General features: G+C 38.1%; 2 protein-coding genes, 1 long non-coding RNA gene and 1 other non-coding gene across 4 annotated transcripts; 3 read left to right on the top strand and 1 right to left on the bottom strand.

Annotated features, from left to right (window-relative positions):
* Positions 1-11,768: 11,768 nt before the first annotated feature.
* On the top strand, positions 11,769-18,440 carry TCF24 (transcription factor 24). The gene is made up of 2 exons (XM_021688688.2): positions 11,769-12,158; positions 18,327-18,440. The coding sequence occupies exons 1-2, from the start codon at positions 11,769-11,771 to the stop codon at positions 18,438-18,440; spliced, it is 504 nt and encodes a 167-aa protein (XP_021544363.1).
* A 15,674-nt stretch (positions 18,441-34,114) lies between these two features.
* On the top strand, positions 34,115-37,436 carry LOC110579026. Its single transcript, XR_002480219.2, has 4 exons — positions 34,115-34,223; positions 36,712-36,824; positions 37,087-37,151; positions 37,334-37,436. It is a non-coding gene; the product is annotated as an uncharacterized LOC110579026 (long non-coding RNA).
* Positions 36,924-37,012, top strand: LOC123324772. Its single transcript, XR_006540037.1, has one exon. It is a non-coding gene; the product is annotated as a small nucleolar RNA SNORD87 (small nucleolar RNA).
* A 2,098-nt stretch (positions 37,437-39,534) lies between the features above and the next one.
* MCMDC2 (minichromosome maintenance domain containing 2) lies at positions 39,535-71,314 on the bottom strand. The gene is made up of 14 exons (XM_021688472.1): positions 71,221-71,314; positions 70,996-71,126; positions 70,866-70,925; positions 68,399-68,594; positions 67,361-67,483; positions 67,137-67,241; positions 64,143-64,268; positions 61,860-62,097; positions 56,083-56,288; positions 53,477-53,643; positions 52,791-52,970; positions 49,104-49,246; positions 45,218-45,327; positions 39,535-39,701 (listed from the first exon to the last, which is right to left on the bottom strand). The coding sequence occupies exons 1-14, from the start codon at positions 71,312-71,314 to the stop codon at positions 39,535-39,537; spliced, it is 2,046 nt and encodes a 681-aa protein (XP_021544147.1).
* Between the last annotated feature and the right edge of the window lie 775 nt (positions 71,315-72,089).

Here is a 72,089-nt window from a genome sequence, read left to right as displayed (position 1 = left end):
ATCTACTGAATTGGAGAAGATATTTGCAAATAACATATCCAAGAAAGGATTAGTATCCAAATATATAAAGAACTTATACAAGTCAAGACCAAAAAAACCCACAAATAATCCAATTAAAAAGTGGGCAGAAGACATGAATAGACATTTCATCAAAGAAGATATACAAATGGCCAACAGACACATAAAGATGCTCAACATCACTCATTATCAGGGAAATGTGAATCAGACCTACAATAAGATATCACCTTACACCTATCAGAATGGCTAAAATAAAACCAAGAAAAAACAAGTATTGGCAGAGATGTAGAGAAAAAATGCACTATTGGTAGGAATCCAAACTGAGGCAGCCACTGTGGAATACCATATGGAAGTTCCTTAAAAAGTTAAAAAAAGAACTACCCTATGATCCAGTAATCACACTACTGGGTATTTACCCCCAAAATTCGCAAAAACTAATTCAAAGGGATACATGCACCCTTATGTTTATTGCAGCATTATCTACAATAGCCAAATTATTGAAGCAGCCCAAGTGTCCACTGATAGATGAAAGGATAAAGAAGATGTGGTGTATATATACAATGGAATATTATTCAGCCACAAAAAAGAATGAAATTTTGCCATTTGCAACAACATGGATGGAGCTAGAGAGTATAATGCTAAGCAAAATAAGTCAGTCAGAGAAAGACAAATACTGTATCATTTCACTCATATGTGGAATTTAAGAAACAAAACAAATGAGCAAGGGGGTAAAAAAAAGAGACAAACCAAAAAACAGACTCTTAACTACAGAGAAAAAACTGATGGTTACCAGAGGAGAGATGGGTGGAGAGATGGGTGAAGTAAGTGAAGGGAATTAAAGAATGTACTTATCATGATGAGCACTGAGTAATGTATACAATTGTTGAATCACTACATTGTACACCTAAAATTAATCTAACACCATATACTAACTATTTGGAATTAAAATTAAAAAGTTGTAATTTTAATTAAAAAATTTTTAATGTTTTTAGCACAAATTTGTTAAAAGCCACATAGAATGTTACATAGTACAGAAGTATCATTTCATACCTTGCTATAGTTGCTATTATAATAACCATTAATAATTTAAAATGGAAAGCACTCTAGTGGAGGAGGCAAAGAGGGGTAAGGGAAGAAAAGAGAGGTAATTTTTACTGTACTAAACATTTCAGAGATCTATAAACATCATTGCATTTAATCATTATAACCTATGGCAAAGATTATTATTATATCCATTTTGTAGATGAGAAAGCTGAGTTTTAGAAGGATGAAATAACTTGTCTAATGTCACAAAGACAGCAGTGATTAATCAAAATTATTTAACTTCATCAAACAGCTTTGGCTTTTAGTGACGACTCTCGCAATGACTGCCTGAATTGTGCTTGGATATAAGGACAATGATGTCTCCTCTACTTAGAAATTCACTTCAGATTGGTGGGAATTTAGGAAAATCTGCAGATGTGTAAACATGATACTGTAAACAAATAATTTTTATAAATAAAAAGGAACTACAGAGAAAATGGGATAATATAAAAAAAATTAAGTATTCTAATAGATTATATGATTTACTATATTGAAAAATAATCTCTAAGGTCAATTAAAATACAATTGAAATTGAAAGCTGATTAGCTGCAAGAGAAAATTATCTGAGTTTTCCTCAGGAGTACTTAGTTATTCTCCCTTGGCCACTTGTAGAGATCCTTCTCTCTCTCCTCCTACACATTTGCCATCCCCATCCAAACACAATGACACAGTTCTGAGCCTTTCAGGCTTAACATCAGTGACATCTGTGGATACATGTATGTAGCACATGATAACTCTATCCTTAGGTATGTGGCCAACAAATTAACACTATGGTCTTTATACTAAGGCTCTGTTATTACTGCTCAAAAGAAATGGAAAGCATGAATTAAAGTCTAGGAGATATGTTATGTATTTTTTAAATCTACAATATACCTTCAGGTCTTTAGAAGAGCTAAGATGAACCATTTAAAGATACACTTGTACAACCAAATACACTATAAGTGAACAGAAATTCTTAGGAAGATAGTAATTTCTGTACTTCCTGACCTTTTACGTATTTTTTTATAGCCTTATAAATTTGGAGCTGTATATTGGGGATTATGACAAGATTTATGCGGATTATGACTTCAGACTTCAAGGATCTTATGATAAAAAATCTTGTCCTCAATATAGCCACATAACTATATAACTCAAATTTGGAAACAAAATCAAATACTTAAACAAAATCCAAAATATATGCATATCTTTTAGCATATACTTCTGTAGTGCTTCTGTGGAAACATTCATTTATTCATTTAATAAATATTTATTGGGCACCTTGGATGTACACAAGACTATGCTAGACACTGGAATTAGAGGTGAATAAAACAGTCCCCACTTAAAGGGAAATAACTGCTGGAAAGGGAGGAGGATCTGTCAATAGGGAAATGATGTGGAATGTTAAGTTTCAAAATAAAGGTATGAACACACTCCAAAAACTATACATAACTAATCTACTCCCTAAAGGTTAAACACTCTGAAAAACTAAACTCAGAACAGCAGAATGCAAGTCTGTGATATTTTATCTGGGATATTAAGTTTTTAATTGGTCTTATTTTGGATGTATTTAACTTTAATTCCATTTCATAAATTATAATTTTGGATTGTCTAATGCTGTCATAGTCTATGTTTACAATTTAGTTATTAGTTTCAAAGCAGAACGTTTTTTTAAAAATATATTTTTTAAAGATTTTATCTATTTATTTGAGAGAGAGAGAATGAGAGAGAGCACATGAGAGGGGTTAGGGTCAGAGGGAGAAGCAGACTCCCCGCCGAGCAGGGAGCCCGATGCGGGACTCGATCCAGGGACTCCAGGATCATGACCTGAGCTGAAGGCAGTCGCTTAACCAACTGAGCCACCCAGGCGCCCTCAAAGCAGAACCTTTTATCTTTGTATACTACAAGTAAATTTGAAACAATGCATCACATAGTTCCTGTTTATTACCCACAGATGGGTAAGCCAAAATTAGTCTTTTTCTCTGATATACAGAGATACCTTCCAAATGGAAATGCATCCACAGAAAGCTCCCAAGAATATAATCCTAAAATTACTGAAGATATGGGGTAGGTTCTTTCAAATATTTGTGATTTCTCTTTTTTGGGAAGATGGGACACCCTGTCAACAACACAGAGGAAGAGAGGCCCTCCAACTGTCTCCTTGTTCTTGGGTCTCAATTCTTGACAAAGCACCCCCACCCCGCCCAAAAAAAGTTCATTGTTGGGTCTGCCCAAATAATCACACTGTGATGGAATGACTAGTTCAAGAAGAGATGGGAGTCACAGAATAGATATACTCACTGAGGTAGGGCAAGTGACTCAGGACAGTCCCAGAAGCAGCAGGTAAAGATGTCTGAATGAGTAGGGATCATATCAAAGGAGCCTGAGGCCTAGTTGATGATAGGTGGTCCACTAATGAATAGATGACTATGCCAAGGGTATCTAGTATCTAGTAGATAGGAGGGACAACCCAGAGCATTACAGAGGTAGGCTACTTTCACCACTTCTCCAGACCAAAGGTTCTTAATCTGGTGTCCTTGAAGGAGAAGTTTCATTAGATTCTCAAAGGGGTTTATGATCTAAAAAATTAGTTGAAGAGTCACTATTCTAAACTTTGAGTATATGCATAATGTAGCTCCATATGAATCAGCTCTAAGTTTCCTGATAAGGAGAAAATTGCTTTTTTAGTTTTAAAAAATGATATTGCTTCAATGTAAAGATAAATCATACCAGAAAATAAGTTCATTTATTCATAAAACTAATAGGTACCTGCCATATGCTGGGCAATAGTGGATATAAAAACTCAAATGAGATACTCCTGATATCAAAGGTCTTACAACAAGCTGGTTGGAGAGTCAAATGTGATACAATTATTGTGGAGTGTGATAAATGCTATGAGAATTATAAACCAGATCCTAATACATCCTATAAATTATTCATTCAAGCTTTTCTCATTTATACTCAATATAATTGCTCTATTGATCTTTCCAATCATATCATAGTAGTCATTACAATATAATGAAGGGGGCAACAGCATATTTCATTGAGAAAGTAATCAGAGCCAGTGTACATACTCTAGAATAGATTTCCTTTTTCCCAGAACTGCTTGCTGAAGGCCAGATAAGTTTGTCGTGAGACCCTCTCTGCAGAGTCCAGTCAAGGGATGGTGACTTAGCTTTCTTTAATGGAGCCAACCTAAAGAAGACCTATGAACAACACTGCTTAACTGTCCTACCCCCATTCCCTGAAGAGTGGCTTAGGCTTGTTGGGATGGAGGCATAAGGGAGAAAGGGTCCTGTGAGCCTGGAAAATGCTTTATTCAGGGAGAGGAAAAAGGATATGGAGTCTGAGCTCATCTCCACTCACCAAAAACAAACAAAAAACACAGAAGCTGCGTGAGAGTTTGCTTAACTGCTTATGTCTGTTGCCATTACCATCAAAACCTGAACCACTCTATCCATAGATCACCCTGGTAGTTTCTTAAAAGATTTACATAATTAGTGTCAATTCCACAACAGTGTTCTTTAGTTTCATTTCTTTGCCAAGCATCTTGAAAGGTCTTGCTAGTATGTCATCAAGGAGGAAAGGAAAACAATAAAAAATGAACATAGACTCAGAAAACAGTGTTGGTAAATTCTATACATCACCACACACACTGTTAGATCAGTTGTGAACTGTGGCACATACTGCATATTCTATAGCCCCAAGCAAAGCTCTAATCACTAGGACTGCACTGACAAAACAGCAAATAAATCATTCTATCCTCATTTCCCTAACTAGGAACACTAAATACAGAGCTAAGTGAGTCTCTAACTACTATGTACTGCAAAGACAGGATGCTCTAAAAGAAGCCGGCAGAATAGAGAGGTTCCTGTGAGAAGGAGGTAAGAATGTCCTGCTTTTACCACTGTCCGTGAAGTCAATTATGTTCAATCCCAAGTCTTCAGTTTTATAATGTGAAAAATATTACATAAATATTTTTAAAAATTATTTCTTCAGGTAACATTTTTACTGAAGGCATGCCAAAATATCATTTTGGTATCATAAAAGATTTCTTACCAAATGGGAATATCCGTTCTACCTCTCTTTAATAAAAGGTGACCAATATGGAATTTCATTAAGCTCTTGATATAGATTTTTAGGGTGTGCTTATCACTAACATTTTACTAATTTAGCATAAAGCTAGGAGATAATGAGAATAAAGTAGAAGGTCATTAAAGTGTTAAAAAAAAAAATACCCAACCCTCAGGGTGCCTGGGTAGTGCAGTTGGTTAAGCTTCTGACCCTTGATTTCGGCTCAGGTCATGGTCTCAGGGTCATGATCTCAGGATTGTGAGATCCAGGCCCTTGTCAGGCACTGCACTGAGCACAGAGTCTTAAGACTCTCTCCCTTTCCTTCTGCCCCCCCCCCCCCCCCCCCCCCCCCCCCCCCCCCCCCCCCCGCGCACAAGTGCTCTCTCACTCTCTCAAATAAATAAATCTTAAAAAAAAAACCCACAAAGAATAAATTCTAAAAATCTAAAAAGTTGATTAAAGCAACTCCTCCCCTTAATTACTTTAAGGGGAGAATGAGCTAGCATCAACAGACGTGTCTCCTATAGTCTACATTATTGCTCAGAGGTATAAAAGAGCTTAGAGTCTTCTTCCAAAATGATAAAAGTATGTGCCCCATATTCCTTTAAGGTTCTACACATTAGGAGCTGTGCCTGTATCCTATGTGAACACAGTGAAGCAACATCTGTCCAATGACAGGGGAATGTTTTTCACCTCCTTTATAAATGTGTGCAGTCTGTGCTCATGTATATTTATACAAGCCTGCTTTCCCTACAGGGAGGAAAAAGTCAGACTCATTGACGTTGTTTTTGACCCTCAAACTGAACTTGATACTATCGATGTACACTTTAATTAAAGATTAGTTCAAAGCTATTTTTTATTTAACGACTGATTCTAAACAAATGCCTTCACTGTTCAATTAAAAATAATTTATGTTATTAAAAAGTGTACACATGATTGCTTCTTTCTGTGTTTGTCACAGTAAATACTTCTGACAGATGTTTCCTCTCTTTTCAAACATGCTAGGAGGTGCTTGAGACTTAGTAATTTTAAAATAGACATTAAATGCATTTACATATTGTAAATAAGATCCACTGAGAATACTGTAGAGCACTGTACACTGAAGAAAGCAAATTGTTACTTGATTATTTATCTTTCAAGCCTAAGCCCTGTCCATAGAGTCAATCCATCTCTTTTGTTACTATAAAAATAACTGTGTAGCTGGGTTAGAATGCCTTAGTTTCAGATACTTTTAAGGAATGTGAATCTCTGGGACCCATAATTCACTGGGAAATGTTCACTGTACATTATAAAATACCTACTATCTTTAGTTAGAATATGGAAGTATTAGGTTTCTTTGAGTTAAAAAGTGAACTTTAAAAACAGTAAAAATAACTTTCACCACTGCTAAGGTTATGTTTGAACAGTTGTAACAACAGATCTTCTATGTGCCTCAAGAGTTTTTAAAACTTAGGTAATATTTTTAGTTACAAAACTCTGGGATGATCTTATATAAACTCATCTGCAAAGCTCTAAATGCCTTTAATTATGCTGTGTTAAACCTAACCTCAGTCTAATTCATTTTATATGCAAAATAAACTTCTACGTATCAGTAATGGAGGTATAATATTAAGACTTTGATTTGCAGTTAGTTGTCAAGGAACCCTTCTGAAATTAGGACACCCTCCTTTAAAAAAAGCAATAGTGGTAAGCAACAAAGGGTTTTTTAAGAACAATCTAAGCTAGGTTTTGTGACTTCTAGTCTCAATTCTGTCAATGGCTTACTCTGTGAACAAGAGTTATGCAAGATCTAATTTTTAAGAATTATGTTATTTACCCCATTTTAAAATGTCTACTTTGATACCTGAATATTCACTACCTTAATTTTTAAGAACAGCAGAACCCTCTAAGATAAGAATATGATCAGACCCATTTTATAGCCGGGGGAAATGAGCATTGGAGAGGCCCAGTCAGAGAGGGGCCCAAAGTCACACAACGGCCATGAGGCAGAGCTGGAACTTGAATTCGGGTCACTGACTCTAAAAGCCAAGCTCTCAACTAATCTGCAAGGGGTCTCAAAAACGCCCTCTGGTATAGGCAGGTAAAATATGTGAGGGAAGAAGGGAGAATGTGATTGAGGTGAACTGAAGAGCACATGTCCATCCACCTAAGGGCATCTGCAGCTACTCCACTCCAAAACATTATAGTCAGGCAGAACTTTCTCAAGTTCTTAAACTTGAGAAATCAGACTAACTGACAAGCAAGATATCTAGATTAAGAAATCAATGGATTTTAAAATATTGGCTCAATTTTTCTTAAAAAATATATATTAAAATGGATAAAAAGAAAAAGAATCTGGTAATGCTAGCAAAGATAAGGAACAACTGGAAATCTTGTGCATTGCTGATGGGAATGCAAAAATAGTACAGCCACTTTGGAAAACAGTCTGACATACTTTTATAAAGTTAAACATGTACTTACCACATCTAACAGTCCCACTGTTACTCCAAGGTATTTTTCCAAGTGAAATGAAAACCTATATGCACGCAAAAATCTATACCCAAACGTGTATAGTGGCTTATTCATAACCACCAAAAACAAAACGACCCAAAGACCTGACACTGGGGAATGGATAAACAAACTGTGGTATATCCATGTAATGGAATACTACTCAGCATTAAAAAGGAATGAACTACTGATACACAAAACAACATGGACAGATCTCAAAGTATTATGCTAGGCTAAAGAAGCCAACTTAAAAGGGTATGTATACATTGTAGGATTCTATGAAGTTCTGGCAAAGCTCAAACTATAGAGACAGAAAACAGATCAGTAAGTTGCCAAGGCCTAGGAGTAGAATGCACAAAGTCACAACGGAATGGAAGGGTGGGATGATGAAATGTGTATCTTTACTGTGGTAGTTTTTATCAAAACTTGCTGAACTATATACTCAAAAGAATGAATTTAACTATGTACATTATACTTTAACTAAACAATAAGGGAAAGAGTTGAAAGATGAAAAAAAAGCACCAATTATATAAAACCTAAGTTTTATTATGTACACACACACACACACACACATATATATATAAAACAGCAATATACTTTCTTCACTGATATGTGTGATTATTTTACATAATAAAGATAGTAAGTTAAGGACAAATTGATATATTTAGAGAAAGACACATAATTTTAAGATCTACACCATACTCCACAAAATAAAATCTATTGCACTCTAAAGCCATTTACTTTCTGGAAGACTAGACAAGAACTCCAAAAAATATACTGTACTATTATGAAAAGAGTGTTTGAATTGTTAATAGGGAGTCAAGTTAAAATATGCCCCTTACTGCAGTAACAGATACAAAAAATGTTTTGCAAATTATGAAGAACTCTACAAATATTAAATAGAGTAGGTATGGTAAAAAGCACAAGGAATTAGGGTCAGTCAGCCTGGCTCGAACCCTGTCTCTGCCACTTACTAGCTGTGTGACCTTGACAAATTGCTTAATCCCACTGAGTCTTATTTTCTCAACCATAAAATGTAAAATCCTCAAAGGGTTTTTGTAGACTAAATGAGAAAATAAAGTGTTTTTTTGTAAAGCACTTTGCACATATAGTTAAATAAGGTACCTGTTACCAATGTATGTAAGGGTGAAAATTTGAAGATTTTCATCTTCTATTTTTAACTTAATGGCAAATAATGGCTTCTTGTGGGAATAGGACTACTCTAGAATCATGAAAGGATTCGGAGAGGCTGCTCAGAGTGGCAGCAGGTAAGATGAGGTGGCCCGAAGTGGTTGGTATTGTTTTACCAATCTTTTCTTTTGAACCTGACTACCGGGCAATATAGATGTCCACCTTCCAGCCTCTGTTATCAGTGAAGAGCTTCCCTGGTGCCCCCACCTCCACCCCACCTCCTCCGCTTAACAGGAGGCTTTAGCAGGCTAGGCTAGGGTGAGGCATGTGAGATGCCAAGGGTGCAAAAGTTAAGGAGCTCTAGGCATTTGCCTCACCCTAGCCCAGCCAACCTTCCCTCCAAAATTCTTATTTCCACACTTCTCCCAACACATAGATTTTCCACGTTCTTCTCTACTCTGGGGGTGGGGGGTGGGGGAAGGAATCTTTCACACAGTTTGGTGACTAATCATTAACCTCTACTATTGTTGTATCCTAGAGTCTGTATGTTTGTTCCCATTTTGGGTAACTTTCATTTTTGAAATATTCCTGTTTTTTTCTCTATTAATACAGGTATCCCTCTTTGAAGGAATCTGAAAGTTTGCTGACAAAAGTGATATACTTGAACTTCACCTTCTCCGAACAAAAGTAAAAGAAAATTTGTTTGTAAAAAAAAAAGATGAATAAATTCAGCCTTAAGTGATCTGAAACGTATGTTTTTTTATCTTTATACTACCAGGCAATATCATCTTTTGTAGTTTGTAGCTCTAGGGTATCTCACTATATAAGAAAAACCTTTAAGTGGTTTGATTTGCTTCTTTATGGCATCTGAAACATTGCTTTTCAATTGCTTTTGCCTCATTACATACAATTTACTGAGAAAATAAAGATGTGCTTCCTCATTCATCAAAAGAAAGTAATCCTTTTTGAGCCAATGGTATTTTGGTCCATCTTTTTTAAAGTGTAAATCTAATTACAGTTATTGAACGGGAACTGAAGATTATTATTATTCTGATTCACTTATATACCTGAAGTGTAGAATGATATATTAAAATGCAAGTTGTCACCATTACTACGTACTACTTAAGAGTTCCAATTTAAAAATCTATTGTACAGAAATTACGTCTCATATATAAGAGCAATTTCATCAATGATATTTTAAATTTGATATTGTCCTGACTCCAAAGATTTTTAAATGTCCTGCTCTTCGAACTGAGGGCATTATTTCAAGGGCATACTAACTGCGTTCTAGAAACTATCGTGCGTCCACTGAGACTTCACCTCTGAAGGCCCTGGGCCCAGGACCCGCGGGAGCCAGAGGGTTGGGGGCGTCCCGGGCCCAGCGCTTCCCGGTCGGTATCTGAATAGGCCAAGCGGCGCCGAGCCAGCATCAGCTCTCAAAGAGCCTCGGAGAGAGCCCCTCACCGGACAGCTTGCAGGCCACGTTTCCCATGGGCCCCCAAGTGCAAGACATCTCAGGCGAGTTCCCTGCGGGGGGGGCGGAGCCAGGACGAATTTTGGGCCAAAAAACGAAACAAAGCGGGGCCCCGCGTGTGCGACGGAGGCGACCCGCAACGTCCGCGCCCCCGGGGAAGAAGCGACCGCGATCCCACGGCCGTTTACTCCGGTTTGGGAACTTCCAAATATCCCCGTAGGCGCACTATCTCCGAGCGGCTATAAACTGGTCACGGAGTACCGAGGTGGAGGGACTACTGCTTCAATTAGGGCAGCATGAAACATTTACCTTGGTGGTAGAATAATAGGTTAGCGCATCGCAGCGACACACTCCACATTTCCTCAGAAAAAAGTCACGCTCGGCAAAACTGCAGGGTTCCCGACTCAGCCCGGCGCCTGCCTGGGAGGCGCTCGCGCTCAGGCCGGACCCGTGACGGAAAGCCGGCGGCGAGGCGAGGGAACTCGCGAGGCCGCCCAGCGGGCCTTCAACACAGCCAACGCTCGACGTGCTGCGCCTGCAGTCACGCCTCGGGGCGAACCCGGACGGGGCGGAGGGCGGGGCCATGAAGACGCCCCGCCCCCTATGGCCCCGCCCCGCCGGGCCATTTGATTAATGACTCTCAGCCCCTGGCAGAGCCCCTCAGGTGGGTGCGGACCTCGGCGGGTCCCGCTCTCCCAGCCCTACATCGAGTCTGGCCCACACACGCCTGGCCACGGGGGCGACCGCATAAAAGGCGCGCCCAGCAGGGCCTAGAAGCGGCTGTCGACTTCGGCTGGACGAGGATGGAGTGACCTGTGCGGCCCTGGCCACTCAGACCAAGCTCGACGCTCCTGGTCCGCTATTGCAGCGGAGCGGAGCCCTGCACGGCCGCTCCAGGAAAGGTGAGAACCTCGGTCCGACCCCAGACGCGTCGCTTGGTCCCCAGGTTCGTTAGGATAGCGGGTGCCTAGGTCCAAGGTGAGGTCAGGGGTCCCCTCTCCTCCCGCAGAAATTAGAATGAGCTCCCGCCGTCACCCCCGGGAACCCTGACCTCGGGAACGAATGATGCGAGGGCTGCCCGCGTGGGCAATGAGGACCCTGGCGAGGCCAGGGCTTCCCGCTGCGCCCGCGAGAATGACCTGCCCATCTCTCCCGCGGGGCTGGCGCATAAAGTTCCAGAAGTGCAAACAAGTTCCGAACCGGAGCTCCGCTCCCAAGATCTTCCTTCCTCGGTAGAATAGCCCTTTCACTTAATTTGTCCCTGAAAAGTAAAGCCGGCACCGTGCCCCTCCTGAGCCTTCTAAGCCCAGGAACTGTCAGGCCCCACAACTCTCCCAAGACGGGGGAGGTAAACACGCCCCAGGCAAAACGACCTCATCTCCGAGAACGCCCCGAGCCATGTCGATGGCCCGGCCCGGCATGCAGTTGAAGCGAGAGGCCTGCGGTTCCCCGGGTTAAGCCCGACCGGCGCCGGGTCTCACCGCGCCTTGGGTCCTTTGCAGGGCACGCAGCGCGGGAAGCCGCCATGGACCGCGACGGCCCCGCAGCCAGCCCCCTGATCGCTAGCAACGAGACCGCGCCCCCGGTTGCCGCCACCCGCGACTCGAGCCCCGGCAGGGCCGGGCCGGGACCCGCGGGCCCGGGCGGCGGTGCGCGCCCGGGGGGCGGGAGGCCGGCTGCAGCGAACGCTGCGCGGGAGCGAAGCCGCGTGCAGACTCTGCGGCACGCCTTCCTGGAGCTGCAGCGCACGCTGCCGTCGGTGCCGCCGGACACCAAGCTGTCCAAGCTGGACGTGCTGCTGCTGGCCACCACCTACATTGCTCACCTCACCCGCAGCCTGCAAGACGACGCCGAGGCGCCGGCGGACGCTCGGCTGGGCGCCCTGCGCGGCGACGGCTACCTACACCCTGTCAAGGTAGGCAGGCAGGGCGGCCTGCGGAGCTGGGCCGGGGAGCTGGGCACCTTAACCCTCCGGGTCGGCCACCGCCTGAGCAGATGCCGCGGAGCTCTCACTCCTCCCTTGGGGTGAGACGGGGAACGGATCCGGAGAGCGACCTTGGCCCGCAAGGGCACCGGTAGCGAGGTCCCCACTGCAAAAGGCTACTCCGTAGCTGTTCCCAGGTAGTGGATTTAAACCCGAAGTGGCTTGGGTCGTAGGGGTGTCCTACTCCACTTACAGGATGCAGCCTACATGATGCCTTTCCTAGGTGAGAGGTTTCTTGGGAGTGCCTGTTGGGGTTTTTGGCAAATTCTAGTGATTTTTAGTATCAGATTTACATTTATGAGCCTTTGAGAGTTTTAAATTTACATAATTACATTTCCATCGTGGTTTTTATCAGATGGTTGAAAAGTTTCATGAATTAAAGGGGGTGATGGAATTATCGCCCCTTAAATAATCCAGGAAACCATGTTGAAATGTTTTTGTAAAACTGGTTAAGAACAAAGTGAGACGGTTCTGCCATTCTGCGGAGTAAATTTTCAGTCCGTTTTAATAAAGGTTAATTATCATGGATTAGGCAGTTACCTAGAATGTTAGAAAAACTATAATGTATTTATGTAATTTTCACAATAGATTGGGGTATGTTAATCAAGCCGATTCCATACTATATTAAAATTCTGTAATGTGCAAAATTAGCCCCTAGAATCCGTTTTGTAGAATTTATTACATTACATGTAGGTAAAACGGTCAGGGTTTTCATTTAGCATGGTGTATACGGTTATGATTTATTACCTATATTGCAGTGTTTAGACTCTGCATTGTCCTTCTTGCCTAGATTTGATTGTTTCAAAATCCAGCATTTATCTGGCTTTCTGTTCAAAATGCATTATTTTCCCTGTATTTTCTAAACCTAAATTTTCAAATTTTTGGTTCTCCCATTCTGAAATATTTTGCCACACATATAAATACAAAATCAGGACTTAGCCTTAAGCATATTAGTGTTCAATAAATTATTGAATAACCATCATTGAAATGTAGTAAAGTACACTCTCTAATATTAACTGAAACTAAAATTCTGTGGTGAGGTTTAACAGTTTACTTTGCAAATACAATCAACATGATGATAGCTGCAAGCTATTTTGAATATAGAAATTTGGACTATCATTTGTTTATAATTATGATAGACCTCATTATATCTTTGTGCTATATAATATTATCTCTGCTGAAAAGTCATTCATTATTAATTAGGGGTTTTGCTCTACAGTCTGCATTAGATTGATATTCAAATATATCATTAATATTAGATTTCTTTTGACTTGACATTTCTCATATACTCTAAAAAAGTTTAAGATTAAGTAGACTTTAATACAGAAAGCATCTGTCAAATGCCTCTGTAGGAGATACGATTGAGATAAGAAATCAAATTGTTTTCACCTTTGTTTCTTATAGTATCTTTTTGAATAAATACTGTTAATAATTTTCATGTAAAAATAAGCTTAACAGGAGTTTTTTGCTTTTTGTACTTGATTCAGGCACCAAATGTTTTTGTAGTCTAATAACTCCTTTAAGAAAAATTAAATCTCATTTGTCCTCAAATCAATTGTTTTGATTTTAAAAGACAATTCTAGGGATAATGAAACAAGGCCAAAGATTACCTCTTTAAAATGAAATTGATGATGGTTGAACAAGTGACTAGTCTGTTTTAAAATCATTTACTGAGTGTCTACTGTGTGCAAAGTACTGTTAGGAGAGTGGATACAATTAAGAGTAAGACTCAATCCCTGCCCTAAATTAATATATAATAGAGACAAATACAAAAATAAAATAATGTACTGTAAGGGATAATGTTCTGTGTACATAAGAGAGCTATAACCATGTGCTTTTGGAGGTTTAGAGGAAAGAGATTTCATACGCGTAATTGAAACCACCTGTAACACATTATTTTACGGATATTACCAAATGCTTAAGTATTAAGTCTATCTTTGATAAATCTAATGCAAAAGAAATAAAAATATTCTGATCATACTAATTTTTAGTTAACTAAGGGTGTTGTAACCCATAGTTAAAAAGTGTTCCAAGATGACTTTTTTTTCCTGCCTTACAACATAGTATTACTATGTCTTTGATGATTAAAGATCTGTTAACAAATATTTCAAGGCCATGATTTTGAGTCATCAGTCCTTATTTTCTGTATTGAGATTTAACATTTTTGGGAATTTACATTAAGAGTATCTCAAATGAAACTGGAAGGTTAAAGTGATTGGGATCCTGGGGCATAACCTAAAACAGCAGTTTTCATCCCTTTGGGATGTGAGCAATTTGATTAGCACCAATGTACCAAAGGGCAGTGATCCTTCAAGAGAACAGGGATATATTTCAGATTCTTATATTGGAGAAAAGCACAGATGACTTTATTAATTGCATTATCCCTGGAGAATCACTGTTGATAATATACATATACAATAATCTTAAAAATAAAATACAAAGTTTTGTTATTTTGGGGTCATTTAACTCCAGAATCCAAGAGTGCATTTTTAAGGTTTTCAGGTTCAGTTCGGTTAATCCTATGACCTTGCTAGATTGTTCTAAGCCTCATGAAACATTATGGTTTTAAATAAACTTTATTAGGTAAAATAGAGGTCAAGATTGTGTTAATCTACACAATGTTAAAACATTCCATTGAAAGGTGAAATGTAAAACAGTCAAACTAGCTTTTGTGGCATAATACTAACATGCAGCCTAACCAATATTTCATTTACATTTTATTTCTGACTCTTAAAACTACATATATACATTAAATTCAGTTGAATAAAATCATTAGAAGCCTTTTGGAAAATCGAAGTACACAGTTCTTAAAGTTTTATCATTAAGTTTGTGAAAAATGAGGCAAAAATTCACATACACATTTTTTTAAGTTTATTTTATTTTATTTTTTAGTAATCTCTACAGCCAATGTGGGGCTCAAACTCATGACCCTGAGATCAGGAGTCACACACTCTTCCCACTGAGCCAGCTAGGCATCCCCAAAATCCACATATACATTTTTTAAGTTTGCTTCATTAATTACCTATGTCCCACCAAGGAACAGATGCCTTCATTTGGTTGCATGATTTAGAGTGATTCTCAATACAGCAGGACCCAAGTAGCACATATCAGAAATACCAGGGAGCATTCAGTAGAATGTTTATTTTATTTGCTTTTAAATATATTTAATTCATATGGAATATTCAAATTACATCCGAAGTTTAAGCATGAGATTTTTATGCTCATGAGTACGAGGCAGGAATTTAAAAGATTGAGAAGCACAGGTTTATAATATGCCAAAAATTCTACACTTGAAATTGATTATTTTAGCCCTACACTATTAACTACAAGTATTAGTCAGCTTGGGCTGCAATAACCAAATACCATAGACGGGAAGGCTTAAAAAACAGAAATTTATTCTCTTACAATTCTGGAGTCTGGCAAGTCTAGGATCAAAGTACAGGCCATTTGAATTCCTGGTGAGACCTCTCTCCCTATCTTATGGTTGGCCAACTTACTTCTTTCTCAGGAAAAAAAGCTTTCTCTCTCTTTTTTTTTTTTTAAGATTTTATTTATTTATTTGACAGAGAGAGAGATAGCAACAGCAGGAACACAAGCAGGGGGAGTGGGAGAGGGAGAAGCAGGCTTTCTCTTCTTAAAAGACCACTAACCTGGGCTCCTGGGTGGCTCAGTCAGTTAAGTGTCTGCCTTCCACTCAGGTCATGATCCCAGGATCCTCAGAGTACCACGTCCACATCAGTAAGGGCTCCCTACTCTGCAGGGAGTCTGCTTCTCCCTCTAATCCTCCGCCAACTCTCTCTCTCAGTCTCTCTCTCAAATAAATAAGTAAAATCTTAAAAAAAAAAAAACAAAAAAAAAAAACACCACTAATCCATCATGAGGGACCCACCCTTTAACCTCATTTAGCTTGAATTACCTCCACAAATACCATCACGTTGGGAGCTAGAGCATCAACATAGGATACAAACATTCAGTCCATAGCATTATGGCACAAGGTTCTTCAGTATAATGCAGGACTGGAATCTGATCTAACAATGTCAGCTCCTGACGTATCAGAAAAACCTCATACCAGTTTCCAAAACTGGGGTTATCAACCCATGGCAAGAACCCAAGGACAGGACCAGAGATACACCCAGAATGTGTAAGAATGCACATCTGTGATTTTAAAAAAAAACCTGAAATGGATGCAAAAATAAGTAGCACAGTGTTATTACTGCATCAAATATAAAGTACAAGGTTATTTATAGGAAGATTATACAGGAGTAGATCATTTTAAATTCTAAGTAACACAAATTTTATATTTTATCTGTGTTTATAGATTTCCAGCCAGAATAATCTGAATTTAGGACCCTAAAATGGACCTGAACTGCATGAGAGCAAACACTTATGATATCTGGAGGCATAAAACTAGGACTCTTGTTGGTTGCAAAGAACAGAGGCTTCCTGGATGGTATCACATGCCTACTTAACTATCCCTTATAGCTACATTTTACATCTGGAATGCCAGTTTAGGTGATAGTACTGCACTCAGAAGTACAATCTGACTCTACCTTATACTCAACTTCTGCAAAAAGAGGTCCATTCCGATTTAATTGGTGTAGTGTGTGACTTGGCCATCGGTATTTTTTAAAGCTCTCCATGTGATTTTAATATGGAGCTTGGGTTAAGAATCTGAAGTTCTTAGGGTCTTTTACCTTGTTAATAATTGTATCTCTATTTGAGCACTGCAGATTATTTGTCAGGCATTTAAGAACATTTCATGGTGCTGTGTAACCAGCAGTGAGCCTGTGAATGTTCAGTGATAAAAATAGCCTGCTACTCACTGCAGCATTTACTCTCCGAAGAGTGTGGGATCCCATTGCTGACCTTTGGGAGTTGCACTTTATTAGTCTAAAGACTTCTCTTTGTATAAAAGTAGTATTTCTCTGACAAGGACCTTAGAATTAACGTATTATCAGACACCCCTCCCCAAGAAAAATTTCTGAAAAAGTACTACTTATGTAATATGTTTCTTTATCATCATGTCTATTTGGCAATAAGTTATATTATTTTTGAGAGGTTGTCCACTTTTAAGGTGAATTTAGAAAATTCACAATCAGGGGTGCCTGGGGGGCTCAGTCGTTAAGCGTCTGCCTTCCGCTCAGGTCATGATCCCAGGGTCTTAGGATCAAGCCCCGCATCGGGCTCCCTGTTCAGTGGGAAGCCTGCTTCTCCCTCTCCCACTCCCCCTGCTTGTGTTCCCTCTCTCGCTGTGTCTCTGTCAAATAAAATCTTAAAAAAAAATTAAAAATAAATAAATAAGATCTTTAAAAAGAAAATTCACAATCAGAATACAAATGCAATAATTACTGAAAGGTTAATGCTGTATGATGCTGCTACATCCAGACATTTATTCTGGATGTTTTATCCACATAACACCAAACATTATAACATTTGCAACTTCGAGATACTGCTTTTAGCTAGATAAAATATTTTTTTAAGATTTTTATTTATTTATTTGATAGACAGAACACAGGGGGAGGGGCAAAGGGAGAGGGACAAGAAGACTCTGTGCTGAGCGCGGAGCCCAACGCGAGGCTCATTCCCGGGACCCTGAGATCATGACCTGAGTGGAAACCAAGAGTTGGGACGCTTAACCAACTGAGCCACCAGGCGCCCCGTAGATAAAGTGTAAATAGTTGAGTTAGTCACTTCTCATTGTACTTCTGTGACAAGTGGGAACATATAATATTTACCATGTATAACTTTTTAAAATATCTTTAAATATTTTGTTTTAGATTTAGTTTTAAATTAAAACACTGTTAATAGATATATTTTCCTTTGCTTATCTATATTCATTCTCCATGATTTCTTAAGGTTCTTGTCCACATGCACCCATATTATTTTATACAGTTATAATCAAAGTCTTGGCATATTTTTACTTTTATTGCTAGCATTCATAAACATTGTTTTATGTTGTTCCTTCGACTTCACCATTATAATTGTTACTAGCTTCATGATATTGCATTTGCTTTGAGGCATTTGGAATTTTTAATATTACTAATACAGACCTATCTGTCACAGATACTAATTTTTGGATTCTTGTTTATTCTTTTTCAGAAATGGCCCATGCGATCAAGATTATACATCGGTGCTACTGGTCAGTTTCTGAAGCATTCTGTGTCTGGAGAAAAAGCAAATCATGGCAGTACTACAACAGACTCACAGCCTTAGGCTTCTCCCTGATGGGCGCTGGTAGAAAGTGGCGTCCATTGTTTTTAAATAGTAGCAAGTCAGTCTGTATTTATTACATCAGACATAACAAACATCATTCCTGAAAGTTTGCATGTGAATCCATAGTGGGAAGTTCAGATTTATCTGTCTAATCTAAATAAATGTGGAATGAAGTCATCAGTCTTGTATAAAATACACAGCTTATCTATCCGTTGTGAGAGATATTCACTACTGTATAGTGCAAGAAAAACTATTGGAAAAAAGAAAAGCACCCAAATCAAAGAATTGTGTATATATCCAAAGAATGCACACATTTTCTGTAGGGTATCTATTACACCCTGAAAAGCTGATATCTATCAATAATCTTGATAGTTTAAAAAAAATAAGGCACCAGTATTCCATTTTTGTGAAAACCAGTTTATGCTTAAGTTGGTCTGAGAAGCCATTTCAATTGGAAGGTGTGAGATCATTTATTCGGTTTTCGCTAAAGATGTGTGAAAAGATTGTTGAGGTATTAGGAAGTTGCAGTAACTTCTACAACTAGTTATTTTTCCCTCTTAGAAAACCTGTTTGGAGTATTAGATGAGTTTGCTGTATTGGACAGGGCTTGGCCACCTTCCTAGATGACTATGAAATATCTTATTATGTTTCCAAATTGTGGAAGGCTTTGGGAATCCCTGTAGCCCAGTGTAAATAGCAGACGAGTGTCACTGGGCAGCAGGGTTCCTCTCCCTCCTCCCTGGTCCCTCCATATCTGCTCCATCCTCTTTCAGGTCCTGGACTAGATGAGCTGGTACAGTTAGCCACCTTACAGAGAGTCAACCCCTCCCAGTCTCAGCTTTGCCTAAGCTCCTTCTCCCCTTTGTCAGTTGCTGTTCACAATCTACCTACGTGGCCATTATGAAATAGGAGAGAAAACCTGTCTGATTTGGGAATTCTGGCACTGATCTGCACCTTGAGGGGGTCTGAGGACACACAGTGACTACCCTGAGCTCAATCAGGCCAGAGCATATCGCCCTGAATCTGCCCCAGCGTGAACATACGATTGGGAAGGTCCTCTGCTGTGGGCCTCTCCCCCCACACTGCACACCAGGGGCCCAGGGAGCAGCTGTTCTACCTGATTGTGCCCGTTTCCGGTTTCAACAGGAGCTCGGGGGTCAGAGCCATGAAGGAGAAATGTCTGTCAGGGACCGCACTGAATCCCAAAACAGGTCCCTTGTCATGTCTTTAACTCCCTTTCTTCTCTTTCTCCTCATCTTTACTATTCCTCTTTCCAACCGTAAAGTTCATTTATTTCTCAATAACCGAGTGTTAAAGAAGCTGAATTTGATCCAAGATTAGCAAATAGGAAAGTATATTAATGGACTTGGTTGAACCGATTAATATAGCTGTTGAACCATCATTTTATTTTTCTCCTCACTGCGGTTTTCTTCCAACTTTTGCCAGTGAAATGAGGTAAAGGACCATTTGAAGGCAAAAACCATCACTCAGTTGATTCAGCTGAACGTGACCATATTTCAGCTCATATCTGATAGCCTGTAATTTTTATTATTTTAATGTGAATACTCCTAGTAATGTGACGAAAGCATGTCTTTAAAAGAAAAGGCATATAATAAAAAATTTTCTACATATTAATATGTAGCAAAAATGTTTGTATATTTAAATATTTGTGAATATATTTACCCACTCATATAACATGGAAAGGAATAAAATGTAAAATGAGGTATGAATTCAGCTATTCACTATTATAAGTTATTTCCATAAAAAGTGCTATGACTAATCTTTATCTTAAGCATGAAAGCAAAGTTCTTTGCAGTTGCCTGAAACTGAACTCTAAATACTACATTTGATAGCAAGAGTTTCAGAAAAATGGTTTTCTTGCTAATAATGATCTATTTGGCTACAGTTGTTAAAGCATTTAATTGGGGGAAAATTATGACGTTTGTTGAATTGCCAGACTTTCTTAAATCATCCTGTTAAATAGTTAAGCTTTGCCTTTGGCAGTATTACTTTTGATTTCTTCTTGTCCACTTACAGAAAAGAAATGTTTTAATGCCAAAGAAGTATATCTCTGTCCTAAGTTTTCTTTTTTTTTTTTAATTTTTTTTAAAAGATTTTTTATTTATTTATCTGAGAGAGAGAATGGGAGACAGAGAGCATGAGAGGCGGAGGATCAGAGGGAGAAGCAGACTCCCCGCTGAGCAGGGAGCCTGATGCAGGACTCGATCCCGGGACTCCAGGATCATGACCTGAGCTGAAGGCAGTTGCTTAACCAACTGAGCCACCCAGGTGCCCCATGTCCTAGGTTTTCATAACACTTCATTAAATTGCTAAATATGTTAACAGCTTTTGGTGCATTGGAAAATCTCAAGGGAGAAATTGCATATTTTCACCCAAAGGTTCAAAGGAGCATCCTGTTTTAATTAATGGTGCACGGTCGAGATAAAGGTATTACTAAAATAAGGCATTAATTTGAAAATTAATTTAGCCTGTTAAATTTGCATCTGTCTCTGGGCATATTTAACAAAGACTTTAGGTACTTAAGGTACATTTGAAATCTTTCTAGAAGATAGATAACTATTTGGCATTAGCTTCTTCACCATGCTCCCCTTAATGGAATATATATTAGGACTGGGGAGGGGAGGTATATTTGGATCACAGTATTATCCTATAATCTGCAAGGGAAATCCTAAATTTCCGTCATTTCACTCAGCTCTCAGCAATATGACATATATTTAAATTCCTCTGTAATGAAAATTTTAGAGGATAGGGAAGTGCTTTTTTAGAAGCATAACCAGTTCCAACAGACTTTAAAAATATTATTTCCATTTCTGATTATAAAAATACAGTGCAGTTGACTGTATGTCGAATATGCATCAATAATTACATTAAAAGTATATATATACCTGTTTTACAAATTAAAACTTAATAATAAAAGGGATTACGTGGAAAATAAAAGTCCTGCAATGGAAGAGGGTGTTTGGGATATAGAATAAGGGTGGGGAAATCTATTCACATGTTACCTGGTAATAAAGATGGGTTTTGCATTTTTATAAGGCTTATTTGGCCCAACTACTTCAATCTGCAGTTATAGATATCCTAAACAGTGGTTTTCTTATCTATTCATGGAGACTTTATTTAAACTTAGAAGAAACTGCAAAAAGAAAATAAATGCTAATTGACCTTACTGAAACACCCAGTCATTATTTGAGTTGAAATTGCTTTTTAGGTTAAATTATTCAATAATTTCTCTTGCTCTCACAGGTCCTCATTTTATATTCTTGAAAGCAACTAACCAGTTATTATCAAGAAAAGTGAAAGTAGGAGAGGGAGAGGGAGAGGTAGTTGTATATATATTTTCCAGCACATCATTTAATCTTTTTATTTAAGCCTTGGGGTATCATAGTGTCATTCTGAGGAAATAAGCCAAACAGACAAAACATTTCTCCAGTGGCCTACATGATTCCCTTAAAAATCAACACATGAATTGTACTTGGCGTAATTATAAGAAAAGGTGCTTGTTGGCTCCACACAAATTGTATTCTTAGCTGGCAGGGAAAAGAAATTATAAATCAAACAGATTGCTTCTGATCCAAATTTATATATTAGATATCTTACTTTGAGAGGATGGCTTAATCCAAATGCTCTTTCCTAACCAGGCATAGGTTATTGCAGGTTATGTCAATCGTATATTTTATTTGAAAAGATATGAACTTGGACTCTTCGAGCATTGGCATATTCTGTTTTAATCTGGTAACAAATTCTATTTTTTTAAAAAAAGGTTTATTTATTTATTTGAGACAGAGAGAGAGAGCACAAGTGGGAGGGGCAGAGGGAGAGGTAGAGAGAGAAAGTCCCAAGTAGACTCCCGCTGAGCACGGAGCCCAACATGGGGCTCGATCCCAGGACCCTGAGATCATGACCTGAGCCAAAACCAAGAGTCGGACGCTTAACCCACTGTGCCACCCAGGCACCCCAAATTCTTTTTTTTTTTAACCTTGCTGGAGGATGTGATATCTACAGTTTCCCAAATGACTTATAACTAATAGTATACTAATGCTATCTTGCTCCATGGTACACTTGATTTTTTTAGTTTTGTTTTTGTTCTTGTAACTTAAAAAATATCCAAAAGTTAAGATTCCCAATTTTTAAAAGGAACACTAGGGAAATATAAAATTGTGTATCGCAAAGAAATTAATACGTACTTCTGTTACATAGTGGTAGCAGCATAGGACTGTCTTACTGGGGAAAAAAATGCCCCTTAAATCCTATAGATTTGCTTCCTATAAACTTTGAGTACAGCACAGATGGTACTGAAGCACAGCTGGGAATGGGGGACATTAAGTATTCTTGCCTAACTACATAAGCCCGGGAAGGGCTTCCCTTCCTATGTTTATACAAGTCTTAGTTTCAACTCATAAGAGAAACCAGCTCAGTGAAATATACCTCAATCACTCAAACTCTTTCATTATAAATTTTACCACAGCATTCAGCTGTCAGAAGCTTTTAAATTATAAACTGAAGAATAATCTTAACTATTAGGCTTAAAGATTATGTCAATAGTCATTTCCTGTGCCTATGAATGTTACTGAAGAAACTCATGCATTCCTGCCTTCTCAGAACCAAGAAGTATGTCCACGGGGAGCTCTGGAGGTGGACTTAAATCACTTGACTCCATTTTTATGGTCAATGTGAGGTCTAGATAAGAATTGATTAAAGCAATCTTATTTTCTGGTAAGTTCTGAAATCAGTCAATTTAAAAATCTTAAGCGTGTGCTATTAGAAAGCATCTTAATGCTTTATGTAGATGTGTATATCATGTGGATCAGTATTTTTTTTTAAAGATTTTGTTTATTTGACAGAGAGAGAGTGCACAAGCAGGGGGAGAAGCAGGCTCCCCGCTGAGCAAGGAGCCCAAAATGGGACTCGATCCCAGGACCCTGGGATCCAGCCCCACATCAGGCTCTCTGCTCGGCGGGAAGCCTGCTTCTCCCTCTCCCACTCCCCCTGCTTGTGTTCCCTCTCTCGCTGTCTCTCTCTCTGTCAAATAAATAAATAAATAAAAATCTTAAAAAATAAAAAATAAAAAATAAGTCATATTTAAAAAAAAAAAAAAAGGCCTGTGCAAGATTATTTCTCCTTTGTGTGCAGCACACCTGTCTCTCTTGCTGATTGTAAGCCCCTATGCCAGAGTTGTCTTGAAACATAGGCCATAACCAAGTGGAAAAGGTGGTGTGCAATGGCAGAAACAGGAGAGTCAAGGGAAGGAACAAAGGTGGGAAGTGGGAAGCTATTTCCAAAACCTCCTTTCAGAAAGAGGAGGCCAGTTCCACCATGAAACCAGTCAGACTCTAGAAGTGTTGGAAAGACTGCCTTCAAAAGACCTGACTTGAGGACAAGACTAGAACAAGAAAAAGCTGCTGATGCTGTGCTACACCTAACCTGAGAGGTCCAGAGAGCAGCCACACGAGGTCTCAGGGAGGACTAGACCCAGGTGGTTCTATTTCCCGCTCTGGCCGGACAGCCAATGCCAGAAGCTGGACAATGTCTAGAGTGATTGGGAATGGCTTGACTCAAGACAGAAATTTCTTGTCGCTCCAACAGTAACTGCTGTTCTCTCCCCCTCCCCAACCCATGCAAGCCCCACCCAGACTTATGGCCACTCTAGGGATACACACTCATTACATTAGTGCTCTCCCTTCCCTTGGTGAAAGGAAGCAGAGCTTCCTGCAAAAATGAATGATGAGAGGAGACAGAGCATGTTACTCAAGATCCACCTTTAGTCAAACTTGAGGAAGTGAGGAATGGGGAGACCAGAAGAGGTGGAAAAATAAATAGATCCTAGATAAAAACCTAAATCCCACTTCCTAATAGGAGGTGAGTTGCGGGACACTTATGTGAGCAAATTTCCTTGGGGCACGAAGTAGTTTACTAACAAGAGGAGGGGATCATATATATACATATGTATATATGTATTTAAAGGTTTTATTTATTTGAGAGCACAGAGGGGAGAGTGAGAGGAGAAGCAGACTCCCCACTGAGCAGAGCCCCATGTGGGCTCGATTGATGTGGGGCTCCATCCCAGGACCCTGGGATCATGACCTGAGCCAAAGGCAGATGCTTAACCGACTGAGCCACCCAGGTGCCCCGGGGATCATATATTTTTATCAGGGAAGAGGGCTGGGATGGCTACAGAGACAGCAACAAGAGTCTCTGCCATGGGTACCTGACTCAGTCTTAAGAGATCAAGGAAGACTTTACTGAGAAGACAAAGAGGAGGGGAATCTGGGTGGCTCAGCTGGTTAATTGTCTAATTCTTGATCTCAGCTCAGGTCTTGATCTCGGGTTCATGAGTTCAAGCCCTGCATTGGGCACTACTTCAAAAAAAAAAAAAAAAGAAGAAAAAGGAAAAGGGAAAGGGGGCACAAAAAGGTTTTCCGGGGCAGGGGGAAGGGAATGAATTTGCTGTTTTAAAAAAAAGGGCTGGGGGGGGGGGGGGGGGGTAGCGCCTGGGTGGCTCAATCAGTTAGGCGTCTGCCTTCAGCTCGGTCATGATCCCGGGGCCCTGGGATGGAGCCCCACGGCAGGCTCCCTGCTCAGCAGGCTCTGCTTCTCCCTCTTCCTCTGCCCCTCCCCCAGTTTGTGCTCTCTCTCTCTCTCTCTCTCTCTCTCTCTCAAATAAATAAATAAAATCTTTAAAAAAAGAAAGAAAGAAAGAAAGAGCACGGGGAAGAGGGATGAATACTTCACATATTTTATCTCATTTCATCCCATAAAAATCATAGGAATAAGTACTGTATCATTCCCAATTTGCAAATCAAGGAGGGCCTTAGAAGGCACATTAAAGAATTTGGATTTCAAGGTAGCCAGAAATTCTCCATAGGAATGCAGAGGTGTTGGGTGTTAGGGAGCTGCTGGTAAGCAGAAGAATATAGATTTCCAAACAACACAAAACACCGTAAATATAATGATAAAGACTGGGAAAAGTTATTTGCCATGCAGGTAACTGTTAATTGACAAAAGATTAGTATGCAGAATAAAAAAGAAATCCCATAAATCAATTTTAAAAATTACAAATACTCCAATAAACAATTGGGTGAAGGCTAGGACTTACAAAAGTGAAAACCCAAATGATTAAAAAACATGAAAAAAAATTAAGGAAAAAGGAAAATATATGTAAAGTTATCTTTTCAACCTCATGGCAAATGCAAATTAAAATAAAAATAAATACCGTTCTGCATTTATCAGATTGGCAAAAATGTTTAAATTCTGAAACAAGTTTTGACAGGGATGTGGTACTACCACTTAGAAAACAATTTGACTATACTAAGTATGAAGATACATTCCTCCTTCAATCCTTCAACCCAGCAATTCAGCTTCTCGGGAATGGTGTTCTGTGAGACCAAATGTGAATTATTCAAGTATTCAGGTATTATGTAAACCAGTTGTTAAATAGTTAGCATCTTAAAATCAGCCATGATGGGGATATTTACACAATAGAAATCTGCAAACACTATAAATCAGGGTTGGGTGTTTTGCTTTGTTTTTAGATCCTATGTAGCAGAATACCAACATACACAGAGAAACTCTCATGCATATGCACAAAACACTGTGGAAGAAACATTCAGAATCTATGCCATGTTTAAGTTTATGGGGTATTAATTTCAGGACATCATTTGTATTAGATCATCACTAAGGTATGAATAACAACATAATTTAACCTTAGTTTGAATTTTTCAATTACTTCCACATTCTCAACTCTCTATGTAATCGTTCTTAAATAATTTCTTTAAACACTAAGAAAAGTGTATTATTTCACAAAACAAGAAGCCTGAACTGGGGTGGCTCCCTGGCTGGTTAATTTGGTGACTATTCGATGTCTTTAAGTTGCTTGATTTCGTCTCCTTTCTACTTTGCCATTTCCAGCAAGCTCCCCTCATTTAACAAGATGGCTGCAGCAATGCCAAGAATTCTTTCACAGATAATATCTAGGGGAAGAAGAGCTATTTCTTCCCATTTGTGTCTTTTCATCAAAGAAGAAAACTTTCCGTGAAGTCTCCTAGCAGACTTCCCCTCAGGTCCCATTGGTCAGCTTGAATAATTTCAATAACATTCCATTACATTTAGAATTTGTCCAAGGATTTAAGTAGTTGTTTGCAAGGCTTACTCTTAATATAAAAGTTAAATTTTTTCAACAGAAAAGGAAAACCCTAGTGTCTCACACTGACAATTAAAGCCACTTATTATTTTAGATCCGGGCAGAAATCATAAGTAATTTAGGTAATTTTCACCAAAATTATCTCAGTAAAGTTCATGCACTTCAAGTGTTTAAGAATCAACTTTCATTCAGATCAGTGCCCTATTTTCTGACAATTTAATGTATTTTTCACAGATTTGGAACTTTAACCTTGACGAGAGGTATAAATGCTATGATTATCTTAATGTCAATATTATGTTTAAAAATAATCTTGCCTGAGGTAAAAGGATCTTATATATAAAAGTCATGCGTTTATGACTAGGATCATTTACATCTCTCTTGCATTAACTCTATTTTGACATGCTTACTATTGAGCAAGGGAGAGCACAAGCATGTGGTTATTATAGCCAACTTCCTTCCAGTTCCAACCTCATTTTCTGCTGCAAACATCCAGGGGAACTAGGAGGTTCTCCAAATCATTCACTAATATGAAAAAGGACTGAAGGGCAAATGTATTAATTTACTAATGAGATTTACATGTGTAAAGTACAGACTATAGATTCTGACAGCTTAAAGAGAAAATAATATCCTATATGCCCTGAATCCACACATATGTCTATCTACAAAATGTAAACTTTAAGGTAATCCTGGTTATACTGTCAAATCAGTGGCTCTTTTTTAAAAAGTTACTTTTGATAAACTGCTATATCAGATTTAAACCATAAATCTTTTCCCTTGAAGTGGTTTTAATTGTATCTGCAAACTGGCAACATTAACTCAGTTCAGCACCTTGGAGACCAGCAACCCCCAGGGATGTGCTCATTGCTGGAGAATACCAAACACTTTTCATAAGGCAGGTCAAAGGTAAAGAAAGGAGTGATGATGAGCTGAAGGGACAAATTTTAGAAATGGTCTATTTTTGCAGTTGGAGGCAAAAATGTACTATTTTAATAATTATTTTTTAAGCTTAATTATAAAATTGCATACACACAGTAAAAATCCAAAGAGTAGAGAATGGTATACAATAAAAAATTAAAATACCACTTTCCCCACAAACCCCAAGTTTCACTCCCTAGAGGCATGCATTGTAAACAGTTGCAAAATTTTATATACCATATTTTGTTTATTCATTCACTCATCATTCACTCATCATTCACTCATTTGCTCCTCTCAACGGATATTTGGTTGTTTCTACCTTTTGGCTATCATGAATAATGCTGCTATGAACATTGGTGTACAAGTATTTGAGTCTCTGCTTTCAGTTCTTTTGGGTATATACCCTGAAGTGGAATTGCTGGATCACAGGGTAATTCTATGTTTAATTTTTTGAGGAACCGCCAGATTGTTTTCCCCCGTGGCTGCACTATTTTACATTCTCATCAGCAATGCACCAGCAACGATATAAGGGTTCCAATTTCTCCGTATCCTTACCAATATTTGTTATTTTGTTGTTGTTGTTGTTTTGATAACAGCCACCCTAATGGGTGTGAACTGTATCTCACTGCAGCTTTGATTTGCATTTCCCTAATAGCTAGTTATATTGAGCATCTTTTTCATGTGGTTATTGGCCACTTGTATATCTTCTTTGGAGAAATGTCTATTCATGTCCTTTGTCCATTTTTGCACTGAGTTGTTTGGTTTTTTTCATTGTTGAGTTTAGGAGTTCTCCATATATTCTGGGTATTTACCCCTTATCAGATATGTGCTTTGCAAACATTTTCTCTCCCATTCTATGGATTATCTTTTCACTCTCTTGACACTGTCTTTTAATGCACAAAAGTTTTATTTTGGTGAAGTCCAATTTATCTATTTTACTTTTTGTTGCTTGTGTTTTTGGTGTCAAATCCAAGAAATTATCCCCAAATCCAAACTGATGAAACTATTCCCCTGTTTTCTTCTAAGAGTGTTATAGTTTTAGCTCTTATATTTAAGTCTTTGATCTATTTTGAGTTAATTTAAGAACTTCATTCTTTTGTATATAGATACTGTTTTCTCAGTACCATTTGTTGAAAAGATTGTCTTTTCCCCATTGAATAGTCTTAGCATCCTTGTCAAAAATCAATTGACCATTTATGCAAGTGGATATTTTTTAGGTATAAAGGGAATATATTCACATTATTTTTTGTGCATGGAGTCCAATGTGGGACTTGAACTCACGACCCTGAGATCAAGACCTAAGCTGAGATCAAGAGTTAGAAGCTTAACCAACTATGCCACCCAGGTGCCCCAAGTTATTCACATTAATCAAGGTCATCTGGCAACCCTGAGTCTCTACATTGACTTTCTTAAGTCCCTTTGAAGGTGATAGACTTGAAAGGGAGAGGGGAATTCTAAATTCCAAAAATCCCTTTACTATTAAGAACAAAGTTTAAAGGAGTAAACATTAAATTTTGGCTAGGAAAAGGAGTCTCAAGAAATGACTTAAATGAAGTTTCCATTAGAGAGGAAGGAGAAATACAAAGGCTTCAATAGAAAAAGAGAGGTAAGAAAATGAAAGGTCAAAAGTCAGGTCTAAGTTCTTTACTCCACCCTCAGCGCTGGAGCTAGTGAAGTATAAAAACATATGTTAGTTTGGAGGTGAGGTCTGAGGTAGAAATGTAAATTTGGGCAATATCAGTACATGCTTTTATCAAAAGTGGGAATGGATACTAGGCAGCCAAAAATAGAGATTGGAATATGTTTATATGTTGCTGGAGTGGTCCATTGGTAAGGGAGAGATAGATGAGGCAGAAGAGAGAAGACACTTGAAGGAGCATCCTTGAGCAGGAGAGAACCAAGAACCTTTAACAGGAGGGACACTTTGGGCAGGAACAAGACAGAAGGAGAAAGTAGGCACTAATGTACAGAGGGGTGTGAACTGGATGGTGATTTCCCAGCTGGTTGGCTTCTCTTTGTTCAATGGAGAAGAAAGAATGTTCCAGTTATCAATTTACTGTCTTTAATCTCCAGATCTAACCCATATTACCTGCTCTGTGATAATGGACCTGGACCATATAAACATTTCTCTTTTGCCAAATATAATGTTAAGGTTTGTCAGCAAACGGTACTGAAGGGAGATTGCAGGAGGAGCTTCTCTTCCTGTTTCTGGTTTGCTCCTTTCAACGGGTTCCTACGGTGCCCTGTGGCCAGCACCACATAGCACCTTCCTGTGGGTAGCTTCCCCTAGTGATCCAGAGGGCACCTTACTTCTCTACCATTCACTTAGCCCAAAGTCTGGGGTGGCCTCCACCAAATCTGTTCCTTGCTAGGTTCTATCTCAGCTCAGAGGGGGTGACAGCTTCAATATGTTATTTCCATATGCTTTAAAATTTTATTTTTCTCTTAATAGATAATCCCTTATTACAGTTAATTCTTTTTTTTAAGTTTCTAGTTATTTATTCATTTAAGTAACCTCTACACCCAACATGGGCTCAAACTCATGACCAGGAGATCAAGAGTCACACACTCTTCTGACTGAGCCTGCCAGGTGCCCCTACAGTTAATTCTTTATATTAAATTTTCCTGTTTAAAATACTTTGTGGTTTCTCTTTGTGGTCTCTTAAAGGGTCCTGACTTACCTAATAAGTTATAAGCTAAGAATGTGGGAAGGGGAAAGAGGAGGTTTGGGGAGAAATGGGCTGAAATAGTCTGGAAAAGGGAGTAAATAAATTTGCCAAACAAAAGTAGGATTTCCATTACACTGTTTAGATGTATGGTAATTCATTTTACCAGTCTCTGGATATTTCGGTTGTTTAAAACACACACACACACACACACACACTGTGGATGTGGATGGATATTCTTCTAATCTGTCTACCTATGCTTTTGGAGACATCTTTTCTTTCCTTTCTTTTCCCTTCCTTTTCTTTCTTTCTATCTATTTATTTTTGACTGCTGTGACGGCTGACTCCTTGAAAAGACCACCAAAATAACCTGTTGGTAGAACAAAGACAAGGGCACTTTGGGCACTTGGGTGGCTCAGTTGGTTGAGCGTCTGCCTTCGGCTCAGACCATGATCCCAAGGTCCTGGGATCGAGCCCCGTGTCAGGCTCCCTGCGAGCCTGCTTCTCCCTCTCCCACTTCCCCTCTTGTGTTCTCTCTCTCACTGTCTCTCTCTGTCAAATAAATAAATAAAATCTTTAAAAATAAATAAATAAAATAAAATAAAGAATGGGGAAAAAAACAAGTTATAGACTGGGAGAAAATACTTGCAAATGATATCAGATAGCAAATAAGCATTTTAAAAGATGCTCAATATTCTTCAGGGAAAGGCAAATTAAAAGTACAGTGAAATATCACTACACACCTGTTTGAGTGTCTAAAGCAAAAGACTGACCATACCAAGTGTTGACAAGAATATGAAACAACCAGAACTCTCAAGCACTGCTGATGGGAATAAAAAATGGTAATAACCACTCTGGAAAACAGTTTGGCCGTTTCTTACAACGTTAAACACACACCTACCACGCAATGCAGCCATTCTACTCCTAGGTATTTACCAAGAGAAATAAAAGCACATGTCCATACAAAGACTTACATGAATATTCATAGCAGCTTTATTTGTTATAGCCAAACACTGAAACCTCCAAATGTCCATCAATGGGTCTATAGATAAACAAATAGTGGTATAGCCAAATATGGGAAAACTGTTCAACACTAAAAAGGAATTAACTGTTATTACATACAACTGCATGGATGAATTTAAAAATGATTATGCTGAATGAAAGAAGCCAACAAAAAAGTACAAACTGGAGCGCCTGGGTGGCTTGAGTCGGTTAAGCAACTGACTCTTGGTTTCAGCTCAGATCATGATCTTGGGGTCGTGGGATTGAGCAGCCCTCCCCTCCCGCTCCATGCTCTGCAGGGAGTCTGCTTGAAATTCTCTCTCCCTCTCCATCTGCCCCCTCCCCCCACTCGAGTGCAAGCTTGCTCTCTCTCAAATAAATAAATTAATTAAAAAAATTCTCTCTGCCCCTCCCCCTCCTCTAAAAAAAAAAGAGTATATACTGTATGATTGCATTTAAGCAAATTATAGAAAAATGCAAACTAATCTATAGTAACAGAAAGTAAGTCAGTGGTTGCTTGGGGAAGGGGTTTGAAGGTGGGGTTTGGGGGCCATGAAGGAGACATTACAAAGGAGCATGAGGAAATGTTTGGGAGTGATGAATATATTCATTATCTTTAATGGGATGTTTCACACGTATCCACATGTCAAAACTTACAAATTTTTCGTTTTAAATATGTTCAATTCTTTGTATGTCAATAAAGTTGTGTTAAAGAAAAGCTATTTTTGCTTTTGTGGCAACTTTTGAGGCAGAAGTTGAACTGAAAATTTGAACCCATCCTTCCTCAGAATTCCTGCACCCTCCGTCATGCGCCTATAATGTTACCTTCCTTTTCAGAGTAATTAAAAGAGAGCTCTTGAGGCTTACAGCAATACCCCCAAACCTTAAAGTTAAGATTACCTGCTGAGGCAAACACTGTTGACAGTCTTCTTAACAGCCATTCCCCTTTCTCTTTCTTTTCTGCCACAACCTACCTTCTCACATTACAAACTGATAATCTCTGGACATGTACCCTAACCATGGTTAATGGTACCTGAAGGCCATTCTGGGTAAGATTTTCCACCCAGATTAAAAGAGAAGAAAAAAAAATGTACCTTCTTCCTGCCTTTGGATGTTGTTACAAGAAAATGTGATGTTTATCGCTGTGGGAGCCTTTTGGCAACCATGAGGGGAAAATCAAGAGTCTCAGAAGACTACAAACTCTGACAATGTTGCACTGCTGAATTAACCAACCCTAGAGCCAGCTACCTCTGGACTTCCTGCAATGTGGAATAATACACTACTCATTTTTTAAAAGCCATTTAGTTGCATTTCTTGTTACTTGCAGTTGAGAACATTACATCTATTTAACGGATGACATTATTAAGCAATTAAAATAACTGACAAAATGATAATCTGAAAATGGGTGTCTCTGGAGTTTTAGGAACACCTAAATTTTAGTCATGGAATTGAACTGTATCCAGTCTGAAGAAAGAACATATTAAGTCATTAAGACAGTGGCCCCTTCCATATTCTATCCTCCCAGGTCAGGTATCTCTTGGAAGCGACGCTAATAAACACCATGCCACGTGAGCACTGACAGGAAAACTAGCAACTTAGGAGCTATCCTGTAAGGAACTGTTGCAGAAGTGTCCCTGCTGGTCTCCAGCTCCTTCTCATATGGCTGTAGGCACTGAGAAGCTGCCTAAAATGTTGCCCTAACATCTACAGGTTCAGCATCCAAACTCACCCTCCTCTATAACTTTTAGTAATGGTGGCTCCTACACCTGCCCATCCAGCTGTAGGCAAAGGCTTGCTTGGTGGAGGTGGCTGTCCAGGCTGCAAAATTAGGTTGTAGAAGTAATATCCAGCCAGGAGTCTGCGATGCAGGCTGAGGCCCAAAGCCACTACTTGACAGAACTGCCCAGGTGGGGCCCCAAACAAAGAATTTTAAACCCCTATAAAACATTCAGCAAAAACTTTATATAGAGAGAAATTCTTTGGTAAAGTGACTATAAGCACAATTTGTTTCTCAAGGTTTAGATTTTTATACCGTGTTTCTTTGAGGCAAATATATTTTGTACCGGATTTTGTATGAATTTCTTAGACTTTCAGTGTTTAAAGGAAAGATGATGTGTCTTTTACTGATTCAGTTGTTTAATTACATGCTTTTATGTGTATTGTTTCTGGCAACAAGATCATCAACCTGCCTCCTGCAGCACTAAGCCTAGTGCTTTTCAACCAGGACTCAAAAAAAAAAGGCTGAGAAAAAAAAGGGGGGGGGGGGGGGGACCCCACAAAACACAAAAATCAATAGCAAATTAGAACATGTTCATAAACAAGGCACGTGACTGCTTTACGAATGCTGTTTATAAATGCTCTATTATTATCTATAAAAACAGCAGCAGTAGCTGTTGTTAGAAGTATATAGCAGCTTCCTTTTTTTCTGGTAACTGGTTCTTCTGTTGTGTGTGAAGGGGTCGATTCCAGATACCCTTACTCTAAATTGGGATGTCCAATACCACCAGTTTTTTACGCACTTAACTACGTGAGAGAGTAGAAGACTAAGCAAATATAGTGTACTAGGAATGGGAGACCCTTCGTTTTTGGAGCACTTTCCGCTCTCTTCGGTCCATTACAAACTAGGAGATTAAACATTTGCATACTCAGTGAATGGCTCTAGGTGAAGTCCTCGTGAGCCTTGAAAGCCTCTACGGAGTTCCAAACGGCCCCCGCCAATAGGAACTTACGTTGCGGCACTCCACCGCAGGCCGAGATGCCAGACCTCCCGGCGGCGCCACAAGTTGGGCGAGATGCTGGGACCGCAACCCCGACCACCCGCTCTAGCTCTCAGCCGGCTCTCCGCCGCCGGGCGAACGCCCCAACCCCGGGCAGGGGCGGTGCCAAGACCCGGAAGAGGCGGGGCCCGGAGCGCCAAACGCCCAGCGGAAGAAGCTGTGCTTTCTTTTCCGCGCGGCCACCGAAGGATGAGGGTGCGTGGAGCGCCGTCGGCCAGGCGGGCCGGGCGGCGGGCTTTGCGGGCCAGTCGCTGGGCTCTTCGAGGTGGGAGTCCTCGCGGTCTTACTTAGTTCCCCCTGTTCCTGCCGGGAGCCTGATTCCGTTCCGGAACCCGTGCCCGCCTCGGGCCTTCTGCCCTTGGGTGCCCGCGCCCTGGGCCTCCGACCCTTGTCCGAGCGCAGCCGAGTGGTCTGCACGGCCGCGAGGTCTGCCCGGGAGGCAACCGTCCCCTCTCTCTTCCCCCCCGCCCCAGTTGACGGGGCCGGAGCTTACTTCCGGGTCGTTGGCTCAGTGGCATTTTTTTTTGAGTAACCAGCCGCGACTCTTAACCTGGCCCTTTTCTTTAAGTAGACCCTGGCTTCAACTCTTCTAAGCTCAAAAATAATAAAGGGCCTTCTCAGATTCAGGTGGTTCCGAGGCGGTTGGAGGGTACGGCGGGTGGGTTTGGTGCTCCTCCCCGCCCTTTTCCGAAGCCGTTTTATATCCCCAGCAAAGCCTTGAGTGCGGCCTAGAAGGTTTTAAGGTCCTCTAAATGGGCTGCGTATTTACCCCTAGTAAGGGAGCATTTTGTAAAATGGGGAAGGGATTATCTCTAGGATGTTAAGACAACCTTTACTTAACTGTACTTTGTGATTGGCTTTTAAACTTGTTAACAGCAGTTTAATAACAGTTCTGGTAGGGATTTAGTACAGTTAATTTGTCGCATCTGAGTCTTCCTTTGTAAATATGCTCTGAGTGGTATTGAAGTTGGAGAACAATAGGTACTGTATAGATTCCCGCCCCCCCCCACCCCCAGGCCATAAATGCCTGCTTTATCCTTCGATGTTTGCGTTTATATAGAGATGTGTATTTCTGAACATAATACGGAAGAAACTGGTCAACAGCTGGGAGACTGGAAAAAACCACTGCCTATTCAAAAACAAGTTATTAATGAATACTTCACCGATGAGACTTGGTATAATCCTGTGATTTTTTTTTTTGTTCCCTCCCCCAAATATGTTGCTGACAGCAAGGCAACTGTAATGGCTGAAAGCAGGTTTTTGTTTTTTTGGGTTTTATTTATTTATTTGACAGAGACACAGCGAGAGAGGGAACACAAGCAGGGGGGAGTGGGAGAGGGAGAAGCAGGCATCCCTCCGAGCAGGGAGCCCAATGCGGGGCTGGATCCCAGGACCCGGGGATCGTGACCTAAGCCGAAGCAGACGGTTAACGACTGAGCCACCCAGGCGCCCCTGAAAATAGTGTATATTTGGTATTAGTCATTATTTTGAGGCCCGAGGGGCTTGAATCCTGTTTTTATTGGTAAATATTGGGATTTTTTTTTTAATTTTACAAACTAAATGTTTGGTAAAAATAATGTAGGTAATTCCTGAAGCATAATAAATACAGAGCCCACCAAACCATTTAAGAACGGTGATTTTATCAATACAGTGGCATCTTATTTCTTCCGTGTCCCATTCTCCTGCCTTCCATCCTGAGGTGCCTATCATCTAGGCTTTTGTATCCATGTCTCTTAGCTTTTTGAGCTAAGTGGGATGGATAGCAGTTTTATTCCAAATAATGTACCCCTAAACATGCTTGTAGGCTTTACAGAAATGGGATTATGCATGTAGTTTTCAGTAGTTCCCATCAATCTCCTTACTGAAATTTTCCAGTTGGAATTATTCATAACTAATAGTTTGTGTTCCTGATACTGATTATGTGAAATTATTTCCAGACTTGAAAATGATAAATTGTTTCGCAAGGTCCAACATTTGATGTGTCTTCATAAATCATTTCCAGTAGCTGTCTGATTCAGTGATTTATCCTCCTGGGGTGCTGCGGAATATGATCTGTGGCCCTGGCTATTCCCTTTGCACTACCTAAGTGTGCTTTCAGGCAACCTGGGACTTAATAATTCCACAAGACTGTCCAATAATGATGCCAACATAATGTATCTGCTCTAAAACTATATTAGATTTGCCATTGTGATGCTTTAGTTGGAGGTCTGCACACTTGTTTTTATATACCTAACCTTTAACCGGATTCCTATCTCATCCTTGTCAAGCTTGGAGACAGAAAAGCAATGGCTAGAGTACTCATTAGGACCGTCATGTCTTAAAATCGATACTGCCCCAGTAAAGAACATCATATGTATCCACTGTTTTTCCTATTCATGCTAATAAACCCATTTCCAGCTTGGAAAGATCATTTATGGAATTATTAGGGCCTAAACAGTCAAAAGTACTAATATGCTCAAATCATTATAGACATTTTAAGTTTGGGGTTTATCTGCTTTGACTACCAAAAAAAGAATTAAGCAGAAAGTACTTTGTTCATTAGAGATGTGTTAAACAATAGAAAAATTTTTCCAGTATATGGCCTTAATGTTTAGTTTTTATTAAAAAGTTAGTTGGGAGTCAGGAAGGTTGCAGATATTATGTTTATGGTTCCTGATGAGAAGGAAAAAGTCTTACTGGACCATTCCTACATAAAAGATGCCAAACAAACAGATGCAAGTACAAATGAGAATTTTAAATATTTTAATTTCCAGGTGCAATAGAGCCTATGAGGTGAAGATGAATGAAGGTTGTCCTGATGTTTTCCAGAAACTGCTCACAGGATGGCTCTGATAAAACCACTAGGAGCACAACTGCATGTAATGAGGTACCAAAAGTTAATGTTGTGCTTTTTTTATGTATTTGTGGTACTGTTCATGAAGAGCAGTACCAAAAATGTTTAATACATTTTTGACATATGGTAAAAACTGGCACAATGATGACTTAAATTACTTTTTGCCGTTTACCCAGCTGAGGGTTTCTTTGAAGAAATAATTTTAAGACTGAGATGCCAGTAATCTATATTGTTTATGTTAATTACACAAGTATAATGCAATTTTTAATTAAAGTGGGTGAAATGTTCTTTTCAGCATATAGGTAGCTGCAGATGAATATTCAAGTGCAAAACTGTCGTGGTTAAAATTCATTGCCTCAAGTAAGTAATTATGATTTGTCAAGTAATCACAGCTATTTATAATTCAAAAGTATCTGAAACTCCAGAGGGCTAGGGCCATTTCCTGTTAAATTGCCTATGTGTGTCAGGACTATGATTTCTTTTTGATTTTTGACTAGGGAATGGTTTTCACTGTTGGTTTCTAATTTTTTTTTTTTTCCTAGAGGCATGCAATTGGAAGGAAAAAAGAATTGGCCAAGAAGACATGAAACAGATGAAGATTAATATTTTATTTAACATTGATCACCTCACAATAAATTATGTAGAAAAATACATGTTTGAGTACTTGTAATTGCTAGGCAAGTAAAGTCTATTATCTTTAAAAAATATCAAATGTTTAAACAGTTCCATTTTCATAATCACTAGTCAGACTTGGTTTTGTTTTGTTTTTTAAGATTTTATATATTTATTTGACAGAGATAGAGCAGGAACACAAGCAGGGGGAGTGGGAGAGGGAGAAGCAGGCTTCCCGCTGAGCAGGGAGCCTGATGTGGGGCTCGATCCCAGGACCCTGGGATCAGTGACCTGAGCTGAAGGCAGATGCTTAACAACTGAGCCACCCAGGCGCCCCATCAGACTTGTTTTTAACATACTTTAAGTATAGTATGTTCTTGTCAATAACTAGCTCATTTGTGAACTGATGCCCTTTCTTGCCTTAGGGGATTTCAGCAAACTAGAAAACCCATGGAGGTATACCTAAAAAATAAGTATTTGGAATCTCCTAAACACCTTAATGAATTCTCTCTTACAAGTAAAGATTTCACCTGTGACCTACAGTTTGTTTAAAATTTAAATCTTATTTTATTCTTTTTTACCTTTGAATAAAAAAGTAATCCTGGGGTGCCTAGGTGGTGCAGTTAGTTGGGTATCTGACACTTGGTTTCTGCTCAGGTTGTGAGATGAAGCCCATCGTCAGGCCCTGCACTGAGCTTTGAGTATGCTTAGGTTTCTCTCCTCTCCCTCTGCTCCCCCTCCCTCGCTTGCTCTCATGAATAAATCTTAAATGATAATAAAAAAATTTTTTAAACAATTGCTCTGGGAAAAAAAGTAATTCAGGTCCTAGTACAAATGTTACCTGAAGGAAAATAGTGACTGGACAGTCCAGTCTGTCCAGGACTTGAGGATTTACAAGAATTCTAAAACTAGGGGCTGCCTGGGTGGCTCAGTCGGTTAAGTGTCTGCCTTCAGTTCAGGTTATGATCCCAGGGTCCTGGGATGGAGCTGCTCTCTGCTCAGCGGGGAGTCTGCTGCTCCCTCTCACCTTTTGTGCTCTCAAATCTTAAAGAAAAAATTCTAAAACTGAATTCCTAACTGGAGACTTAGGTAAATCTTGCTTTTCCCCTGTTGAGTCCCACAGCATATCAATTACCTGCCTTTATCCAATTTCACTATGGCAAGTCAAACAGTACAAAACCTATACAGCAACAAAGAAGCCACAAAGTAAGGTCTTGACTAGAATTACAGAACTGTAATAAGTAAATTGTTTTTAAAAAACTAGCTTTGCTTTCTGAACGCAAGTGTCTGGGACTAGTGAATATTCACTATTTTTGAATAATATGTCAAAGGTCCATAGAGAGATGGTTAAGCTCCATGAGGTACCAGTTTCTAAAGAATCAGCATGGTAGTATCTGGGTAAAATAGGTGGTCATTTTGTGATGGCATTTTCCTTTTAGTAAGATTGATTTATTTTAGAATTTCTCTCAAGCTTTGGAAAATGAAAAGGATTTGGGAATTTTTCAAGTTAAGTATATTTTCTCACAGTCTTACTCTCCCCAACCCACCCCCTGCCCCACCTTTCAGAGTAGATCTTTTCCCTCCAAAAACAAACTGGGTTTGCAAATTGGTTTCTTCACCTTTTGGTACCTTTCCTGTAACCAATTAGGTTTAAAGAGCCAATTCTTGCTCTTTGATTTGATTTAAATTCCTTTTTTTTTTTCCATTTAACCTGGCTTAGAAAATGGGAAATATACAAGCTTTCCCTTACTCCATAATTAGGGCTTCCAAAATGACATAATGGACATAACACTATATAATAAAGTATGAAAGCTCCTTAAATTTGAGGCTTCTGTTAAAAGAAATTGCTGTTACCATTTGTCAGGTTCACAGGTGCAAGAAAAATGGTTTAAAATGATTATTTGTAGGTAAATGTTCTCATTTAAAGTGTTGTTGCCATCTTGTGACAAATAGTGGGAACTACACAAAAGTGATATTTTACATTGCTTAGTTTGTAACTCTTTCATCCTGAGACCATATTTCATACATTCAGGATAGCGTTCTAACATACTACTGTACACAGTACTACCTGAAGCATTACTTCAAAATCACATTTAACTTAAATATGAAGAAAATAGTGTCCTCAGATTGGCTATTCATCACTAGTGAAAAGAGTTGTCCCAGGTCCATATGTGGCAATAAACTGTTGGAGCTGCTGTTGGCACTGAGTCAAATAGATATCCCTTTGCTCTAAATATTCTTCGTTATACAATTCAAATGGAAATACTGCATTTGGAGCAACACAAAATACAGTGGCCCCTAAGTAAAGAAGGAAAAAAGTGTAAATGAGAATTCCTTAAAATGCTAAATGTGTGGGGCGCCTGGGTGGCTCAGTCGTTAAGCATCTGCCTTCAGCTCAGGTCATGATCCCGGGGTCCTGGGATCAAGCCCTGCATCGGGCTCCCTGCTGAGCAAGGAGCCTGATGTGGGACTCAATCCCAGGACCTTGGGATCGAGCTGGGATCATGACCCGAGCTGAAGGCAGACACCTAACCGACTGACTCAGGCATCCCTTACTAGAATATTAATAATCATGTAAAGCTGACCTGTTTTTGAGACTCATGAGACAAGTTTGGGTACATGCACAAACTTACCGGCGCCAAGAAGAAATACGTTGATTACATTTTAAAGTTTTGAAACTACAGAAATTTGTTATCTCGACGTAATCATTACAGTTTTGAACCTGAATAGTGATGTGAGGAGGTGGAAGTAGTAGGGAGAGAAGGTATTAGAAGGTAGGGAAACACTTTGATAAAGGTTAAATGGATGATTGAGGATAAAGACATCATTGTATGTTTCATTGTTGATTCAGTGAACGAGCACCTACACTGTGACTGGCCAGGTATACAGTTGCTAGCCAAGCAGACAGTGCCTTTCTTCCTAGATCTGTCTGTCCTCAGTAAATACTTATATAGCCTCAGACTTCTGTCACTGCTCCCTTTATTACTCCCTTTATCTTACCTGAATCTTTGCTGTCCCTTGAGAACACTGCCTTCTTCCCTGTGGCTCTCAGGTGAAGCTGCTTTTTCTCAAAACACCTCATACCTTAGTATCACAAGACAGAGACAGTGCCTAACTTGCTGCCCCCTTGCAGCTACCAGACCATTCTCACCCCTGCTTTCCTCTGAATAAAAATCTTTCCTCTAATGCCCAGTGCCCCCTGGGCTTATTACCCTTTCCCTTCCATGGTAAAGTCATCAACCAGTTCTCAGCACATGGCTCACAATCTTCCTCTCTTCCCTAATACCTTGCCATTCAGTGATTTCCATGTGAATTACTCGTTTAATTCCAGACCTCCCTGTCTTGACCTTTTCCCTTCTACCTCCACTATGCATAGTAAGGTCACAGGAAACTGGTATCACCAAAAACTTAACCATTAGTTCAAATGTCCCCTTTCCCTACACTACCTACTTCCAGCTTCTAGGTCTTTTATCTCCAAGGCTTCTAATCAGCTTCCTTCAATTCACTTTCCTTTTTTAACCTATTTAAGAATCTCTCCCAAGCCAGTCCCCCAACTCCCTTGCCGCCTGCAACACTCTGTCACACTCGCCTATCAAAACCTCAGCTCTGCATGAGCCCAACCGTTTGCTTTATGCCTGCACTCGGGCTGCTAGACAGAAAATCACCTAATTGGCATTTCTTGGTTTCACTTTAAATGAATCAGAAACCTCAAATGGATGGGCACTTGAACTGCCAGACAACCCTGCTGGGTTTGTCTAGCACAACTGTTCTTCTGTCCCCCACAACGTGACTATTATATTCCATTCTCTCCTCAAATGTTTTGTTTTTAGCTGATGACCTTGTGTAGAGTATATGACCAAATCGACAGACCTGATTCTGTATCCATTTGTCTTCCCTCCTATAAAATGAACTGACTTTTCTATTAGAGGCCAATACCTACACATGTGCTCTGGATCCCATCCTCTCTCACCTTTTAAAGGATTTTACTCCTTTGATCTTCCCCTGATTCTGTAGTATCATTAGTTTACTCTCTGTTGCACATCATAAGATCTATTTATTCTTAAAAAAAAAAAAATCCTCGGGAGCCTGTTAAACGGTTAAGCCTCGCCTTCGACTCAGGTCATGATCCCAGGGTCCTGGGATCGAGTCCAGCATCAGAGTCTGCTTCTCCCTCTCCCTCTACTGCTGCTGCTCTCTCTCCCTCCCTCCCTCTCTCTCTATCAAATAAAATCTTAAAAAAATCCTTTCTTGGAGCACACATCCTTCTCTGGCTAATACCCTATTTTTCTTCCCCATCTTTATAGTCAAACATCTCAAAGTTGTCTATGTGTGCTATTTCCATATCCTCACTTCTTATCCCACCCAAATCCCACTCCACTGAAGTAGCTCTGATCACTGACACCTATATCCCCTAGGTTGCCAAATCTAATCTTTTATAACTACACGTGATTTTCTTTCTACATTTTAGCTGCTACTTCTCAGTAGCAGCTCTCCTTTGTTAGTTCCTCCTCCTCAACCCCATTTCTAAATATTGGAATTCTTCAAGGGCCATCCTTGGAGTTCTTAGTATAGTCTCTCTCTAGGTGATTTCAGGTGATTTCATCCATTCCATGCCTATGAGTACCATCTCTGTGCTGATGGTTCCCAAATTAAATTTCTAAATTAGAACTCTCATCTAAACGATTCTTGTATCTGTCTATTGGTATCTCTGTAGGATGCCTCAAACTTATATCTGTCATTTGGTTTTTCTCCCAACCCTTTTTCTCTTTTTTTGCTAGTCTTGGCAAATGATACCATGATCCACTCAGTTGCTCAAGGCAGAAGCTTGGGAGTTTTCCTTAATTCTTCCCTCTGCCCCAGCTTCTAAATCTAGTTCATGAGCCAACCTATTGGTTTTTGTATCCAAGAAAAATGTCCCTGAGTAGGGATCAATTTCCTACTGTTATTTTTTCCAATTTCTTATTATGTTTAAAGTAACATTTAAGGAGGTTTAACATTGTTTTTTGCTTAAGACTTAAAAATCTTTTTGGGGCGCCTGGGTGGCTCAGTCGTTAAGCATTTGCTTTTGGCTCAGGTCATGATCCCAGGGTCCTGGGATCGAGCCCCACATCAGGCTCCCTGCTTGGCGGGAAGCCTGCTTCTCCCTCTCCCACTCCCCTGCTTGTGTTCCCTCTCTCGCTGTGTCTCTCTCTGTCAAATAAATAAAATATTTTAAAAAAAAACATTCTTTTTTTATTTATTTAATTTTATTTTTTATTTAATTTTATTTATTTATTCATGAGAGAGAGAGAGAGAGAGGCAGAGGGAGAAGCAGGCTCCCAAGGAGCAGGGAGCCCGATGCGGGACTCGATCCCAGGACCCTGAGATCATGACCTGAGCCGAAGGCAGACGCTTAACCATCTGAGCCACCCAGGCGCCCTTATTTTTTTTTTTAAGATTTTATTTATTCATCTGAGACACAGAGATAGAGAGAGAGAGAATGAACAGGGGGAGAGCAGAGGGAGAGGGAGAAGCAGGCTCCCTGCTGAGGCAGGAGCCCAATGTGGGGCTCAATCCCAGGACCCTGGGATCAAGCCCTGAATGGAGCCCTGCATAGGGTTCCGTGCTCAGTGGAGAGTCTGCTGCTCCCTCTCCCTCTGCTCCTCCCCTCCTCCTCTGCTCTCTCTCTCAAATAAATAAAATCTTAAAAAAAAAAGACACAACTAGATATCCATAAGAAGACAAAAATGTGTGTCTTTGAACTTAAAAACTATGGTATTATAATATTAAGGACTCCTGTGGTAGAATATGGCAATTTTCACTTGGTAATAATTTTGTCAAGACTTTCTTGAAGCATTTAAGAAAGCATTTGCTGAGGAAAATAAAACTCTGTGAGGATTTTTTTTCCTTTAGTTACTTTTTGTTTTCATAATGAATTTGATTTTTTTTTAGTTTATTTTTAATTTATTTTTATTTTATTATGTTATGTTAATCACCATACATTACATCATTAGTTTTTGATGTAGTGTTCCATGATTCATTGTCTGCGTATAACACCCAGTGCTCCATGCAGAACGTGCCCTCTTTAATACCCATCACCAGGCTAACCCATCCCCCGCCCCCCTCCCCTCTAGAACCCTCAGTTTGTTTCTCAGAGTCCATAGTCTCTCATGGTTCATCTCCCCCTCCTATTTCCCCCCCTTCATATTGATTTTTAAGTCTTTTTTTTTTAAAGAATTTATTTATTTATTTGAGAGAGAGACAAAGAGCGAGAGAGAGCGAGCAAGCACAAGCCAGGGGTGGGGGCAGGTAGAGGGAGAGGAAGAAGCAGAGAGCCCGATGTGGGGCTTGATCCCAGGACCCCGAGATCGTGACCTGAGCCAAAGGCAGACGCTTAACGACTGAGCCACCCAGGCGCCCCAAAAAGAATGCTTTTAAGTACAGAATAAGAAGAACGTAAAAGATAGGGACACATGGCTGGCTCAGTCAGTAGAACATGGACTCTTGACCTCAGGGTTGTAAGTTTGAGGACCCACACTGGGTGTACAGATTACTTAAAAAAAATAAAATCTTAAAAAAAGAAGAAGAATATAAATGATAAAGCAAATTAAAAATAAAAATATTTTTGTATCATTCCTCTTATTTAGTATTGGTTGGGAACCAATGTTTATCTCTTTTAGTACATAAAATTAATTCAGGATGATAATTAACTTTTTCTGGGGATCATGAACCTGTAAGACATACTTAATAAAACTTACCATTCATTTCTGTAAGCATAAAGGTGTAAAGCACATACATACAAAAATTTTTACAGAATTTAGAGATTCATGAGCCCCTAGAACTCTCTCCGTATTCATGAATCCCAGGTTAAGAATGCTTGATTTAGATAATTATAGAACAAAGTTCTAATGTTCTAATGAATCTTTGCAAAAAGTTATTACCATATAAATTGAATTTAAGACAAATTTAAGCACTGAACATATACACACAGAAAAGTCAGTGTTAATACATCTTTAAGTCCCAAGGTTGGGACCAAAGTTTGGTTTCAAGGATGGTAATATTTTATCAAAATTAATGTCTCATCCAATTCAACAAAGACCTTTGTGAGAATAACTCTTTTTACTCTTACTGTAAGAGCCCTTTTATGTTTTTATTAACAAAACCATAATAAACTCATATTCATTTCAAATAATTAAATGCTATAGTCACATGATTGGTATAGTTAGCAATTCAGAAAGGTGGTGATGCCAGATGATCACGTTTTCTTTGGCTATGTGCCTAACTCCATTGAGGGGGGCTGCTTGGAAATTAAATGTTCCATGTTATTTTAAAAGGAAGATAAATTTAAAATCACTTCATGTGTTGAATTAAGTACATGTTTTTTCAGAATTCTGTAAGTGTTGCAAAAGTTTAAATATCCAAGCAATCATGCACCATAAGGAACTTAACAGATGATACTACCTATAAACAATCAGTAAGTGTTCAAATTCAAACAGGCCTTACCTGATAAAAATTTATTATTCTTTAAAATAATACTTAAGATATATATAACATTTTATCTTAACAGACTAAGAATATTTAAATATAATTATTTATAGTGACCGTTGACAAATTTGGGGCGCCTGGGTAACTCAGCCGTTAAGCGTCTGCCTTCGGCTTAGGTCATGATCCCAGGGTCCTGGGATCAAGCCCTCCATCGGGCTCCCTGCTCCGCGGGAAGCCTGCTTCTCCCTCTCCCACTCCCCCTGCTTGTGTTCCTGCTCTTGCTATCTCTCTCTCTGTGTCAAATAAATAAATAAAATCTTAAAACAAAACAAAACAAATTAATAGATTACCATATTTCAGTGTGAGAGATGTTTCAAATAATAAGGCTGCAATTAGTGCATCTTCTTTAAGCACTTTATTCCTTAAGTTCAGTCGAGCATGGGATTCAGCTAGGGAAACTCTGAAAAAGAAAACTGATGCTAATCAAAATATGTTGATATTATAAAGATAATATATATTTTGGCAGGAACAAACCAAGACATATGTGTACATAAGCCATACCTTAAAGATCAGCATATTTTTACTTAAAAAAAATTCAGTTTCTTTTCAAAGCATGTTTTTCCTACCAAGTTCAATAGACTATTCCAGAACAAGCAAATATCCTGACTTGTTATCAAAGACTTGGTTTCCACCCTGACTTGTCTTTATTTTTATTATTCTACACCCTCTTCCCCAAGTTCTGTTCAGATAAATACACAGTTGGGAAAATTAACGTAACTAAATATCTCTTATAGATATCTTTGGTGTTTTCTTCCAGTTCTTCATCTATTTAAAGTCCTCATAGAATCTTGAAATTTTAGTTTTGGAAGAGACCTTAAAGTTCAGACTCCCATCAGATAACTGAATTTTCTCTACAATATCTCAGGCTACTTATTGTCCAGTCTCTTTTGAACTTTTCCTAGGGCTCACTAGGAAGCCAGTCCTTTATCTTTTATTTTTAAACTAACTTTTGATTACCTAAAAAATCTCCCTCAAGCTCTCATTTGGCATATGTAATGTATTTGAATGATTGCTGAACTTGGAAATCAGAAAACCTGGGCTAAGTCTTTAGAATTTACTAGCTGTGTGACTTCATATTTACTTTCTGGGATTTTTTTGAAGCTCTGGTATAAAATGGGGACAATAATAATTCACAGTTATTATGATTTCAAATAAAGCATTTGAAAATTTTGGGACTCACCCACAAAGATTATATAAATTTAAGCTGAAATTGGTTTCACTGAAATTTCTACCCACTGGTCCCTGGTTCTGTTTTCTGAGATTATAAAACAAGCGTAATACTTCTTAAATATGACAGCTCTTCAAATATTCAAAGAAAAATTTCCTAAATGCCCTACATTTTCTTTTCTCTAAGATAAAATATTCCTAGCTCTTTTAATATGTCATAAGACATCATTTTCAGGCCCTTCACCATTCTGGCTACTTTCCTCATGACCAGATTTGGTTAATATTCTTTTTCAGTACAGTACTACAGGTGTGATTTAACCAACAATGTAGAGGTGAGGCAGAACAAGCATTTTTTTTTTTACTCTAGATACTATATTCTATTAACACAACCTGAATTCACAGTATTATTAAGAGCCATATTAAATTGTTTACCCATATTAAACATAAAAAGAATGAAACCTCAAGTTTTTTTCATATTAAGACATCAACCTTTTCTTATCCATTCATACTTGGTTAGACCAAGATCATCCTTTGAGTCTACGGAGATCTCTCCAGAGTTATTTTCAAATTTGACTATAATGTTCCTGATGTCCTCACCTAAGCTCCTTCTAAAAATGTTGACCCCAAATGAATATGTATAAAGCTTTTCAGGGCAAGAAAAGAGTACCATTCAGCTCTACTCTAGAAAAGCAAGGATGGTGTTATTTATTAGGTAACTGTCTATAGAAGAAGCAGGAGAAAAATTTAAAGTTTATGACTCTTCTGAGTTCACTTTGTTATTTCCTAAACTCCATCTCCACTTCTAGTGTTTATTTCTACAATGGGAAGAAGTAGAGTTATCACATTAAATTTAACTCTGCTTTATTTTTGGATCAGTATAGTCAAATGTAAACTAAGGGGGCGCCTAGGTGGCTCAGTTGTTAAGCATCTGCCTTCTGCTCAGGTTGAGCCCTGCACCGGGCTCCCTGCGTCGGGCTCCCTGCTTGGTGGGAAGCCTGCTTCTCCCTCTCCCCCTGCTTGTGTTCCCTCTCTGTGTCTCTCTCTGTCAGATAAATGAATAAAATCTTAAAAAAAAAAAAACAAAAAAAAAACAAATGTAAACTGAGATATGAATTTAAATATCTTTTTGCTACAGAGAAAAAAAATAAGAAAATAGGATTTTCAAAGCTTTGACTATTTGAGTATTGATTCGAGTATTTTATTTTATTGTTTAAAAAAAATTCTTTTTAAGTAGGCTCCATGTCCGATGTGGGGTTTGAACTCATGACCCCAAGAACAAGAGTTGCATGGTTCACCAACTGAGCCAGCCAGGCACCCCTGATTTGAATATTTTAAATATTCCTTCAGAAAATGGAAAACAACAAAATTCCGTTCACCATTTTAAAACATCACAGTTGACTTCTGCCTTATCTTATCTTCAGCACTTTTTTTCAGGTCTATGAAGATAAATATACAGCTAGGAAAGCTAACTAAATATATTTATCTTTTGTAGACCTCTATCTGACATTTCCTGCCAGTCCTTCACTTATTTTATATTGCAGTTATAACAAGATATTTATTTATTTAATGGATTATTTTACCCCTGGTCCAACTTCATGATTTGTTTGAAATTACACATTAATTTAGAAGTAATGGTTTATCAATAGGGGACTGTTTAAATTATGGTACAGCCACACTGGAACACAGTAAAACTATAATGCAGCTATTAAAACAGAATAAGGTAATTCCTTATGTTCTGATAATATTATAATATAATATGTAAACCATGCATGATTCCACTTGGGCAGAAGGAAAAGATCTATCCATATGAATATATATTTATATTTAGATCTTTCTCAACTTACAATGGGTTTACATCCCAATAAACCCACTGTAAACTAAAAATATCATGTCAAAAATGTATTTAATACACCTAACCTACCAAACATAGCTTACCCTAGCCTACCTTAAAAGTGCTGAAAACACATTAGCCTACAGTTGGGCAAAATCATCTAAACAAAGCCAATTTTATAATGAAGTGTTGACTATCTCACATATTTTATTGAATACTGCACTGAAAGTGAAGCACAGAATGGCTGCATGGATACAGAATGGTGTCTGTGTACCAGTTGTTTACCCTTTTAATCTTGTGGCTGACTGGGAGCTGCAGCCCATTGTCCAGTAGGAGAGAGTATCCTACTGCATATTGCTAGCTGGGAAAAAGATAGAAATTCAAAATTCAAAGTATGATTTCTACCGAACATGTACATTTTCACACTATTATGAAGTTGAAAAATCGTAAGTCGAACAATCCTAAGTCGGGGACCGTCTATACATATAATATGTTTAAGTAACATATTCATCTAAAAATATATAGCATATTCAAATAAAGTATGTATTTAATATACATCATATATTTAAATTACATATGTTTGTACATGCTAGTATTTGAATGGATAAGTTTTGGAAAAATACACAAAAACCGTTAACAGTGATTATCTCTCTAGAGAGTGGAACAGCAATGGGTAGAGTTAGCTGGACACCTTACTCATTATTTTGGACTTTTACTGTGTCCATCCTTTACTTTTATAATAAAAATTAGTTTTTAAAAATAACTTTTCAAAGAACAATAATAGATGAGTCTATTGAAGTATTTAAAAGTACAGGGAACAATGTACTTAAGAAGAATTTTTTCTAGGTTCGACTAAAAAATACCTGGAATATAAAAAAGCCATATTTTAAAAAACAATCATTTGCATTTGAAATCAGTGCACTTTACTTAGACACATTTTATACAGAGGTTCTAATACAAAAATAATTTCATGAAAACAAATATTGGAGGTTCAAATGATGTAACAATATAACAAAAGGAATTGTTATATCACCTTAAAATCTTTTGGAGTAAGGTAAATTATAAACCAACCAACTAGCAATCAAAGAAAGAAAGAAACAAGTGAAACATAAATAAATTAATTAAACACATCATTTAAAAGTCAATACTGGCTTTAAAATTTTAGATTGAATACCTACAAGTATTTTAATGCAGATGCTGACAGTTTTGATCCACTTATAGAATCTGTTCTGATTCTTCGACTTGCTAGATAATAGCCATGAATCATTCTTTCTGCCTCCAAACTGAATTCTACATTCAAATTCTTTGCAAAAGCCAGCAGCTAAATTAAAAGTGTGAAAAATTTAAGAAATTCAAACTTAAATTCAAACTTTATTATAAAATCTTTATTACAAGAATCCAAAGTTTGCATATTTTATTTACATCAAAGTTGATTAAATATCTGGGACCATCTCAAAGTCATTGAGCACTTTAAATCATCGTCTTATACTTGTAAATATGGTTAAGGTTTAGCCAGAGTAATCTCTTCCTCCCTCTTAGTGCAGAAATGTTCTGTGCAACATATTTGAATGAGGATCAAGGCTTTGCTTCCAGTGGAGTAAAGGCTCACTTAGATCCTTTCAGTGGGAGAGAGGCTTCCCCCAGCATCTCATTTCCCTATGAATAGCTTTAATTCTTTGACTATTTATTTCCTTAAAACTTCCTCTCATGGGCTGTAGAGCTACCTGCCTTCACGTTACTTCTTTTCCTTCCTTTTAAAGAACACAGCTGAACGCTAGCAATGTGGGAGGCACTGTGTTAACCACTATGAAGGTGGGCCTTGGAGATTAAGACTTCCAGGAAAGAACAAGCCTTCAACATAATGATTAGCACTGTCTTCTCTGAGCTTTGTGCTTTTTTTCTTTCTGAGGATTCCCAGTCCCTTAAATCCTTAATTTGTGACATCATTTCCAGACTTTTCACTACCCTGTTTGTTTTCTGCTTTTTCAACTTAGAATCGAAAGGAAAATTTAATCATAATAAGGTTGCTATTAACTATAATATTATATTTTAAATACAACTTTTTATTTTTTATTTTTTTAAAGATTTATTTATTTATTTATTTGACACAGAGAGAACGAGAGACAGAGAGCAAGCACAAGCAGGGGGGACGGCAGGCAGGGGAGAAGCAGGCTCCCCACTGAGCAAGGAGCCCGATGTGGGGCTCGATGTGGGGCTCGATGTGGGGCTCAATCCCAGGACCTTGGGATCATGACCTGTGCTGAAGGCAGACACTTAACGGACTGAGCTACGCAGGCGCCCCCTAAATACAATCTTTTAAAGGATCTGGATATGTCCTGTATTAGGTATGTCCTGTCTTCTTTATTCTCCTTACACTCCACAGTTCCCTCTAGACCTTAAGAACTGGATAATAATATTATTAATAATCTCAGTAGCCCTCTCTAGGTTTTATCCTATGGAGTCACAGTAATGTGCCACCTATCTCCCCCTTCAGGAAAGGATTTGCTCCCAGCTCCTGGGAGTGCTGTCAGCATTGGCCGCTAGGTATCAACCTCTTTAGGAATGCCTCAAGAAAGCCCATATCAAATGACTGAGGTAGAAGTGGGGCAAGTGTTACCAAAAAAGTCTATTTCTGTCCAAAGCAAAACAATTCTGGTGGGTCTCTTTAACTCCAGAGCTCATTTTAGGGCTATCTTTGGGCCTGCATCATAGGTTGACTCCTTTCTCTGCTCAATCCTGTTTCCTTCTCCCTTCCACAGGTATTAATAGAAGAGCTAGAAGAGCACTCCTGAATAAACAATGGCACACTAAATTCATCTTGGTCAGCCTCCTGGAGAGCCCAGGCTCTGACACACTACATCCAATCTGTTTTGCGTAATGGACAGATTTATCTTCTGGAGAAATCATTTTTGCTGTTTCACAACTCTAATAAAGTCCAACTGTTCTCTACAGTCTGAGGAATCAACTATAAATTTTTCTGCCTGAGCTTCAAGGCTTATTGTAAATTTGCCAAATCCTAATCCCAATGACTCTAATTTTTGCTCCAGTCAGCTATGTCTTCTCATAGTTTTCCATGTATATTCATTTCTACTTCTGTCTTTGCTCCTACTTTCATTCCTGTTTAGGATGTCCATCCTTCCTGTCATCTAAATCTTACCTTTTCTTGAGGCTCAACTAAGGTCTCACCTTTTTTTTTTTTTAAGATTTTATTTATTTGGCAGAGAGAGACACAGCGAGAGAGGGAACAGAAGCAGGGGAGTGGGAGAGGGAGAAGCAGGCTTCCCGCCAAGCAGGGAGCCCGATGTGAGGCTCAATCCCAGGACCCTGAGATCATGCCCTAAGCCGAAGGCGGACGCTTAACCAACTGAGCCACCCAGGTGCCCCCAAATCTCACCTCCTTGAAGTCTTCCCAACTCTTGCATTCTACTTGACATCTTCCTTCCTGAATTCCTAAAATACTTAGAGTTAGCACCACCCAGGTTAGCACTTAAACTGTCCCTTAATGGTTTCTTGTATCTTATTTTTATCTCAATTAAATGAAAAACTATTTAAAGAAGATTTATTTTTCTGTGAGAACATAAAAGAGCAGAAGTAGGCTCATATATATAAAGGATTCAGTAAATAATAAATCCCAAGGGGTTTTGTTTGTTTGTTTTTCAGAGAAAAACTGGGCAAAAATTTCTCTAGGTCATTAGTGTGTCGGTATATTTAGTACCCTAATTCCTAGAGATTAACTACTTTTTTTCTTATATATTAAAACAAACAGGAGTGCCTGTGTGGCTCAGTCGGTTAAGCGTCTGACTCTTGATTTCGGCTCAGGTCATGATCTCAAGGTTGTGAGATTGAGCTCCATGTTGGGCTCTGTGTTGGTCATGGAGCCTGCTTAGGATTCTCTCTCTTGGGGCACTGGGGTGACTCAGTTGGTTAAGTTCCTGCCTTTGGCTCAGGTCATGATCTCAGGGTCCTGGGATTGAGCCCCACATTGGGCTCTCTGCTCAGCAGGGAGCCTGCTGCTCCCTCTGCCTGCCTCTCCCCCCTGCTTGTGTTCCCTCTTTCTCTCTGTCAAATAAATAAATAAAACAAAAATACCTGATTTACCATATTCTTTTTCTGTTCTAAGCTATGTGAATAAACAATGCTCATAATTCCGTTTTAAGTCCACCTCACTTTTCCTTTTACCCATGCAGTCTACCTACAAGGAAGGCAGGTATGAAAAAAAAATTTTTAATGACTCATAGATTCCCACTCCCAGTATTCCTGCCCTTTATCTATCCTATCTAGGTACTTTAACTCTACTGTAGATAGATTTCTCAATAGTCAATATTACAAGGTTGTCACTTGTAGATACTTGTGTACCTTTAATAGCTACAAAAATCATTACTAATTTATATCACCTACTCTCAGGTTCTCTGAACATGCTGCCCATGTTTTCATGGCAGGACACTGAAATGGGTTAGTGAGTCATGACAGGTATTCTCTAAAGTCAGAACTCTGAAGGCATTTACATAAAGTAAATCCCTTTGAATAATCTGTAAAATGTAAATAACTGTATACCTGTATAGCCTCTCATCATAATTTTCCATAGAAATATTCTATTGGTTTTCTTTTTATTGAGATTTTTTAAAGCTATTTGGACAGAGGTGCAAAGAATTAACTCAACATTTTAATATTTATGTCCTTATGCAGTTTTTTATTTATTTATAATCCTAAATATTTTCTATACAATGTCCTTAAAATATTTAAAGGCTGAAAGTGACTTGGAATAAAAGAAATCTAAATAAAGAAAACTGAGAGCTCAAGTGAGTTCTATTTCAGTTGAGAAACATTGCACAAGTATGCTTGGTACTCATTTTTCCTACCTGTACCTTTTCAAAATCTTCAGTTGTGAACTTCTTAGAAGCTACATAAAGCTGCCCTTCAGGATCAATGGCTTTCTTTAAAGTATGTTGCACAGTAGAAAGAAGTGGGTAGCAAGGAGATGATTCATTGCAGCTAATCAATAATCCAAATGCCTCTAGGAGATTAGCTGGAATCAAACTGCAATCCTACATCAAATGAAAATGTAAAAGACAAACATTAAATTCTGGCATTTCCACAAACACTTTAGAAATAATTATAAATTAAGTATTGTTTATAATTATTTAAATTATTAACATATTTATATTATTAAAATATTTTATTATATTAAATTATATAACTATTTTTGTTTTATTATTTGTTACTACTAATTATTATTTAAAGTGATTCCTGAGTATCATGGGAACTTAATATGACCAATTTTTTGAATGCTCTTTATTATTTTCTTACACATTATTCATTAAAGCCTACTCTACTGCCTATTCAAATAATAATTTCTAGTAAACAGACACTCACTTTGCATGACTAAAAAAATGAAAATTTTCAAACAATTGCATCATTATTTAGTTCTAGTACCCGATTAAAGATAGAAATGGGTTAATAAAACATTAAGAACAACAAAAACATTGAGATTAAAATCTGTGATTAAATTCCCTGAACAACATTCTAAAAATAAAATATACATATACCTTACCATCTGACCAATTAGAGTGTTGGTTTTCTGCATATTCTTCCTTGAAGATGAATCCATATCAACAAAAGACCAAAAACTGCACTGAACTGGAAAAGTCATTTGTTGATTAACATCATCCCCAAACTTCTTTCCTGGGATGTATACTGTGATGCTTCTGCTTTCCACAACTAAGTCAAAAGACATTATGCATTTACTATTTAGGTTCATTTTGGTCTATATATCCACAAATTAATAACATATTATTGTATAGAATTTTACTCTCTAAATGTTGGACAGTAAAGACACAAGTAAATTTGGTTGTTTTGTAAGATGTGGCTAAATTAGAGGATCTGCCATAAAAAGAACAAGAAAAATATTTGAACGTTTATGTGTCCCATGACTTAATGAGAACAATAATCTAAAGCATATAGCTGGAATTATGGTCAGTGTCTGGGTGGAATAGGCAGAGGGTTAAGAGACTGGTTATGTAGGTCATGCTTACAAGGGGGGCTGAAATTAAGCAATGTTCTTTTATGTGGAAAAAAAGAAAGCAGGACATGCATTTAAGAGGGAAGAGGGTAAGACTTAGAGAAAATATAAACTACAATGACTAGGGGAAAATATATCTCAAATCCAACATGTTGAAAACCAAATTCATCATTTCTTCTCCTCAAATAACTCTGTGTGCATTACTCACAATTAGGGGTATCACTATTCAACTACTTAAAGCCCAAATAAAAAATGTAGAAGCAACAAAATCTCCTTTCTAGCCATCCTTCACCCCTTATAACCATTCAATCTATAGATTCAATCCAATTCCTAGGATTCTATCTTTCAAATATTTCTCAAATTAGTCTTCTCTTCATTCATGATAACAGAGTCTTTTGTCTATATTTATCTTTCTCTTGGGTCATAAGATAAATATATATTTTTAACTCTATAGAAAGGCCAGAGCAGTTTTCAAAATGGTTGTACTATGTTATACTCTCATCAAAAATATATAGGAATTCCAGTTTTTCCACATCCTTGGTAATATTTGTTGTCAATTTTTTTAATTTTTGCCATTCTAGTAGCCAGGGCCACCTACTTATTATGTGGGCCCAGTGTAAACTAAAAGTTAATCAAACACAAGGGAAAAGCTGCTGTTAAATGTACTAATATATAAAGCTTTTTCCTTTAAAAATACTTTATTACTGGGGCGCCGGGGTGGCTCAGTCGGTTAAGTGTCTGCCTTCGGCTCAGGTCACAATCTCCAGGTCCTGGGAACCGAGCCCCACATCAGGCTCCCTGCTCTGCAGGGAATCTGCTTCTCTCTCTCTCTCTCTCTCTCTCCCTCTGTCCCTCCTCACTGCTTGTTCTCTCTCTCTCAAGTAAATAAATAAAATCTTTAAAAAATATATTTTATTACTTATGAAATGTAATAGGACTGATGTGGAGAAATTAGAATCTTCATCCTTTACTGATCGGAATGTAAAATTGCATAGCCACTGTGGAAAACGGTTTGGTGGTTCCTCATTAGGTTAAACATAGAATTACCTTATAATCCAGCAATTCCACTTCTAGGTATATACCCAAGAGTTGAAAGTAGGGACTCAAACAGATACCTGGACTCCAATGTTCAGAGCAATATTATTCACAATAGCCAAAAGATGGAAACAACCTAAGTGTCCCTCAACAAATGAATGAATTTTTTTTAAGTGGTATATATATAAAATGGAATCTTATTTAACAATAAGAGATCTTGAATAGACAAATTCATAAAGACAGAAAGTAGAATAGAATTTACCAGGGGCTGGAGGTAGGAGGGAATAGGGAGTTATTGTATAATAGGTACAGAGTTTCTTTTTTTCTTAAAGATTTTATTTATTTATTTGTCAGAGAGAGAGACAGAGAGACAGAGAGACAGAGCACAAGCAGGGGGAGTGGCAGGCAGAGGGAGAAGCAGGCTTCCCGCTGAGCAAGGAGCCTGATGTCGGACTTGATCCCAGGACCCTGGGATCATGACCTGAGCCAAAGGCAGACGTTTAACCAACCAAGCCACCCAGGCATCCCTGGATACAGAGTTTCTGTTAGGAATTATGAAAAGTTCTGGAAATGGAGAGTGGTAATGATTACATAACATTATGAATGTGCTTAATGCCACTGAATTGTACACTTAAAAATGGTTAAAATCGTACATTTTATGTTATGTGTATTTCACCATAGAGGAGAACTCCTTCAACTTGGAAAAAAACATCTACCAAAAAACCTACAGCTAACATCATATTTAATGGTGATAAACTCAAAAGTTTCTTGCAAAGATGAGGAACAAGACAAGAATGTCTCTTTTTACCACAGTTTTTCAGCATCAGAGTGGAAGTCCTAGCTATAACAGAAAGACAAGAAAAGAAATCTGGGCCAATAAAAACTCACATGTTAGCACAACTGAGAGCAAAAGCTAAAACAGTGCATTTGTATATCAAATTCCTCTCTTTTTATTAATAAAGGTAAAATGAGAAGTATCATTTAATATAATTTCTCAATTCCTAAAATGTGTACAATACAATCTTAACTGTTAAGTAACTCCTTGACACTGATGAGACTGTAAGTTAAACAGGTAAAAATTAATTAGAAAAAATATTGTTCACCTGATTGAAGCTGTTCTAGTTTATCTTTTTTGTGTGAAGCCAAGTCTCCCATAAAGCAGATACCACCTTTAGCTAGCAAAGCACTGCCAGCTTGAATGCTAACTGCGCCAGTTCCATACTTATTTCTGGATAGAGTAGGAAAAATTTCAGTAGAGACTGGATGACGTATACCACGGGGCACAAGGTTTATACTAAAATTCAAAAGCCTAGGAAAAAATAAATTACTCGTTACTATTATTCAATGTTTGATTTTCAAAAGTGATCATGTATAACAACTACATAATTAAATTTAATTTGAGTCAGTGTTTAATGAAAATTTTTTCTAATATTTTATTTTTAAGTAATCTCTACACCCAACATGGGGCTCAGACTCACAACCTCGAGATCAAGAGTTGCATGCTCTACTGACTGAGCCAGCCAGGTGCCCCTAATGAGCACCTTTTCTAGGGATAAAAACATATATAAGACATGGTCCTTAACTTAGAAAGCTCACAGCCTAGAAAGAGAAACATAAACAAAAAACTAAAACACAATGTGTTTTCATGAGAACATTCATAGGAGAGTATTATTTCTTCCTGGAAGGAAGTCAGAGAAAGCTACAGAGAGATGACATTTGAACTGGGCCTTCCTCTTTATGGATTGCTTTCTTTTGTTTATTCAGAATTTTCACATTTAGGCTTGCCAGTAGCCCATAATGACTATCCCTGCTGCCTATGTATCATGGTAACTCTTGATACATCTTTCTGTTTTCTGATCTCTTTGCCAATTGCCTCAGCCCCTTCATTTCTCAAATTTAAATTCTAAGAAAGGATTATGATTGTCTTAGCTTTCAAAACCTTCCCACAGAAATCATAGCTTGCTGGTGCAATCAACTATGATGAGCTGACATAGACATCCAGTGCAAAAGAGGATGAAGCAGTATTCTTTAAATATGGATAGGTAGATGCTATAAAATTTCTAGTGTATATGCCATTCCAAGGAATATGGATGTTAGTTTGAAGATATATAAAATGGGGGAATGAGATTTAGAAAGAAACTTTTGCAAGCCTATAAAGCAGTGGTTTTCAACCCCAGCTCATACTGAAATCACCTGGGGAGATTTTTTAAATTCCAATGTCAAGCCCCACCCCAAACCATTCTTGGGTGAGCCAAAATCATAAATTTTTTTAAAAACTCTCCCAAGTAGGGCACCTGGGTGGCTCAGTCGGTTAAGCATCCGACTCTTGACCTTGGCTCAGGTCTTGATCTCAGGGTCATGGGTTCAAGCCCCATGATGAGCTCCAGGCATGGAACCTACTTAAAAAGGAAAAAAAAATTCTCCCAGGTAATTCTAATATGCAGGACGGCTGAGAACCTATTATATAGAACAATGGGTCTCAAACTTGTCTGTCTACACATTGGAATCCAATGAGAAATTTTTAAAAATAGTGATACAAGGGGGCGCCTGGGGGGCTCGGTCAGTTTAACGTCTGCCTTTGGCTCAGGTTGATCCCAGGGTCCTGGGATTGAGCCCCACATCAGGCTCCCTGCTCAGCAGGCAGCCTGCTTCTCCCTCTTCCTCTGTCACTCCCCCTGCTTGTGCTCTCTCTCTCTGTCAAATAAGTAAATAAAATATTTTTTAAAAAAAATTTTTATTTTTTTAAATTTTTTATATTTTTAAAAAAATTAATAAAATACTACTATTTTTAATAATATCAATATTTTCAAATATTTAGAAATCACTCTAGCAAAACATATGCATGACCTTTACAAAACATTGCTGAGAGAAATTAAGGAAGACTTAAATAAATGGAGATACACACCATATTCATGGATCAAAAGACTCAACATTGTTAAGATATAAATTCTCACTAAAATTGATTTATAAGTTAAATGCAGTTTCAACAAAAATCTTTAATGGCCTTTTCTGGGGGGTGGGTGAGAGACTGGTATTAACATATGGATTCTAAACCTTATAAGAAAATGCAGGATTCTAAACTTTATAAGAAAATGCAAAGGACCTAAAACAGTGAAAAAGAATCTTGAAAATGAAGAATAAAGTTGCACCACTTGATTCAAAACAACATAGAGCTACACAATAATCAAAAATGTATGGTATTGCATAATTATGGACAAATAGGTCAAAATAACAGAAAGAGTTCAAACAGATTTTTGCCCAGTTCAATTTTATACCTAGTTTATACCCAGTTCAACTGATTTTCAACAATGGTGTCAAAACAATTCAATGATGAACGGAAAATCTTTTCAACAAATGGTATAGAAAAACTGTATAAATGCATAGGAAAAAACATTAACCTTGACTCCTACCTCACACCATATACAAAAATTAACTTATGATGGATAACAGACCTAATATAAAAGCTAGAACTATAATGCTTCTAGGAGAAAATATAAAAGAATATCTTCATGACCTTAATGTAGGCAAAGATTTTTTTTTTTTTTTTTTTTTGACAGAGAAAGACACAGCGAGAGAGGGAACCCAAGCAGGGCGAGTGGGAGAGGGAGAAGCAGGCTTCCGGCGGAGCAGGGAGCCCAATGCAGGGCTTGATCCCAGGACCCTGGGATCATGACCTGAGCCGAAGGCAGACGCCTAATGACTGAGCCACCCAGGCGCCCCTGTAGGCAAAGATTTCTTTTTTTTTTTTTTTTTAAAGATTTTATTTATTTATTTGAGAGAGAGAATGAGAGACAGAGAGCACAAGAGGGAAGAGGGCACGAGAGGGAAGAGGGAGAAGCAGACCCCCCGCTGAGCAGGGAGCCTGATGTGGGACTCGATCCTGGGACTCCAGGATCATGACCTGAGCCGAAGGCAGTCGCTCAACCAACTGAGCCACCCAGGTGCCCCGTAGGCAAAGATTTCTTAAACAGAACCCAGAACCCAGAAAACACTAAACTTAAAGAAACCCAATAAATTGAATTTCATCAAAATGAAAAAGTCTGCTCATCAGACATTTTTAAGAAAAAAAATAATAGCTTTAGACTGAAACAAAAATTTCTTGGTACATATATGTGACAAAGGATGTATATCTAGAACAGCCCCTCTTTTTTTTTTTTTTTTTTAAAGATTTTATTTATTTATTTATTTGAGAGAGAGAGAGAGAAACAGCATGAGCGGGGATAGGGTCAGAGGGAGAAGCAGGCTCCCCGCTGAGCCGGGAGCCCGATGCGGGACTTGATCCCAGGACTCCGGGATCATGACCTGGGCCGAAGGCAGTCGCTTAACCAACTGAGCCACCCAGGTGCCCCTAGAACAGCCCCTCTTAAAAGTGGGCAAAGGACTTGAACAGACACTTCATAAAAGAAGATACATGAGCAGCCAATAAGCACATATAAAAGAGCTCAGATCAGTAGTCATCAGGGAAATGAAAATTACAACCATAATATGATACCATTTCACATGCACCTGAATGGCTAAATTGAGAAAGACTGACAACACCAGGTGTTGGTGATGATAGAAACAACTGGAACCTTACATTGTTGGTAGGAATGTAAAATGGTATAACCACTCTGGAAAACTGTTTGGCAGTTTCTTATAAATATTTATCTACCTAATGACATAGCAATTCTACTCCTAGGTATTTATCCAAGATAATGAAAACACACATCCACAAAAAGACCTGTATAGGAATGTTTACAGCAGCTTCATTTATAATAGTCAAAACATGCAAAACCCAATGTCCATCACTAGGAGAATGGATAAACAAATTTTGGTACATTCATATAATGGAATACTACTCATCAATAAAAACAATGAACTATTGACATACACAACTGGATCAATCTCAAAAATGTGTAGAATAAAAGAGACTAGGCCCAAAAGAATATGCATTGTATGCACTGTATGATTCTATTTTTATGAAGTTCAAGAACAGGAAAATTGACCTACGGTGACAGAAATCACCTATGGAGATAGGAACTAAGTGAAGGAATTTTCTGAGGTGATGGAAATGTTCTATATTTTATTGCGGTGGTGGCTATCACAATGTAAGCACGTGTCAAAACTTATTGGAGTATACTGGGCGCCTGGGTGGCTCAGTTGGTTAAGCGACTGCCTTCGGCTCAGGTCATGATCCTGGAGTCCCGGGATCGAGTCCCACATCGGGCTCCCTGCTCAGCAGGGGGTCTGCTTCTCCCTCTGCCCTCTTCCCTCTCGTGCTCTCTGTCTCTCATTCTCTCTCTCAAATAAATAAATAAAATCTTTAAAAAAAAAAAATTCTAGGGCGCCTGGGTGGCTCAGTCGTTAAGTGTCTGCCTTCGGCTCAGGTCATGATCCCAGGGTCCTGGGATCAAGCCCTGCATCGGGCTCCCTGCTCCACAGGAGGCCTGCTTCTCCCTCTCCCACTCCCCCTGCTTGTGTTCCTGCTTTCGCTGTCTATCTGTCAAAATAAATAAATAAAATCTTTAAAAAAAAAAAAAAAAAACTTATTGGAGTATATACTTAAGATTTGATTATTTCACTATATATAATTTTTAACTAAAAAACAAAACAACCCCCCCAAATCTCTCATACCACCCCAAATACCACAGGAAAAGCCAGAGGTTAATGACAAACAGGAAAAGAGGCAAAGGCCTTCATTTACAAGAGATATCACAAATCATTTAGAAATAAACAATTTAATAGAAAAGTGGACAGGAGTCAAGGAGGTTCATAAAAAAATAATAAAAGTGTTTAACAAACTCTAAATGATACTAAAACTTACGCCTAGTTAAAAAAAATGCAAATTAAAATAAAATACCATTTTCCACCCATCAGATGGCTGACTTTAAAAGTTTGATAATACCCAGTGTTGGTGAGGCTGTGAGGAAACAAATACTCCCATGCTCATCAGTAGAAGATTAAATTGGTGCAATCTGTTGCAGTTAGTACCACATTTACATTGCAATTTAATTTTAATTTAATTTTAGCAAAACATCATCTGTCCAATTAAGTTAAATTTGCATTTTTAAAATTTTAAATTCATTCTATAAATTTGCTTTTGCTTTACAAATTCATCCAAGGTATTAATATAAGAAGTTTATCCCTGGGGGCGCCTGGGTGGCTCAGTCGTTGGGCATCTGCCTTCGGCTCAGGTCATGATCCCAGAATTCTGGGATGGAGCCCCACATCGGGCTCCCTGCGCAGCGGGAAGCCTGCTTTTCCCTCTCCCACCCCCCCTGCTTCTGTTCCCTCTCTTGCTGTGTCTCTCTCTGTCAAATAAATAAAATCTTAAAAAAAAAAAAAGTTTATCCCTGGCTTTTGAACATTTAAGTAATTTTAGAAATAGTACTTGCTAGTGGGGAGCCCCAAAATGCTGAGTGGAAGTTTATTCCAAAGTTAGGGTGATAGTCCCCAAACAGTAATTTTGGCACTTTTCACAGACTTATTTGGACACAGTGCATCAGTATTATTGAATGGAATCTTGGAGAAAAATAAGACAATGGCTTGTTGGCTGTTGGGGGGAAGATTATTTTAAAATGAAAGCAAAGTACAAAAGCAGAAAATGAACTAGGGAATGAGGGAAAAAGAAGTCTGTGAAGGATACATTTATTTGTAAAGGTCTGAGTGGGGAAATTGGTTGAAATTCTGAGTGGTTAGATTCTCAAAATATTGAAAGCAAATATCCAATTTATCAATTCCTGTTTTCAAAGTTTTGAACTTCATTAATAAAAGTTTATTTAAATATTTATACTGCCCAGATGAATTCTAAATATTTGTCTTGTAATAATGCTCATGGAAAGGATTTATGCAAATCTGTGACCAATTTATAATTTGAAAACATTCATATCACATATTTTACCTGTCTACAAGTAGAGTATCACTTGTTATAATTAAAATATCCAGGCAATTTTTCAGTTCCTTGTTACAGTCAGTTGTCTGTACTAGACTCATCAGCAAACAGAGCTTGAGCAAATTGTAAGTCCCAGGAGGAACAATTTGTGATGCAAAGATATTGGCAAGTATTGCCGTAAATTTCCAGCATGAGCTGGAAGTCAAAGAGAGAAGATACTTGAAATTGTCGCTAATTCCTGAGGGAACTGAAAGTAAATATTAACACATATATTAAAAAGGGTTTTAAAACAAGAAGACGACATTATAGATCTCTACTTCCATTTACCTAAAATATTATCAAATTATAGTTCTTCTAGTAATGCCACATTCAAATTCTTATAATAATATTAAATTATTATATATATTATATTACATTATGATTAGAGGTCACCCTGGTCTCTCAATTTTATCCCAGGGAATATAATAAAAGGAAGCAGTCACCACATGTGTCCACATAGACTGGCTGTGGGGGGCAAGCAAATCCCTCATTCTTTTCCTTTTAAGACCTGTATGAACAAAGCCAGATCAGGGGGCTCCTGTATTGCAGTGTTTGTTTCTATATCTATGTTTAAAATAATACCACCTTTGGGCGCCTGGGTGGCTCAGTTGGTTAAGCGACTGCCTTCGGCTCAGGTCATGATCCTGGAGTCCCGGGATGGAGTCCCGCATCGGGCTCCCTGCTCAGCGGGGAGTCTGCTTCTCCCTCTGACCCTCCTCCCTCTCATGCTCTCTGTCTCTCATTCGCTCTCTCAAATAAATAAATAAAATCTTTAAAAAAAAAAAATACCACCTTTAATGAGGGCTAAACAGGAGAATGGGAAATATTTGAATGATGCTGTTAAAAGGGAAGATTACTCTCTACTACTTTGAAAGCACTGGACTCTACTATACTGTAACAATCTAGATCTTCTCCACTCCCTTACTCTATCCAGCTCCTCAAAGGAATGAGTGATTTAATCCAACTGATCACTGGGAGGAATAGCTGTGCATGCATAAACCATTCCGTTTCTCCTTCCTTTTGGGCTGCCATCAGAGAGCAATGATCTCTTCTATTCATCCATGCCCATGGACCAAGGGAGACCTACTTTAGTGTAACTCCTGCCACATTTGGGTGGTTAAATCTGCCTAATTCTATAGTGTAGCATGAGAAAGCACACTTTTTCACCTACATATAAGTCATGTTCTGCTACCAAATCAATAAATCTGGAAACACTTCACAGCAGAAAATATTTAAAATAACATTAAAATATCTATTGTCCTTTAGTGCTTTCTTTCTTCAATATTTTTACTCTTTTAAGAAGCTTTTCTCTTCAAGACAAGCAGAGGTATCTAGAATCTACTTGCATTTAAATTCAACTTGGGCCTCTATTTTTGCAGATGGTTATCTAGTGATTCAAAAAAAAATCTAACATTGTTCAAGGTTTAACTAATCTTTCCTACTTTAATTATTTGTGTGCCAAGTTAAGAGTAGGTCTGCTCTCTTGGGGCGCCTGGGTGGCTCAGTCGGCTAAGCGGGTGCCTTCGGCTCAGGTCATGATCCCGGGGTCCTGGGATCGAGCCCCGCATCGGGCTCCCTGCTCGGCGGGAAGCCTGCTTCTCCCTCTCCCTCTGCCTGCCACTCTGCCTACTTGTGCTGTCTCTCTCTCTCTCTGTCAAATAAATAAACAAAATCTTAAAAAAAAAAAAAGAGTAGGTCTGCTCTCTACTTTTACTTAATGCTTATTTATGTTTGAGTTGTTAAAGGAAATTATCAGTAACAAAAGTGTATTTTGGTCCCCACCGCCTTTCTCTTTTGTCTTATTTCTTGATTGGTTCAGAACTCAGATGAGGAAAAGGATGCTATTGTATTGGGTTCTTTTTCTCAGACCACAAGTTACTTAACATTGCTTTAGTTAGAAAATAAAAGGTTGGGTAGAAAAACCTTTTGATGAATCTTTAACTCTTGGCATCTGGACACAATTTTCTCATTGCTAATTATGAAAAAATCAAAATAAAGTTCAGGCAAAAAAAGAAGTCCTTCCTGTGGGCAAGGTTCTACATTATCACATTTTATTTCTTTCATAGCATTAACGTCTTGTTGATTAGTTTACAGGTTTACTGACCGTCTACCATATGATTTTGACTATAACTATATACCTAGTGCTTAGAAGAGTGCCCAGCAATACTTATTTCCTGAGCAAATACTTATTTCCTGAAAACATGGACTTAAATTTAAATATTTGTTAATATATGATCCTAACAATTTCCTTACCTTTTGGATTGCAAGAAATGATACTGTTTGCCTCTATACAGACAGCAGTTTGTGAAGTTTTTACACAGCTTGGAATTCCAATAATTTTATACTCATTTCCTATATTCATTTTACTCACTGATTCATCTAAGATTATTAAACACAAAAGAAAATATGTATTCACTAAATGAAACTTGTACATGATCATATGGTTTAAAAATCTAGAACAAGTAACAAGTTAGTAACTGAGTTAGTTGTAAAGCATTTACTTTTGTTTAGTATAATATCTATATAGAGTAACACCAATAATGTAAATTGAGGCAATTTTATTGCTAATAAATTTTGATATTTATAGGCAACGATGAATTAATTTCAAGAAGCATGAGACACAGCAACAAGATAGTCTCCTCTAATACAATTAAAGGAAAAACAGGGTCATTCTATTTAAGATGAAACATCTTTGCATTAAATCATAAAAAATGTTAATAAAAATGACCTTATAAATAATAATTTGAGAAGAAAATAATTTTAAAAGGTATTATTCACTACCTACAATATAGGCAAGGTATTTTTACATATATTATCTAATTGAAAACTGTTAGATATTGTTATTCCTGCTTTGTACATGAAGAAACTGAGAAGTTAAGTAAATTGTACGAGGCTAAATAGTACATAGCAGAACTGAAGTTCACATCTAGATCTGGGTATCTCTTGCATTATGCTAGGTTTCCCTTCTCACATCTACAGATTGGACAAAGCTTTTGCACAAATTCAAAATTGGTTGATTTATTGATTGTTTTAAGTAGGTTCCACGCCCAGCATGGACCCCAGCGTGGGGCTTGAGCTCATGACCCCAAGATCAAGACTTGAGCTGAAATCAAGAGTCAGATGCTTAACCAACTAAAGCACCCAGGCACCCCTCAAAATTTATTTTAAAAATATACACTAAAAATCTTGATCCTCCATTACACAGAAGTTGGTTGGTTGTAAAGCTATGAAAGAAAGGCTTAAAAGGAGGAACAGGATTAGCATCTCTCCATGAAGAAGATCAAAAGGTGATCTTCTCCATCATTTTTTTTTCTCCTCCCTCTCATTTCTTTTTTTTTTTTTTTAAGATTTTATTTATTTATTTGTCAGAGAGAGAGAGAGCACACAAGCAGGGGGAACAGTAGACAGAAGGAGAAGCAGGCTCCCCACTGAGCAAGGAGCCTGATGCAGAACTCAATCCCAGAGCCTGGGATCATGACCTGAGCCGAAGGCAGACACTTAACTGACTGAGCCACCCAGGCGTCCCTCCTTTTTTTTTTAATTTTAATTTTAATTTTATCTATCTATCTATCTATCTGTCTATCTATCTATCTATCTATCTATCTATCTATATCTCCACAGAGCATATTGGTGTACCCTGTAGACTGGAAGGGAAGAATCAGGCTCGAGAATTGAGAAAATAAAAACTACAAACCAACCAACCAATCAAAGAAACAATAACAACAAAAAACAACTAACTGAAGGATACAGAATGAATTATGAGGGGATAATTAGAGCAAATTGTTTTTCTATTGTTCTATGGAATCATAGTTTGGTAGATGTATCTTGAGGTCAAGGAAAGGTCAAGAAAAAGGTAAGGAGGCTGGGAAGTCTGGTTATCTCTTCTAATGTCAATCCCAAAAGGCCTGTTTTTTATTAATTTAATCTTTAAAAATTCATTTAGGTTCTATGGAAGAGTTTATTTGAAGAAAGGATTTTCTACCAAAATATAAGTTGGATAGCCACTTATATTTCTATGTTGTATGGTTTTTATGTAGCATATAATAGAATTAAGTAGATTTTGAGGCTGGAATGCCTGAATTTGAGTTATGGCTGTGCCACATACTAGCTATGTAACTATGGACAAGTTACTTTCTGTGCCTCAGTTTCCAAATTGTAAAATTGACATAATAATAGAACTTACTTGATGGGATTGCGACTAAACGAGTTAATATATGTAAGAGTGCCTGGCACACAGTAACTGCTATTTAAAAATGACCTATTATCATCTGTGCTTATATGCTTGCCTCATCCTTGTCAGGCCACAGCGGGAAGAGTTCTTATTTGAATTTCTACTTCCCTAACTCTTGAGTTTCCGATACATGTTTGACATTCAAGTTCTCTCTTTCCAAACAGTTTAACTTCTCCAATTTCAGCCCAAGAAAAGAGGCTGAGCCTCACCCTCATTTTCACAGTCCTGGCTTTTCAACGAAGACTCACCATTCCCTGGGTGATTAATACCAATAATGATTTCCTCCATGGCAGATTCTGTCTACTCACAGGTCTTTATTCATGCAGTTCTCAAGAGTTAATCATACGTCACAACTCATTCATTTTTTTAAACAAATATTTATTGAGGTTTTACTATGTTTAAAATTTACTTCATGAGGTTTTACTATTTATGAGGTTTTACTATGAGGTTTTACTATGCAGTAAAAAAAACAAGTCCTTACCTTCATGAAGTTTACATTATAAAGTAATCCCAGGGGCTCCTGAGTGGCTCAGTTGGTTAAGCGACCGACTCTAGGTTTCCGCTCAGGTCATGATCTCCCGGTCAGGGAGACTGAGCCCCATATCAGTCTCCTCGCTCAGTGGGGAGTCTGCTTCCCCTCTGCCCTTCCCCCTGCTCACAAATTCTCTCTCTCAAATAAATAAATAAATCTTCAAAAAATAAATTAAATAACCCCAATGTTTACATAAGACACAACATAAAATGATAGGAGATCATTACCATAAATAATTGTGTCCCTGAAACCTAGCTCGGTGCTTGGGACATAGCAGGTGCTAATATCTTTTTAAGTGAATGATGTATGACTCAATGAATAACTGATACCTTAGCTAAACATGACTCTTTAAAACACTCAAAAGAAGACTTATGATTCTTAAGCTATAGAAGTACCATTTATAATACATAGCTATAAACAAGTCAATTACATATTTTATATATTTTACAGCAATTTGTTTTTAGTTCACACAAAACTTACTTACCTCTTAGAAAAATTGTAAGAGATTGAAACCTACATGGCTGGTTGTTAGAATATCCTCGAAAAGCATGAAGTGCCTTTGCTGTGATTATTTCAACTATCTGTTTATCTTAAGGCCAATAGCAAAAAAGAATTAGTTATTTGAATATACATTCAATTTACTTTCCACATTAAGATATCAAATACTATTTTAAAATTTGTAATTACAAAATATAAATGCATCTTTACCACCAAGTACTCTAAATTTTCTGTCTTCCTGAAGTGAAGATGAACATAGATTACACAAAAAGTCATTTCTTACTGTTGCAGATTCTGTAGCACCAGGCACATGCACTCTTATATACTGAAATCCTGAAAGAAAACAAAGGTAAGCTAAATTTGCTTTTGGATTTAGCTATCCATTTTCATTCCTTTAAAATTATTCTAATTCAAAGTATAATTAATTCAATTGTACATGTGGGTTCAGAGCAGTTCAATTAACATTTATTGCATGAAAAAGAAGAAGATAGCAGGCGGGGAAGAATGAAGCGGGGAAAATTGGAGGGGGAGCCGAACCATGACAGACTATGGACTCTGAAAAACAAACTGAGGGTTCTAGAGGGGAGGGGGGTGGGGGGATGCGTTAGCCTGGTGATGGGTATTAAAGAGGGCACGTTCTACATGGAGCACTGGGTGTTATGCACAAACAATGAATCATGGAACACTACATCTAAAACTAATGATGTAATGTATGGGGATTAACATAACATAATAAAAAAAACACATTTATTGCATGGCTATTTCTTGCCAGGCACTATGCTAAGGCACTGGTGATATGGATACTTAAACACAGTTTCAAAAGGCAGCAATAAGAAACAGATAATTTTAGTATGTGGTGTTCATTTAGAGTGTTCAGAGAGAAGAGAGGAATGACATCCAAGCCAATGAGAAGTGGGGATGAATGGAAAAGATGTCCTGAGAAGGACTGAAGTTAAGCCAAAGGTTTGAGAGAGGACATTACAGGGAGAGGAAACAGCATGAACAGTCATGAAACAATGTATGAGAACAAGTGCTTCAGCAATCCAAGAGCACCTGTTAACACTGTGGGAGAGAGAAGGGAAAGAAAAGAATGCACCTCAGGATTATGGGAAGTAAACTTGTAAACATGAAACACCAAGTTTTATTCCATTCTTTCTACTCTATGAATGTTTCATAACTAATGGTAAACATGATTTAGGATTAAACAATAAATTGCTTGATGTTTTGATTTTACATTTTTATATCTACCTTTTGAAAGAGGGCATGCTTCATCTGAACAAAGAAATCTTGCACCTTGTGTATACTTGGTTACAGTCGTCATTGCAATCACAATTCCTTGCATCATATAAAATCTTTGAGATGCATAATCAAGTGGAAACTCACAAAGATCAAGACTATAACTTCGCAGAGGAGGTAAATGTGTTAACTTCAGCACTATATTAATCTAATAAGAAGGTAAAAATGGTATTAATAAAAACTGTAGATCCAACTGGACTTGCATTACACTATAGTAAGTATATTTGTGGAGTAAATCAAGTAAATAACTTGTTAGTGTTATTAGGAATCAAATTTAAGCATAAGAAAAAAGATTTAAATATAAAATTAAAGATGCAAACCCCTTAAATCTTACATTTTAATTGAAAATATTATTATGAACTCATAATTTTTCTTTAAAACCACAATTTCTTGACTATATCCACTGAAAAGACCTACAAAACAATGAGAATCCAATAGCAATGACCCCTTCCAGTGCCCAGATTATGATCTCTTAAATATAATTTCTCACCAAAAGGAACCAAGGCTGCTTAAGGGAAATGGCTGACTGCAGGTCTGAGACAGAAAATATACCAGATGGACCTGGTGCACCTCTTTGTGCCAGAAACCAAGGGAGCTACAAAAAACTAAAACATGGGATGTGTCAAAAGGACATAAATGCAAACTTTAAGGGACTGGACTCCCAATGGACCAAAGGTTCAATAATATACATCAAAAAGAATGACAAAGATTCATTGAAATATATCGGATATATCTTTAAATTCATGAGTTCCTCATAATAAAAAAAAAAAAGGAAAGAGGCGCCTGGGTGGCTCAGTCGTTAAGCGTCTGCCTTCGGCTCAGGTCATGATGCCAGGGTCCTGGGATTGAGCCCCGCATCGGGCTCCCTGCTCGGCCAGGAGCCTGCTTCTCCCTTTCCCACTCCCCCTGCTTGTGTTCCCTCTCTAGCTGTCTCTCTCTCTCTCTCTGTCAAATAAATAAAATAAAATCTTTAAAAAAGGAAAAACAAAACCAAAAAAATTATTGGTCATCTTTTAGGCTCCTAGATTTCAACTCATTATTCTCTGAAGATTTATAAATGGAAAAAAATCAACCATTCATTCTGCCTTTTAGGTACAAATTATATTTCAGGGTAACCAAACAGTTGATGAGAGAAAACTTCTGTTATAGAATAATTTCAGATACTAAATTCAGAAAAGTTGCTGAAATTAGAAAAATCACAATTTTACAACTTCTAATGAAATAATGGATTCTAGGTAATGGTCATCAGTGGCTGCAAAGACTATTAGGTGAAAGTTGATGGGAGAGCATATATTGAAGAGATCAGACTGACATTACCAGAACCCACTGATCAATTGTGGGATTACTAAAAGTAGAAAACAGATAGTGTATTTCCCCTAATGTAGTGCAATATGAAATACATGACAATAAGTATGATGTATTCTTGTCAAAATGAGTTGAATCTGAATTTAAGCAAGTTTTTAGAGCCAATTTCTATTTCCCAGAAATATGGTGTATGGAAGAATAAGTTAAATACCGTAAGAACATAATCAGACAAATCCAGATTATGAAACATTAACAGGACAATTAACTAGTTTCTTCAAAAACTCAGTGGTATAAAAAGGAAGAGGGAGGTAACTGCTCTAGATTAAAAGAGGTTTAATGAGATACAATAACCAATTATAATGTATAGGCCTTGTTTTGATCCTGATTTGAACAAATCAATTGTGAGACACTCTTGAGAGCCCAAATGGGTACATTTAAATATGGACTGGATATTAGATACAAAAAAATTGTTATTTTGTAAGGGGTCATAATGGCATTGTGGTTATATAAGAAAAATGTCCACAACTTTTAGAGGTTGATACTAAAGGATGGAGTGGTGACATTAGGATGTCTGGGATTTGCCTTAAAATATTTTGGTAAAAAATGGATGATGCAGGGGCACCTGGGTGGCTCAGTTGGTTAGGCAACTGCCTTCGGCTCAGGTCATGATCCTGGAGTCCCGGGATCGAGTCCCGCGTCGGGCTCCCTGCTCGGCAGGGAGTCTGCTTCTCCCTCTGACCCTCCATCCTCTCATGCTGTCCCTCTGTCATTCTCTCTCTCTCAATAAATAAATAAAAAAATCTTTAAAAAAAAATGGATGATGCAGGTATGGCAAAATATTGTAAACTATTAAATCTGAATGACAGATATATAGAGGTTCACCATATTATTCTCTTTATTTTGCGGTATGTTTGGAATGTTCTATTATAAAAATATTCAATGTTATAAGTGATAATACAGGAAGTAAAGATGTGTATTTAAGATATTCTATTGAACTCTGAAAAAATGTAGTATCTTTTTTAATAAACAAAAATATGAATATAAAAGTATTTATTTACAAGTAATCTTCAGTTTTTTACCTCAGTTTTCTTTGTTAAATTTAACTAAAACTTACTTGAGTTTCAGTCTGTAATTGTCCAATTAATGAGAGAGTCTTAACAGCAGTAAAACAGACCTGTGGTTTCAAACAAACAAAGTTACCAAAAATTCCACATGACATAAAATTCTTTCTTTCTTTAACTTACTGATTGAAAAACTTGAGCAGCTTTTAAAGGCTCGTGTAAAATGTGATTTCCAAGTTCAGCATCCAATTCAACAATATCAGAGGGATTTATTAAAATATTGAATCGATAGACAGCATAACTTTGTTTTGAATCTGTAAAAATACACAAATATAAAAATGAGGATAGTTACATGCAGGAATTTATTTTAAAGTTTCTAAGATACAATGACACCTTTGCTGAACATACCATTGTAGTATTTGCAATCATCTATAAACTTTTGGAGGCCTCCACTTCTGTCAAGATAGATAAGAGCTGCCTCTTTCATTTTTAGACTTGACATTTTCTCCTAATTAATGATTCTTCTCTATTACTAAATGATTAAACGACAGTTGCTGGTAAAGACTACAGATGGTGAAACACACAGAAAAGATGAGAATACCTAGAAATAAAATAAATTAGAATTTACACTTCATGATCTCTAATAAAACCTTACAAATTGTTTAACTTAAAATTGAGAGTGAAATGAAATGAGGTTAAAATTTCCAACTTAGGGGCGCCTGGGTGGCTCAGTTGGTTAAGCGACTGCCTTCAGCTCAGGTCATGATCCTGGAGTCCTGGGATCGAGTCCCGCATCGGGCTTCCTGCTCAGCAGGGAATCTGCTTCTCCCTCTGACCCTCCTCCCTCTCCTGCTGTCTGTCTCTCATTCCCTCTCTCAAATAAATAAATAAAATCTTTAAAAAAAAAAAAAATTTCCAACTTAGAAAAATTCCTACCCAAAAGGAAATAAAACTTTGTGGTTTTTTTTGCCAAATAACATTTTTTATCAACAGTAGGTCATCAGATTCTCCACAAGATTGCAAATTTAAGAACAGGAGCCTCAACTATCTCTTTACAGAGTGGGTGTTCCCAAAAAATGCTTGTTGAAATAAAAATTAGATGATGAGTTCCGCTTGCAGGAGTTGCTTAAAAAATGAAAGTGGTAAAAGTTGTTTCAAAAATTCAATCTAGGGCGCCTGGGTGGCTCAGTTCGTTAAGCGACTGCCTTCAGCTCAGGTCATGATCCCAGGGTCCTGGGATCGAGTCCCGCATCGGGCTCCCTGCTCTGCAGGGAGCC

The sequence above is a fragment of the Neomonachus schauinslandi genome, chromosome 4 (assembly GCF_002201575.2).
Source record: "Neomonachus schauinslandi chromosome 4, ASM220157v2, whole genome shotgun sequence".
Taxonomy (NCBI): domain Eukaryota; kingdom Metazoa; phylum Chordata; class Mammalia; order Carnivora; family Phocidae; genus Neomonachus; species Neomonachus schauinslandi.
The sequence above is the reverse complement of the archived record's forward strand: the minus strand, read 5'-3'. Positions and strand labels throughout refer to the sequence as shown.

Bases quoted from the DNA above. Each gene is read 5' to 3' on its own strand.
- TCF24 (XM_021688688.2), top strand. From the start codon at position 11,769: ATGGACCGCGACGGCCCCGCAGCCAGCCCCCTGATCGCTAGCAACGAG. The intron at 12,159-18,326 runs GTAGGCAGGCAG...ATTCTTTTTCAG, and splicing joins GCTACCTACACCCTGTCAAG to AAATGGCCCATGCGATCAAG.
- MCMDC2 (XM_021688472.1), bottom strand. From the start codon at position 71,314: ATGTCAAGTCTAAAAATGAAAGAGGCAGCTCTTATCTATCTTGACAGA. The intron at 70,926-70,995 runs GTAAGTTAAAGA...TTGAAACCACAG, and splicing joins CTGCTCAAGTTTTTCAATCA to GTCTGTTTTACTGCTGTTAA. The intron at 67,242-67,360 runs GTAAAGATGCAT...ATTGGCCTTAAG, and splicing joins AAAATTTAGAGTACTTGGTG to ATAAACAGATAGTTGAAATA.